Source organism: Alligator mississippiensis, chromosome 1, assembly GCF_030867095.1.
Source record: "Alligator mississippiensis isolate rAllMis1 chromosome 1, rAllMis1, whole genome shotgun sequence".
NCBI lineage: Eukaryota > Metazoa > Chordata > Crocodylia > Alligatoridae > Alligator > Alligator mississippiensis.
The window spans coordinates 267,544,523-267,605,470 of record NC_081824.1 but is presented as its reverse complement, the minus strand read 5'-3'; the positions used below and the strand labels follow the sequence as shown (position 1 = coordinate 267,605,470).

At 45.4% G+C, this 60,948-nt stretch overlaps 1 protein-coding gene and 1 long non-coding RNA gene across 3 annotated transcripts; both read right to left on the bottom strand.

Annotated features, from left to right (window-relative positions):
* Positions 1-10,187: 10,187 nt before the first annotated feature.
* LOC132247710 (uncharacterized) lies at positions 10,188-12,427 on the bottom strand. Its single transcript, XR_009459030.1, has 2 exons — positions 12,304-12,427; positions 10,188-10,392 (listed from the first exon to the last, which is right to left on the bottom strand). It is a non-coding gene; the product is annotated as an uncharacterized LOC132247710 (long non-coding RNA).
* Positions 12,428-23,819: 11,392 nt separating this feature from the next.
* CD2 (CD2 molecule) lies at positions 23,820-49,329 on the bottom strand. 2 transcript variants are annotated; one of them, XM_059720604.1, is made up of 5 exons: positions 49,182-49,329; positions 43,225-43,527; positions 39,218-39,481; positions 33,485-33,607; positions 23,820-27,878 (listed from the first exon to the last, which is right to left on the bottom strand). In XM_059720604.1, the coding sequence occupies exons 1-5, from the start codon at positions 49,252-49,254 to the stop codon at positions 27,649-27,651; spliced, it is 993 nt and encodes a 330-aa protein (XP_059576587.1). In that variant the 5' UTR covers positions 49,255-49,329; the 3' UTR covers positions 23,820-27,648. The 2 variants fall into 2 exon arrangements, with proteins under 2 accessions (XP_059576587.1, XP_019331559.2); XM_019476014.2 differs by having other exon boundaries at positions 23,820-27,863.
* Between the last annotated feature and the right edge of the window lie 11,619 nt (positions 49,330-60,948).

Here is a 60,948-nt window from a genome sequence, read left to right as displayed (position 1 = left end):
GTCTGCTGGACAGAAAGAACAAAACATAATGAGCGCCAGAAAGCTGCAGCCCATTTTGGAGGCCTCTCAAATGATTCCTCTTTTGAGGAAGCAGAGTTGTGATGTGCAGATGATTTGTTTCAGAAGCCTCTTCAGCTCTGTCCAGATGGTGAAACAGCTGCTTTACAGTAGTACTCAAAACATATCTCTGGACTAGGATTTGTCCTGAGTGAGCTACTGGTATTGATGAGGATAGGTGGTTCAGTCTTTACCACCTAAGTGTGCAGGGGCAGCATCATCATATCAGAGATAATGCCACAAGACTTAGCATAATTGCAGAGCATTAAGTTTTGGTGTTTTAGCAGCAGCTAGGGCCTTGGCTCCTGCAGAACCAATTACATTTCCAGAAGCAACTGAGTGACTCATTGCCCAAGTCCCAGGGAAAGACCAAGAGGATTGTTATCTAAATGAACTCAGAGGGACCAGGATCAATTTTCCAGGTGGCTGTTTGTATAGTACACAAGGTGAAAGTCAATGGGATCCAGGATCCCAGAGCAAGGTGCTTTTGAAAACATTTCTCATCGTTTAGGCTCCCCTGGGTACACTCTAAATGTGACCATTCCTCTTCTCAGACTGCCACCAGAACCAGCAGCCAGACACCAAGTGCTGTCAGACAGCAACATGCCACAGGGCCTTGCTTCGATGGTTGGGCTTCCATTTTGCCACTAATCCAAAAGATGAGAGCTACAGCATCCTCTTCAGCACCTAAGCCATGACCTTGGCAATGTACTTCCCTGAGGGAAACACCACCCCAGCAAATTAGCACCATCTCTCCCTGCTGCACAGTGACAATTCAGAACCTTTGGATACACTGAGGCCAGTTGCAACTCGAGCAAATTCCATATGGTCCTGCTGACGTTACTTCCCTATGCATGTTGTCCTAGCACAGGGGCATCAAACATAACATAGACCAGATCCAGCCTGCAGAACCACTCTATCTGGCCTGCTGGTCTACCAGCAAAGTGGGGAGGAATGGTTTGCCATAGAATCTGGGGCCTTCAGGCCCCAGAAGACTTGCCAATTGGCAGCAGGAAGACAAATGAAGGCTGACAGCCCTGGTCACCCTCTGCCTGCTTCACCTATCCATAGTGTCACGTTCCCGGCACCTCAACCACCAGTCCCCACTACATGTCTCATGCTGGAGCCAGAGCTGGAGCTGTGAGCACAGCATGGAGCACATGGCAGCAGCAAGTCAGCTGGAACCACTGCTGCATGCCTCAGGTCTGAGCCGGATCAGCTGCCACCATCACACCTTGTACCCTGGCCTAGATCTGGCTCAGGAGCCCACTGTCCAGCCTGGGGCATTAAATGTGTTTGACACCCCTGTCCTAGCACCAAGATAGGGCTCTGGCAACACTCTAGATTTTGTATTTTTCAAAGCTAGAAGGGACTGCTCCTACCAGCAGCCGGACTTTCTGCCTACCTCAGGCAATAAGCATCACCCTGCAGCTCCTCTGTCAAGCCCCTTTCTTCTGATTGAACAGTATACATCTTTCTGTTTTCATTTCATTAGCAGAAAATGACCTGGAGGGTTCAGTCTGAGCAGATGGGCCAGAAGAGAAGAGCCAAAAGCAGCCAGAAAAGCAGGCAAAAGCTTGCTATGGGTAGAAAGCTTTCCCTAAAGGAAAAGGGATTTTCACCACTCTGCCCTCCTTGGAACCAGGTTGCAGGTTGTCATTTCAGTGGCTGACAAAGCAGAAGGTGCTTTCCAAATCAGTTGCGTCAGGGAAAAAGAGCTCAACGTATAGGCAGCTGTTTGCACAGCGTGTGGTGAGAAAAGACAGAATTTCTGGCTTGCTCAGAGACTTCAAGGCACCTGAGGTCAGATGCCTCATGTAAACCAGGAAACAACCTACTACAAGATTTCTCATGATATCATCAGATGCCAATCCCTGTCTAGCAGTGAATGCTCAGGTGAGGAGAGGAGATATGGCAGCATTATAAACAGCTTAATTTCAGCATCCAAGGCCTTGATCTCTATCCTTCTCTACACCTAACTCCCTTACTCTGTCAAAGGGAACTCAGCTCACCCTTCTTTCTCTCCTTCTTTGTACCCATCTGTAGCAGGTTGTCACTGTTTAAGCAGTTTTATTTTCCCTGGGTCAAACTTGTCCCCACAGGAAACAACATAATCACAAAGCACACCAACACATATACAATAAAGGATTAACTCACACCCCGCGGTCCTTTCCCAGACCTTGAGAGAGTAATCCCAGCTCTGTACTGCCTCCTCAGCACCTCAATTTCAGCTCCCTTCCTCTGGGCCATTCAATCATCCCCATCAATTGGCCCAGGGCTCCAAGGCAGGTAGGCAGCCCCCTTCCACCCTCTTGCAGCTGGGCTGTAGCCCCCGAGCCATGCACGGTGCTACACCACCTACTTGTTCTGTTCCTCAGCCCATACTACTTACATATGAACCTGGCCAACCAAACTCCCATAGGGCAACCAAATACGCACAATGAGAGCTGGGAGCAAGGAACTAGGGGGGTCTGCACAGGCACAGTGTGTCATGCAGTGGCAAGGCTGGCCATACTGGGAATCACCCTAGACAAAAGTAATGCCTTGCCTACCTTCCTCTTGCTGGAAATCCTTGCAGGCCCCAGCTGGTTTCTGCAGAATCCTAATGTACAATCTGTGGATGGTACAGTCATTTGTTGCAGCTATCTACATTCACATGGCATGCTTTACGCTGTGTGAACACAGATCAGGAGCAGCATGTGCAGGTATTCATTGCTCTCAGGAGCCATGTGGGGAACCCAATGTAAGTAACTCAGAGTGTGGGGAGGGGCAGGTGGGAAGCGGGGGGCTGGCAGGTCTGCAGGGGTGATTGGTGGGTCTGTGGGGTGGGTTGCCCAGTCAGAGGTGGGGTTCAGGGGCCTAAAAATAGCTCAATCAAGGCTGGGGAGAGGTCTTGGGGCAAGCAGCTGGGCTTTCTAAGCCCTGGGGCTGTTCTGCAAATAGACGTTTGTGAGATCATGTTAACCCAATCTCAACCTAAGTTAGTGCACCTATTCAGGTGAAAGAACATAGACTGGGTTGGCCATTTTTGGGATGATTTAAGCACTCTGCATGCCTGTAGAATTGGGCATTTAGATTGACCTAACCCTGGTTGGGCTGATCTAAAATGGAACACCTATACGTACCCTATGCATGGGTGTCACTCATCATGATTTACTGCACTTCAAATTTCTGCTTGCCCCCGTAAATACCTGTGGAAGCAACTTCTCATTGCATCAAGCTTGATCTTTCCAGAAATATTGGTGCAGGAATCCATTGCTGTTTGGTCATGGATTGCTCAGGTGAGCCCAGACAAGCTTGCTATCATCATCCAGCCGTGGGGCATCAGTAGTGAAGACTTCAGGTTTCATCCCACAACAGGGAAACAAGTTCACCACTGTGTTTTCTGCTTTCCTTGTGGAGAAAACTCTTCCACAAAATTCAGAAGGATCAAAACCAAAAAGGTGCCAAATTCTCAATCATAAAGTCCTTGTTAGAATTAATCTATCTCAATATTGGAAAATAAATTCCTTGAAATGAACATTGTCTCACAAGAAAGGAAAAGAACAATTTGGACAAAAACCCTGTACTTCACCAGAAAAGGGGTGTTGTTATTTTTTTTTCAGTAAATAAACTCCCGCCAGTTCTAAGGCTAGTTTCAACAGTAACTTACCGTCTGGAAAACAGCCTCTATGGGAGGAAGGGGCAATAGACAATGGAGATGGGAAGATAAATGTAGAACAGGGCATAATACCAAGAGCTAGACTATTCAGGGGGAGGCATGTGTGTGCCCATGCATGTCTATGCATAGCATCTCTTCCATAGTGTATATTTCACATATTTGGCATCTAACTGGACTTTGGGGTTTGAGTGTAATTCTATTCCACCCTATTCAAGCCGTGAAAATTCATTAATGCATCTACTTTTGAAACACCCAAGCATCTTACCCTGAAGACTGAGTCCCAAAAAAAGCAGCAAGGCAAAGGAGAAGCCATCCACCTTTTGTATTAACTATTTTTCAAGGACTTCAGCAAGGTGGAATAGAATTGCAATGAGGTGCTTAACGAGTGGTATAGAATCTGGCCCTGTATGTATGGGGTGCGTAGGAAAAGTCCCCGTGTGTATACTTCGTTTAAAGTATGAACTTATGCAAGATTAGTATGTACATTCAAGTGCGTAAGGAGGAAGCATGCCCATATGTGGCAATATTAACAGCAGGTGATTGATGCTACACGTGTGTGCATGTACATGCAAATGAGGTCGATGTGTTATGTTCACTGCTTAAGTATGTATAGACAAATGGGACATGCATCTCCAAGACAGATACATTGTTGTCAGCAGCCCCTCGATATGAGGATGATGGTCTTCTGGTAAGTAAGGGAAGTCATTGGTGAGTCCAAAGATGACTGAAGAGGCTGATTTAAGACCCGCATACTTCACTGCAGGCCTTGCAAACAATCTGGGCAACAGGAGTGGATCATGGTGATATCAGGTCACAGCCCCTTTCCCTTTGTCTCTTTTGTCCATTTAACTCCATAGTGAGTTGAATTGGCTCAAAATGATCAATGACTTGTCTCACATCATGGCACCATTGGGAATGATTCACTACTTGAGTCTAGGGGCAAGAGAGGGGCAGGCAGGATCAGGGGAGAAAATCAATACTGATGTTAACATTCCATTTCTTCTAGATTGGGTAATCAAAAGGTAGATTTGCATGCGTGGAAGGACATACAGGCAAGCGTGTGTGTATATGTGTAATAGATGGTACATGTATGGATACAATGTGGGGTGACAGGTACATATACCGTGGCAGAGACAAGAGCGTGAGGAAATTGTGCATATATTTATGATCATACACATCTGTGTACACAAGTGAGCATGGTATACACTGTGAGCTGTGCACAGATTTGAACACATATGAGTTAGGGAAAATGTGGGAGATCTCATGACTGACAATTATGTACGTCTGAGGCAAGAAGGGCCATGAATGCACGTGCATCTTTATTAGTAATGGGCAAACCGCGGAAGCTTCATTAATCCAAGTGTGAGCTAAACACTTAGCTAGGTATTGAACTGCGGGAACTTCCTGAACCTGCCAGTTCAGCTGAAACCTCATAGGCATAGCCTCTCCCGTGATACTGTGGCTCTTTCAGTCCTAATCCTGACCAGTTTTAAAAAATAAATAAATAAATAAATAAATAAATCAAGCTTCTCTGAAAGTTTCAGAAGTTCTGTTTGAGCATACATCAAAAAAGCACAGGGCATTTCCCAATAGAACAAGGATGTCATATTGCTTTTAGTCTGAAAACACTTAGCCATTAGAGGGGGTGTTTTCTGCAAAGCCAGATAACATTTCAGGGCAGGTCCCATTTTATTCAATTATACAAATTTCAGGGAGCTTAGATAAATCTGGTTTGGGCCACTCCCCATTTCTGTTCACAAAAGCCACCACCCAGAGTGTGCATTTACAGTCACAGACCCATATGTTGCTTGGATTTTTATACTACATGCATACTGGTAGAGAGAACGTATATATAGCCTGTGCATGTACGTACAACATACATCTCTGTTGGGTGCATATGCGGAACAGGGAGAGAAGCGTGTGAACATTTGGCAGAAGCAGGTGATAGAAAGAATGTGTATGCTGCGTAGCAGGCAGACTAAGAATGCTCACTTCATTTCCTAATGAAATCCGGGGAAAAACTGGAGGACCCTGAAGAGTCCACAGGAATTGGAGACAGAACAGTTGTTATCATGTGCCCTCTTCTGGCCTTTGTGGGTTTTATCTTCAAATTGATTTAACAACTTAATGATGCCAGAGAGGAAGTTAGCCATGCTAGTCTGAAGTTGGGTGAAAACCAGGGCAGGGAGTACCTTAAAGACTGATGAAGTAGGCTGTAGCCTCTGAAAGCTTATGCCTTTTTAAATTAATTAATCTTTAAGGTGCCATCCTGCCCTACCTTCTAGGATGCCAGAGATAAAAGAGAGAAACCATCACATGCCCCACACACTGGGGTAGTGTGTAGCGGGAGAGCTGGGCTGCTGTCATGAGCTGCAAGATGGCTTGGTCTACCCTCCCCCTACCCCTTGCCCAATCACCTCACTGTCATGTTTTGGACTGTCTTTCTGATTCGGTGCCAGCCAAGCTGGCTGTTACTGCTTTCTTCTTTGCCGCACCCCCATGAGAACTCTGGGCTTGGCACAAAACCAGCAGCTGCAAGACAGGCTGGTTCTTCCTGTGCACAGCCAGGCCCTGCAACTGTGTGCAAGCCTTTAGCCCAATGGCATTCACCCCCAGTGAGCCCACTTCGGGCCTGCTTCACACCCTCTCTTCAGACCTGGACTTTTAATGCCCATCAGATGATCCACTGCTTTGTGGGCATTGCTGTACTCGAGGAAGGAGAGCTCTGCTTCCTTAATCTGAACCAAGTATGTACTGTTTTAGGGCTTGTGGCACACTTCACTCAGTGCTTTCTATTTTCACTGCAAAAAAAAAATAAAAAAGAGCAACCTTGAAGCAAAAGATAATAATACCTGGCAAATCCTGTTGGCTTCCTACAAGATCAGTTACCTGTAAAGTAGCTCCTCTCCCCTTCTCTACACAGAATGAATAGAAGGATTATAGACATTGATTACTGAAGCCTTGTAAGAGTGGAATAGGAAGCCCGAGAACTGGTCAGACAGGTCTAGAGCAAATCCCTCCCTCCAGCCAAATGCTGCTTAGCTGTATTTGCAGGAGAGGCAGCTTTGATTACCTTATCTAAACAGGAAGTAGAGCTAAAACCATGCCAAGAATAGGTTTTGCTGCTGTGATCCTCAGCATTGTTGGGAGGTGCAGCTCAGGCAGAATAGGCCGAATTCTCATTTATAAAGAGTGCACCTCCACCAACTTCATTGCGGCTGCTCTGACATAAGGGACTAGAAAATGGAAGCATCAACTTAATGGTAGCAGCTGTTGGCTGTAGCAAGGATCTTTTCTTGACTGATTGACATCTTCAGAGGGAACTACTGATAGTTCCTACTCACTCAAAGCGGTTACTGGGGCTTGGCTTCACTCAAAATGAGGAGTGGTCAAAGAGGTTCTTGGCTGAACTGTCCTCTGGGAAGAAGTCTTCTCTAGAGGGAAGCCAAGCCTGAAACAGGCCAAGGCTACAAGTTATGCAGTAGCATCATTCATTTCTTTGTAAATGAAGCTGTATTCCAGGCAGGATGGAGAAAAGGAGCGAGTTTGGATTCTATATCCCCATGTATTGGAGCTAGGCATAAGAGTCACTGCTCCATGTGCAATGTAGAATAGCCACATATCCTAAGTCACCACATTTCCAGCATGCAGTGCCATCCCTACAGGGTAGCTGATGTCCCAAGCTGGATTGGGTGGGGATGAGTCTTCTTCAGAAACCAAGAACAGTTGAAGTTGGTGGTCTTTTAGGAGTCCAACATCTTGTTATTTCTTCAAAGAAATTAAGGTCAGTCTCTGACCCCGATACTCACAGTGAACAAAGGACAGCAGCATACAAGGTTCTAACTTTTAGCAAGACAGTGAGTATCTGAGATCAGTCAGAAATGCACTGCACCTTTGAAGAGTACACATATTTCAAAAGGAGATACTTAGTCTATTCCTCATTTTCTTACTTGCCAGGACTTGAGCTGAGAACCGTCTCCCCTGTAGGAGTTAATAGCACTTCACGCATACATGGAAACTTTTTTCCAGCACCCTCTTGTTCCATGTGAGGGGGCTGAGAGATCAAATCATTTAGTCTGGGGCTATCCAATTGTCAGCTTGTGCACCACATGCAGCCCACAAGAAGCCAGCATGCAGCCACTTCCATAGCCACATGGTTGGGGAGGGGGTGGGAAGCATGGGGCCACATACTCCTGGTGCTGCGTATGTAGACACCATTTGTGAAGCCTGTACAAACAGGGGGAGTATCCTGGAGGGGCTAGAGGGCAGGGGGGGATCCCCCAGGGGCTGCCCTGAAGCAGCATATGGCTAGCATAGTGCACAGTCCCCAGCCACAGGAAAGTTGTACAGCCTGGCTGTAGTATGTAGGAGTGGTGACTAAGTTGGGAAAGAACTGAGGAAATCCCAAACTCAGACACTGAATTGTTCCTATTGCACAGTCACGAGGAATTTCTCAGTTTTCTCTTCTGAAGTGGGGAAACCAATGCTGACCGATTCCAAAGAGAAGGTGATTGTAAAGTACTTGCCAAGGGCTAAGCATATCAGAGATGCTGCAAGACAGACACCTGACCCGAGATCCTGGCAGATGGCAAAAGCAAGAATCAGTTATTTTGTTTCTGAAAACTAAGTCAAGTGTTCAAATTGCACCAGTCTCTAGATCTCTGTCTATACCTGTATTATGCCCACAAATCAGGAAGGCAGGTTTAACAGACAGCCTTATTTGTGTGTTTAACATGTGTTTTGTGGGCAGGCAGATGTTGAGGGGCAGTTGTTTATTTTTTTGTTAACCTGGCTTTTTTGGTACGTAATGTTGACCTACAATACTGATACTATTTTAGTAACTTGAACAGTTTATAAAGTAGTTTTACAAGAAGTTTCCCATTCCCTAAAGAAGAGCTCATCAACAGCAGCCCCATAACAGCCCTGGTAACCAATTTATAAATAAATCTGGCAGAGCAGAAACAGATGGGGGGAAAGCCCCCCTGGAAGTAGGACAAGTAATGAAGGAACTTTTTTTTCTCCCCTAGATGGCAGCATCAACATTCTCCTGCATGTGTGAACAACCTGCTGGCTTGCAACACAGGGAGCGGTCATCCGCAAAGGCAAGAGCTAAACCACAAGCCAAGCACCTTATTATCTACAGTCACGTTCAAGGGACTTTGCTGTCAACCAAGTCATAGAATGGTTTAAATGAACTATACTGGCCAAACTACTATACAAAGTGCTATAAGCTGCCTACTGCACAATTGATCTCAACCGTCTCAGTGTCCCAGTCCAGGAAACATGCTAGAAGTCAGCTAATGGGTGCTGTACTTAAGCAAGGCTATTGCTAGCCAGGTTTTGATCACAGCATGGCCAGTCCATAACATGTCCTAACGTAAAAGCGGCATAGCCAAAAGCCAGTGGGTATGTGGAGCAACAGCAACCCAGATGCTGTTAACAGCATGTTCCAGTTTCAATCCTTGGTTCCTTCAGCAGTCTGGCAATGCTGCATATGATGACATGGTACAAGCTTGCTGGACAATGTTATGTAAGGCTAGGCACAGACAAAAAGGCCGAGGCGGAATTGATTTAAGGCTGTAAGCAGAGTAGTTTGGATCAGTAGTGAACAGAACAAAACACTTATACCGGTCAGAGTAAAGTCTGTACCTGGCCTAAGATGAATAGGGCCAGCCTTCCAGTAAGCACCTCCACTATTGACTAGTAGCTCTATTAGGAGTCTGTTAGACATCAGACCAGGTTTATACCATTAACCAATTCCTTGCTGGTAGCTGAATGATGCCATGGTACAGCCAAATTCCCCCTTCCAGGGCACCATTCAATTGTATAATTGCTCTTTGTAGAGCTGTGCACCTGGCAGCATATAGGAAGATGCCTTGAGCTGGAAGACAGTCCAGAACTGAGCACAGGAAGCAAGAAGTAAGAAACATCTCATGATGGAGATCTCATTGCTATCATTTGGTCAAACCAGGGAGTTTTCCTGCAGTATATGGTTTAGTTTGTAAAGCCCTTAAGGAAGAGATCACTGTCTTAAGCATATCCCAGCCACCCAAGCTATACCATGACTCACGTAACAAATTAACAATCCCATTTTTGTATTTACATCTGGCCAATGCTCAGATGATTCTTAGTTCCTTCTTTGCCAACTTAGACTCCAGCAGTAGTTTCTCTTGAGTTGATTTCGTATGGGCATTTGGTGCAGTTTTCTCTTTCCTCTCTCATGTTTCAGGATGAACAGTTTTTGCCACTCTCTTACAGCTACATGTTTGGTGGGCCAGTGTAGAGGGCTGCAATGATCATCAGTACATTAGTTTGAACTAAAGAGATAGTTCTACTAAACCACTGCTTGGTCCCCAGGAGCTCAAGCATTCCTGTCTGCTTGTTTCTGGCAGAAACTCCAAAAAGAGAAGAATTCTCCCTATTCCAAGGTGGTCTCTCAGCACACAGTGCAAAAATCACAACAGCCTCCTTCTCATTTGCATGGTTTCTTTATGACAAAAGACACATACATAGGGCACCCTTCTGCCTCTGTTTCCATCAAGCATCCCTCATTTCTCCAAAAACTTCATTTCCAAAGCAAATGCACTTCTATCTTCACTGTTGTACTTGCTTGATATATTATCCAACAACACCATGTCTGTGTGCTGCCTGAAGCTCCAGACGAGATTCGATTCCTGACAAACAAAGAAGACTAAGCTAGAACTCAAGCTATGTGGAAAGCTCCCCATTCTTGTTATTGTTTATTATGCTTATTAAATACTTTCCCTTGAAGATGGACAGTGATTCCACATATCATAACACAAGAGAAGCCTGGTTTCCACTCCGCATGCATCTCCTGGACCCCTCACCTTTTCCATGGAGGATGGGAAGCTATTTTCCTCCTGGGCAGTGGTGGGTTTAATGGTTTACCTTATGCTGCTCAATTCTACCCTTTGCAGCGGTAACTATCCCTTTGAGCGCTTCCCCTGTTATTTTTAACAGCACAACCAACCAAGACTCCTAAACTATTGCATGCTCAGGAAAAAGTAACATTCACTTGCCCCCTTAGTAAGAACTACATCCTTAAATCTGTCATTTAAATGCTCTGGCCCTAGCTAGCAGAGTTACAGTAACAACCGGTGATCACAGCCCTCTATAAAATCCAGCAGCACAAAGCATTTCTGCACTGTTGCCATAACAAAACCTCTGAACATTGCTATCACACTAGCTTCCCCAGTTATCAATATATATTGGTTAGAGATGGGCCACTTGAGACAGTTGCCTTAGCAATAGGTGTGGGAGAGCTGGGTATATAGCAATACTCACAAGACAGACACCAGGATAATCAGAGGCTGGACTACCAAGGAAATGCTCCTTACCCTGTTAAGTGGGAATCCCAACAACTCCCCTCCTATGTTTTAGGTCTCAGTCCCATTAAAGTAAGGCTTAAGGTACCTGCAAGATCAGGACATCACACAACAGCCTAAGACAGGTCCTCTGCTCAAGAGCTTGCTGTTTAAACAAACAGATGAGCAAAAGGGGGAAATGACCACAGAGAGGAGACATGACTTGTCTATGAATCTATGAAAATTGTATAACTGCACATTAGGGGCTGGAAGGGACCTCGTGAGATCATTGAGTCCAGCCCCTACCCTGCCAGAGGCAGGAAGTCTGCAGGGATCAGGTGATCCCAGCAAGATAAACATCCAAATACCTTTTGAATGAGTCCAGCGTAGGTGCTTGCACCACTTCTGGGGGGAGCCTGTTCCAGACCTTGGACACTTGGACTATAAAGTTTTTCCTTATATCAAGTCTGAATTGAACCAAGGACAGAACCCAGGCCCACCAGGCTCGAAATCCAATGCCCCATACACCAGGTTATGTTGTAGTACAGCCATGGATGGTATTATAGATATGGAGTATGCAGACTTGGACTTCTTAATGCCTGGATGAGAGCTAGTGGGATGAAAATGTAATCAGGAGTAGATAGCAATTATGAGAAGGCATTGATATCGGATGTCTTTATAAAGGGCATGATCTTATAGCTCTTGTTAGCATAACTTGTGGGCTCAGAGCTCTTTCAGTTCCAGTTTCTGTCTCTAGTTAAGCTAAAGCTAAGAGGGGCTGCAAGTTTTTCACTTTCACACAAATGCCTCGCCTTATCTATCACCATAGAAATACCATCTGTACAGAAGATTTTTGCAGGAAACATCAGCTACCAACAAACACAGCTGCCTGTTTATTACATAATGATGCTCTTTACTTCAAACATATTACACCTCTAGTACGGAAACAGCAGGGCATTGGTTTCTAGACTATACTAGAGACTGACATAGCTTCAGAGTCGCCCATACAAATCCAAGATGTGGAACCCTATATATAAACAAATAATAGCTTGCTTTAGATGCAGTCTTTCTCCTGACATTTGAGCTCAAGAAGGTACCAACTAGAATAGTCCCCCTAAAGACTCATGAGCACATCTCTGACTCTACCCCCTCATGAACAAAGGCTCCTTATCTCATTTAATAACAGCATCTCCCAGGGGTATGCAAAGCTGTCCTATAACAATACTTAAAGAAAAATTACAAGAACCATCACAGACTCACCTTAAGGTTCAGGAACATAGATAGCTTCCTTTAGAACTAAAGGGCAACAAATTTTGCTTAGTTGTCCCAAATCCTCACCCTTTTCTGAAATAAAGCCCATCTCCCAAGTACCCTCTGTCAAAGCTCAGCAGGCCACCTAGTGGCAAACTGGCAAGTTAACAAGGCCCACCTGTCAAACAAGCCTAACCACTCAACCCCTGCTGATGTTGGATTAAAGGAGGCAGCTGTAATAGATTTTTCTTTCTCAAGGTTGGGAATCTTCTCTAAATCCAAAAGAGGAAGGGGCAGCCTGTTATATAGAAAGATCAGAGGTGAGGTCTGGAGACAGCAGAAAGGCAATGAAGTAGGACCCTCCAGTCTGCAATTTGTGCTTACCATTAGTTGGATAGGACCCACGTTTTTCTAACTTCCCAAGTCTCATATTGCAAGTCTTGCATATTTGTTTTGACACTGTTTTCCATCACCACAGAATCCAACCAACTCCCTTGTAAAGTCAGGGATAGCAAGGCCACAAGGCTTCAGGGCATACCTAGTGTTTAGCACTTTAGGTTTCTGCTTCTCACAGTTCAGAGTTTTATGGAGAAATGGGGTTGGTAGAATATTTGTATTGTAAGCATTATATCTAGTGGTAAAGCCTAGCCCCTGAGCTACAGAAAACTAAACCTTCGCTCTCAGACTCCTTATAATATATGCTCCAAGGGGTCATAGCTGGCTTAAAAATAAAAAAAAGGCAGATCAAGATGTGAAGTCCCCAGGCATTATGAACCAAGGACCTTAGGCAGCCAACAAGCTGACCACCAGCCTACACCTGCAGGCCCTTTGGCCTTCTTCCCACTCTACTCTTTGTCAAGCTGGTGGTAAAATGGGCTGGGCCTCAGGCATTACTTGGTGCTGTAACCTGGTTTTGGATAAACTCGGCCTTTCATATGTTAACCTCTTGGACTGAAGCAAAGCTCAAAATTGTGGGGCCTGGCTCTCTACCCTGGCCCTCTGAGGGACTTCAGGATGGGAATCCAAGCCTTCTTACTGAGTATATCAGCTCAGAAGCACATCTGAACCTTGCTTATGGTATGGGGGGGAAACACTTGGCACCCCCAGAGATAAGTCCTCTGAAGAGCTAAGCAGGCTTGTCTGCCCAGCATGAAAAGGACAAGGGCAATCTTGAACACACACTGGTTCCCCTCCCTGCCTGAAAGGCCCACCCTTTAGCTGCAAAGCACAAAATCTGCCCTCCCTTTTCTCCTTAGTGCCTGACTGAGTATGGCCCGAGGGGGTCACAGCCGCCCCAAAGCAAATAGAAGAAACAGAGCCATATGCAACCAAAAAGGGACCCCAGTCTAGGCAGCCAGAGGTCATGAGCCCAGAACTTCAGGCATGAGAGGCCAGCAAGCAGACCATTGGGTTATAGTAGCAGGCTCTCTGGCAGCTCTCCTACTCCACCCTTTTTCAGGTGGCAAGTCTTTCAGGAAATAGGCACTTCTTGAAGCTTAGCTGATGAGCCAGACTCCATGATTCTTGCTTCAAACCAAGTGGCTGGTGTGTCTATGGCAATCAGTTGCTTGTCTGGCCAAAAAGTTACCACTGGGCTGAGTGAGTAGCACCTGAAACACAATTCATTTCCCAGGCTGGGTGCCAGCCCAAGAAGGGGAGTATCAAAAAACAGGGGAATAGGGCTGTCACCCAGTAGTCAGTGTGCAGGTCTCTCCAGCCCAAGCTGACCTGAGGATCCCCATTGAGCTTGTTTTAAAGAAGTGTCTGTCTGCAGCACCTCCTCTTCTTTTTAAGGCGGGTGGGGAGGTGCAGTCTCTCAGGGATAACCACATAAGGCATCTGAAAGAGGAGGGTGTGCAAGCCTGGTGCTCTGTAGCTCAAGGATCAGAGTCTGGGTCTGGGAGTTGTGCCACTGGTCAAGTGGGCTAGGGAGTGAATCTGAGCTATACCTGGGTTGGGGGAAAAGAACAATATTGGCAGCAGGCCCTTGCAAGAGCAGAGCTGCTACCTCTGCCCAGCAAGAGGGGGAGGATGGCAGTTTAGAGCAATGTCTTTTCCCCTCCCAGCCTCAAACCACAGCCCCAGAGGTACACAACACAAAGCTTGCACACTTTTCTATCTCTGACTCCTTATGTAGTTACCCCCAAGGGAACACAGACAAAAAAAAGGCAGACTTGGTGCATAGCTCCCTTTTAACACTCTGCCATTGTCCTGAGCATCATATAACAGTGCAGCAGGTACAGAAATCCACACTAATCCAATGACAGATTAAATTTGTACTTTAAGCAAAAGCACTACGTAATGCTCAGGACCTCATGTTTGATTTGAGGTTGCAAAGAGGGGAAGCGGGACTGTGCAAAGCTATGTGGCTGCTGTGGTGTATCCTTAATAACTTGTTATGCCCTTCATAGGTCACCAAATACCCATGAGATGTCTGCATGAGCTCATTCTCATGGGAGGGCCAGGAGCTGAGATCATATTGTCCAGGATCACCAGTGATACCAATTCCGAGTCTGACTTGACAGCCATTACTTAAAGTTACATATTTTTTCTCCAGAATGGTATTTCATTCAAAAGTCTCCTAAATAATCACCGGTCTTGGGATACTTGAACGCTTGGTGGACAAGCTTCTCTGCCTATCCTGTTCCTTATGAGTTCATCAAGGAAAGTTTGGGAACTAGAAAAACTAACCACTCACATAGCTCCCAAAATGTCATATATATTTGTATACAGCGTTTTAATGCAGACCCCTCTCTACTTCATTCATTGCTAATGGCCATCAGGTATCCACACCTTTTCTTGCACCCAGCAGTAGCATTTGAACCTCCAACCAACTTCAACCTTTCAGAAAAGTTAAGAAAATGAAAGCTAGAACTGGAAATAGGCATCTGCATATAATGCAGGGGGGCAAGGAGGGGGAGAAATGAAGTCTGGAAACATTTCCCTCCTGTCATTGTGTAGGTTGAAAAGTGTGTAGGAAGTACAGGTAATATAAACTGTGATGTGGAGGTTTTTTATCTCTTCCTGTTATCATAGACAATGCAGTTCAGACAAATGCAGCAAATGCTTTCAAGCAGTTTAACAACAGTGCCCCAAACCAAAAAGGCATAAGCAGTGGCTTGCTGCTGGTGCTGGAGCAGTTGAAAATAAGCAGGCAGAAACAACCTCTGAGATAACGCTGTAACTGCTTTTTTGCTTTAGTTTCTACCCTCCCTTATGCCCTTCAGCAACTTGTTACTTCATACTCAAAACATTGCCTTGTCAAGTGACATACATTAGGTGAGAAATGAGAGCAGGTCAGGTGCTCTGAGGTGCCAAGCCCCCCTCCCCAACATAACATATAACATATATGTTAACCAGGACTCAGTGGGTGCATCCACAAGAACGCGCACGTGCGTCTTGCAGCATCTCAAAGCCCTTTGGCACACGGCAAGAGGCTTGTGTAGGAACAAAAAAATGTTTCCCACACTGCAACTTTGCAGTGCGGGGGCAAAATTAGACCCCTGGATATCCAGAGACTCAGTCCTCCACAGATATGCTCTGGAAGCCAGCCAGAGTGTCTCTATGGCTGGCCTTCACCTGGGTGCTGAAGTACGATGCCTGCCTGGGCAGGGCAGGCAGTGTGCCAGCCGCAGGGAGCTGGACCCAGGCTCCATGCTGGTAAGTAGGCAATGGGGGGGGGAGCTGGAGGAGGGGGGAGAGGACCATGGGGGGACCCCCACTGGCCCTGCCTGCTCCCCCAGCCTCCTGGATCACTGCCTCACCCAGCCCCATCTTCCGCCTGCCCCCTGAGCTCCCCCATCGCTGCGCCACCCAGCCCCAGCATCCCAGCAATTTAAAAAAAAAAAGTCTCGCACTGCCCTGCATAGCAGCTGCTATCGAGGTCACTGAGGCCTCATGGCAACACAGGGCCCAGGTGACAGCCATAGCCCCAGCTGCCTGAGAGCGCACAGAGCCCCGCAGCTCCCTGTCGACCCCAGCTACACCCATGCAATGGGGCAGTGGCAGTGCGGGTACCAGGCGTCTGGGGCCGGGCCCCACTGCCCCCTGCTGTGTGGTGGGGGGGCTCTGCCACAAGGCTCCAGTAACCCCAATGGCAGCTGCTACTGCCGGGGAGTGCAGGGCTTTTTTTTTTTTTTTTTTTTTTGAGTCCCGGGCTGATAAGGCCGGGCAGTTTTTTGGGGGTTTTTTTGTTGTTTTGGTTTTTTTTTGGGGGGGGGGGCATCAGAGGCAGGGCCAGGCAGGGGGGTGAGCGGGGAGCAGGGGCTGCGTAGGGGGGTTCTGCCAGGAGGCCCCACAGCCCCTGCTACATCTGGTGAGTGCAGGGCTTTTTTTTTCCCCCTAAGTGCTGGGAGGCTGGGGCCAGGTGTGGCTGCCATCAGGGAGACTAGGGCTGAGCAGGGCAGCCATCAGAGGGGTGGGGAATGGGGTCAGGTGGAGCAGCAATCCAGGGGGCTGGGGGAGCAAGCAGGGATGGGGCATGTGGGCCCTGCAGGAGGGGGTGGTAGCCCCTGCAGGGGCCATATGGCTCCTGTTGGGGGGCTCCAACCCCTGGTGGAGGGCTGTAGCCCTGTGGGAGTAAAGTCTGTGAGCTGTGCAGGGGGGGCTGCACCCCATGGGGGTCAGGGGACCCACCCCCCCTAAGCAGCCCCCCACACACAGCCCCCCTACAATCCACGCACACCTACCCACACACCCCATGGCTCCCCACATACCTCCACAGCCACCCACATCCCCTTACCCACCTTCCCAGCCCCCTCCTGCAAACCCCACATCCTTGCAGCACAAACCCTGCACGCCCAGAAGCTGTGGCTGCAGGGGCAGCTGTCCCCACATCCTGGTTAGTGAAGGAGCCACTAGGAGCTCTAACTGCTCTATGGTAAGAAAACCAAAGGCAAACAGCAAAGCATATAGGTGTTTAGAATTCATTTTATTATGAGGATAGAGACACTAGTAGGCTTCCAAATTGCTTTAACATTGTAGACATATCAATAAAACATGGCCCAACTGATCGCTGTCTCTCTGTCTCTCACTCACTCTCTATATATATGGTGGTCCTTTGTTTTAATTGTGGAGGATCATGGATTTGGGATTGTGGAAGGACTTTGGCATTTTTTTATCAGGGACTTTTCAGTTTTCAAATAGGGACCGCCAGAATTCCTGCTAAGGAAGCCAGTGGCAGGACCCAGGCAGAGAAGCCTGCTCAGAGGTGGCACCCTGGACCCAGCTGGAGGTGACTGACCTCCTGGCCACTTGGGGCCAGGAGGACATGCTTTGACAGTTCAAAGCAGGCCACCACACTGGGAACGTCTTCCAGGCGATAGCTGCCCAGATGGCTGGGCAGGGGCACACATGGCAGTAGTGCCACACAAAGGCCAACTCTGCAGTCACAGCCCGCTGGCAGCTGGCCCAGAGGGGCAGATGCCTCTACTGGCTGTGCACTCCATATCCGGGTCTGGCAGGTGAACAGCAGGTCACAGCCAGGCAGCAGCCCCCACTGCCAGACTGCTGCAGTGAGTAGAGGATGCAGGGAACTCTCAGGGCTGCTGTAGCAGTCCAGCTGGCAGAAGGGGTAGTGTCCCCAGGTACCAAATGGCCGGGCCTCAGAAACTCCTGAGAGCAAGTAGCCCTGAGCTACTTGCCAGAGCAGCTTTTTGTACTGCCAGGACAGGGCAGCTTTTTATACTGCTGGGACAGCACAGATGCTGGTCCCAGGATCTAGCTCCCTCTTGCTGCAGATCCAGGAGGAGCCAGGCAGGGTTATTTTGCCCCAAGTGTCAAAATTTGCCCCACACCAAAGTGCATACACAGGCACATGCGCTGAGGCAAAAAGCCCCAGCTCATATTTGCACCGCTTCTATTTGAGCTGCTGCAAGCTCATGTGCTTGCATGTGTGGACATGCCCAGTAGGTGCATCTACACAAGACATTTACTGCAGTTGCTTAATTAGCTGCACAGTAAAGTCTCTGCATCTACACATGCAGTGCTATTAGGCCGCGGTAAACTAATTAACTTTGCTGTAGGTTAGTACTTGTAAACACAGGGCATTTGTACACATGCTTGTGCCACAGCATCGGGCGCTTTTAAAAGTGCCTGGCGCTGCAGCACATGCAGCTGTATAAGCGGTGAAATGCTACACTCTAGTGTGTAGCAATGCATATGTAAAAATTGACATGGCTGGCTGGGGCATGAGGGTGGTTCAGTGGGGGGCTGTCTGCCAGCTAGCCCCACACTAGAGCACCTTTGTCCCCCAGCCAGTCCCTCTACAGCACATTAAGCAGGGTCAGAGCAGTCCCATTCTGGCAGGCTGAATCGCTAGGCCCCCTGCCAGCTGGGGCTGCTCCAACCCAGCTCAATGTGCTGCGGTCCTGGGCACGTGTGTAAATGCCATGCCCAGGAGCAATAAATTATGGCATGATATGCACCAGAGTTTATTGCATTGCATTAATGTCATGTGTGATGAGTCCAGCATTTAACTGATGCAAGGGAACTTAAAGGAGAGGCACTGGCATATCCAGTGGGGTGAGGAACATAAAATAAAAATGGTGGAAGATCAAGCTAATGAAAGAGCCAGGCATACGTGGGAGGAGTGAAAAGAGGAAAGTGGAATGGCCTTCAAGACATTAGGCCAGTTCCTCACCTGGGCTATTCAAAGTAGCTCTCCACCAGAGCTTTCCACCATGCTGATTTACCTGCTCCTTTAGTTTCTGTGCAGGTGGGGACTAAGGTAACTATGTCTTGTTCCTGTACATCCAAATTCCTTCCAACCTTCCCTTCTCTGCAGAGCCTGCTATTAGCAAAGATGTTGGCTTCTTTACTTATCTGCTTCTGCTTTACAGAATGCTCACTTTCTACTTGTTAGCCATTGTGGCACTAGTGCAACGTGGATCTAGTTTGAAACTGAGGACAGGCACCTTCTGGTGCTCTAGCTCCCCTAATTTCCCTTCTTCCTCAAGAATTATGGCAGGAGATCAAGAGAAGCAATAATGCAGAGAGTGATATTTCAAAGGGGAAGTTTATACTGCTTCCACAACACTCCTGCAGCATTGTTTTCCAGCATGCGAGAGACATGTCTTTTGTGAGTGATGTTTAAAGGTGCCCACACGACTGTTTCATGGCCTCATTTCCCAGTCTGGTGCACGTGGTAAAGGGATGTGAGGTCAGCTGTGCTCTCAAGAGTGCTAAGGAAGTGGCAGAGACAGACTTATAACAAGCTGCTCAGAAGAGCTCTTCCAAGTGTCTCTTCTTCCTGCTTCTTCTCTGATGCTGATAAATTTCCCAGTGGAAAATTCCTGGTGCCTGGACTTCACTGTCTAAACTTTTTTCAATACAGATCTTTGGTAAGACTTACCAAGAGAATCAATAGAAGACTACTTGGTCTCTTAGGGCATTTGTACACACCACAAGGGTTTATTTCAGTTTAATTCTCCCTAAATTGAAGCGGTGGGTCTTTAAAAACACCGCTTCAATATAGGATGAAATAAACCCCCATGGCATGTACACAAGGGTCAGGCCTCATCCTTACCTGCCTCTCCGGTGGCGGGGAGGGGAGGGGAGGGCAAGCTATTGGCGGGCCGAGTGATCCCTGAGCTACAGGGGGCAGGGAAGCTGCTTCTTCCCTCTGCGGCAGCAGCGGCACCCCCCAGGTGGCATCTGCCCGCAAGCACCCAGCCTGAATGGTCCTGGAGGGCACCACAGCTGCGGAGGGAAGCACTGGGTCCCGGCACAGCTCAGGCAGTCAGGCAAGCTCCTGGGAGAAAAAGAAGAAAAAAAAGATCAGGCTCACTGCTTTTTTTTTCCTTCCTTCAGTGCAGTCTGTTTGCACAGGCTGCCTACACAGGCCTCAGAGATGTTTTATTTTGCTGTGTTCCAAAGTCATTTAATGTGCCTCAAAGTTATTTAATGCACATTATGCCACCGACATGTGCAAACAGCCGCGCCATTAAAGTGCATTACGCCTCCACCACATGCATTAAGCTGCTTTAAAGGCCAATTGTGTGGCATGTACAAATGGCCTTAGTGGTGTCAGAGCAACCTAAGCCCCGCTTGACTGCATGGGCAGTAGGTGAGGTGATAGTGCTGGCATTGAGAAAAATCAGGCCTTGTTTCCTTTGCTATAACACCAATTTTATCCCACTTCGAGTCCACTGACATCAACACCATTACATCAGTTTGATGCCAGTAACGGAATGGAAAGACCCGTTATTCTTTGGCTTACAAATCAAAACCAGGTGATCTGGAATCAAAGGATGTTTCAAATCTGAATTCCTGGTTGTTATTCAGATGCTCAAAAAGAAAGACCAGGAACAGCTTATGTCTGGGAAAAGTTTTCCAGGTACTTTTCTTGGTTCCTCTTTTGCTGCAGTGTTTTTAGGGGGGAACAAGAAATGCTTGTTTTTCAATGAGTCAGTCATAGGACACAACAAGGTCATGCGCTATACATAGCTATAGTTTGTAGCTCAAAATATTTGACTGTTAGGTTTGTGCCAGGAAACGTTACAGCTCAGTCTTTAGCACCTGGCACAAACCAGGTCAGGAATCTTGCTAACAGATGCAAAGCTCAGTGCTGCATTTCCTGCCTTCAGCGCCACAGCAGAGTTGGTTGACAGTTTCAAAAGTGACTTGGCTAACCAGCTCCCTCTGTAATCCAGTTGTCCCCTCTGTGGCAATCATGGAGTAAGGAACTTACTTCACCCTATATTGGAGTGGTGTTTTTAAAGACCCACTGCTTCAATTTAGGGAGAATTAAACTGAAGTAAACCCTTGTGGTGTGTACAACCGCCCTAACAAATGACTGATTAATTGAAAAAGAAGCGTTTCTTGTTCCCCTCTATAAACACTGCAACAAAAGAGGGACCAAGAAAAGTACCTGGAAAACTTTTCCCAGACATAAGCTCTTTCTGGTCTCTCTTTTTTGCACATCCGGATGACAACCAAAAATTCAGATCTGAAACATCCTTTGTGCTTACCCAAAGCTTAAACTCCTTAGGCAACTTAAAAGCTCAGGCTTTTAAGTTGATTTTTAAAAAGCAAACAACACTTAATATAGAAAACTGAAATGCTCAAATCCTGAAGAGGTTCACAGGCAGACACTTAATATAGACCCTAAAAATAAAACAATGCTTTCTTTGCTCCTTGCCATTATCACCATGCAGCTATATTTTCAGTCCTCTGTGCACAGAGCTTATACTTTCAGTTAGGAGCATGAGGCCATGGCTGCTTCCAGGCATAGGGCAAAGTGACACCCTGTTCAGCAAAGTACAGGAAACCTCAGGTGCACTAGCAGCCTGGCAGGAAGTGGAGAACCCACACGTTCAAGCTTCTTCACAGGTCTCCACATTTGCAAGTGAAAGGCAGCACCCCAAGAACTGCGGAAGAGCACAGGGACTGAAAAACTGCTTAGAGGATTCAAATAAAAATATGAGCCCACCACTGCTTTTCAACTAAACTTGAAACTGTTTTTCACTCACAGTCCAAGCATGCTACATCACCCCTTCCAGCTCAAGAGAGGGGAGAGGACATTTGGATCACACTTTGACGTGCTTACCAGTGCGAGGACAGCCCAAAGCAATTCCCAGGGAGTAAAGCAAGAGCCCAGGACTGGAATCACAGCCAATAGGGAGATTGGTGCCATGAACCACAAAGCCAACTTTCCCCCTGAATGCTTGGTATAGTACAAGACACAGAAAACATGACACTAAGACAGGACTGAGGCAATCTCTTCTCATGACAGAGCAGTCAAGAAACCTGGCAAGGAGAGGCCAGAGCAAACAAAGAAATGCAGATGCCCCTTCCTTTAAAAAGGCCTCAGAGGGAGAGCAACATTACAATAATTCACAAAGCTTGAACTTCCCAGAAGGACCAGGGTCCTTGAGAACATGTCAGCAAGTTCATACTCAGGCTACCAAGCACTAGGGGTGTGCGAAGTGGGCCCTATTCAATTCGAACTCGGCCCAAATCAGGGACAGTGATTCGATTTGTTGTTTCAGATCACTGTCCCTGATTCAATTCGGCCGAATCTGAATCTGAAGATTTGATTTATTCAGAGAATCAGCAATTCAGACATACGCACAGCTTCAATTTAGTTTTTTCTACATACCTCGAGGTACCAGTGTGGCTCATGATCACTGCAATGCTGGGGCGGATGGAGTGTCCCACAGGAGAGTGGGGGAGCCCTCCACGTGCTCAGTGGTGAACACAGAATGGTCTGGAAGCACTGCCGGTCCACTTCTGGGTCTGCTGGGGAGTGTGCCAGGGGGGCCCCTGTGCCCCTCCAGCTCAGCAACTGGTGCCTCCTGGGTCTGGGAGGGCCACCCAGGGTCCCCCCACGGCTGCTTACTGCGCTAGTGCATTCCCTGGGAGACCCCTGCGCTTCTGTGGGATGCTCCATCCGCCCCAGCATCACAGCAGTCATGAGCCCCTGCTACCTAGAGGTATGTGAAAAAAACATTTAAAGCTGTGCCTATGTCCAAATCTCCTAATCGATTCGGAGGATTCCAATTCAATTCAGAGAGATTAAAGGGTCCTCTGATTCGGTTCAGATTCAGAGATTCGGTCCCCAAATCGGGCCAAATCTCTGCCAAATAGAATTAGAGACTGAAGCTTCGCACAGCCCTATCAAGCACTACCAGTGGGGTCCTACTTTGCTTGTCACCCAGGATAAAAAAAAAAATGTGGGGGGGTAACAACTGTCTATATCAGCCAGGCCAGCTTTTGCTCCACTCTCTCCTAGTCTTCTTGGCTATCCAGTCCAGTCCAGGTTTGGGGCACAATGTCTCATTGAGTACAGCCACACTGGAGTGGTTGTAAGCTCCAAAAGTCACTTAAAGGGCAGTGCGGTCCCTTCAAGAGCACAGACCTAACACTGAGGGCACACTAGTTACACCAACTTTACTCCCCACTGTTACCAGATTTGCCCATCACTTTGGGGTATGCTCATTTATTAGGGATACATTTCTAGGGTCTTTGTAATTCTATCAATGTGCTGCTTGTGTTTCTATACGGAGCTGTATCTCTCCCTTCTGCAAGTCCTCAACCCCAATGGGGCTATCTTGCAGGACTCGGTTTCAATGGGGCTGGGTTCCTCCAGTCACCAAATCAGTCATACACACACAAACACACACAGATTAACGTGACACACCTGACCCGGCCGGGTTGATCAGCATGGACAGGCTGACACTTTCATATGCCAAGAATCAGTTCATCAGAGCAACAATAAACTGCAGCCAGACACAAGCAAACAGGTGAACAGAATACCTCTGAATCCAGCTAGGTGTCCAGCTGACACACTCATGGGCCAGCATTCAATTCATTAGAGCACGTCTGAGCCAAACTGGGTCAATCAGCCTGTACAAACTGATCCCCTTATGTGTTTCAAACGCAGCACGTCCCAATCTTTAGCTTCTTGATGAGCAGACCCCACAGTATTTCTGGGCTTCACAGGGATCTTTAGCTTAGTTAAAAGAAGCATTGCTGCAAAGCAAGCGGGAAAGGAGAAGTAGAGGAGGAAAAATATACCCAGTTACTACCAGTTTGACTATAAAATTTATTGCTAAGTATATGAAATATATAATGGTACTAGTAATAACAGACATGCAAAGGAAAAACAAACACAAACAATTACAATATTACCCTGGTTTCACTAAGTATTTGGGGAAACTTAGTTCAAGCTTAACTAATACAGTTCAGGTTCAGAAATCTATGCCTAGAGGGAAAAGAGAAAAGAGAGAGAGCGAAAGCTGGGATCTCATCAGTCCAAGGCACTCAGGTTCCAATGCTGACGCTGACAGGTAAAGTTCTTAGCACAATCCTTGAAGGGAGACAATCTGTTTCTTCCAGCTTCTTGAGAACAACAGTGGATGGTGCCAGAGAGATTTCTCCTCTTGGAGCACACCTTGCTGCTTTTTTTTACAGATTTTTATACCCTCAGTTCAGCTTCTTCAAAGCATTCTTTTATTAGTGTAAATAATTGTCTTTTCTATTGACAAGGGGTTATCTGGTTTGGAACATCTCAAGAAACTGATTAACAACCAGGAAAACCTAAGTTTTTAAGGAGTAAGCAGATACTTAGGAGCCAGCTTGAAATTCTTATGGATAGCAAATATACCGGATGGGGTACCTCATTGTTTCTTCAGAAACAATAGATAGCTTGCAGCGTCAGGGTTTTGGATTTTTACCTGTTGTGAATAAGCCTCAGCTTAGCATGACTTTTCCAGATCTTACTGAAAGGGATTGATTACTTAAGTGTTCATAAACTTTTGTGGGGAGGACTTTCACCAGTCATCCTGGGAAAAGTGTGACAACAGTTGTGGTCAGGGCTCCAACAGGCTGGATGCTGTGATGAACCCTTAACCATTGTTCAAATGTTGCCCATATCCCCTCTGACTTAGTCTCTTTACCTCAGCATTCCCTAACCCGGCAACCCAGTTTTATTCAATCAAGTTTAAATAGGCCTCCCATAGTGGGACCGGGGAATGTACAGCCTGAGATGCCTATTAAACTTTACTTCTGCTTAGCTCTGGGTAAATGAGATGTGTGTGTGGGGTGGGAAAGTCCTTTGTAAATCCAGATTAGAATTGGTCTGATAAATGCTGAGCTGGGTGTGTGTAAATGTGGATTGATTAACATTTGGAGCACAGATTCCCCATTGTGCAGTGATCCCCTGCTTCTCTGATCCCAGAATTCACTGTGGTCTTTGCTTCGGACTCCCTGTTCTCCATCTCCCATGTAAATGAATTGTCATCTGGTTCCATCTCAGATGCAAATGAGACTGAGGGCAGTTGTTTCACTCTTGTCACTCTTATCTGGAGGGCTTTAGGTGTCTCTCTCACTGCATCTTCATTGTCTTTCGTAATCAGTACTTGTTCAGGTGTGGGGGGAAATTCTTTGCGAGTCAGACAGGCTGTGCCCTGTGTCAGGGTTCCCCAAGAACACAGAGCTGAGAGGTAACACCACCTTGCTGGACAGTGAAAGTGTGTTAAAAGGGTCTCCCTGTGGCAGTGAAGAAGCTCGGTCATCTCTGGTCACCCTGCAGATATCTCAACTCTTCTGGAAATAATCCTGAAAGAGGAGGGCAGCACAGGGCAGCGAGAGGATTGAGGGATAACATGTTCATAGAGCAAATGCTGCAGCTGATCATTATTCTGGCTCTATTCTATTCTTTTAAACCCTAACAGTGCAGTAACAGGGATGGGTACAGGGTGCCCCCCCCACCCCGGACACTGGGTTACAGGATGAGCATGTTACAGGATGACAGTGAAATCTTCACCCACTCTTAGGCCTAGTTCTCCCCATTCAGTTCTACCCAGACTCATGCCTCCTCCCCCTGCTCTCACTTGAAGGAATAAATGGATTCATGGTAACTAAGGATGGACCTTTCAGATAAACCTCTGGAGATCCAGGCTGGGCACAGCAAGCCATCTCAGAATATCAGGTGGCACAGACACTCTTCTCACATGCAGTACATATCGGGTACCTTTCCCTACCACTAAAATGATAAGGATCTTTCCCCTTAGACACCGATAGTTCTGTGCTTTGGACTCCAGGATCACACAACTTTCGTGGCCTCATTGATAAGAATATGAAATTCCATTATCAAAAATTCAGGATCTGCATTAGCTAAAGCCCCATCATCCATTTGTTAATCTTGATTTATTTACTCACCACACTAATACTCACATGCAAAATAAAGTACAGGATATTGAAACAATAAACTTTTAAATAATGGAAACGTTAGGACGGACTGCAGGAAATGGAGTCAGGAGGTCATACTGAGTAGCATCTGAAGAAAAACAAAGCAAAGCAACTCAACAGGCAGGGCATCCATCTTCTCTCCAGCCCCTTTCCCTCCACCTGCAACAACACTGGAAAACTCAAAATAGTCATGTGTGTTGAAAAAAGTCAGGACACATCTTTTAACACCAGTGGAATACATTGAATACTTCAAGCCCAGAAACATGCAATACATTCATCTGCTTTAAGTAGAAGAGCCGTGACTGAAATGTTCCATAAGTAGCAATTCCAGCAGAGGCTCTATTCACACCACATCCCCTTGCTCAGTGTGCAGTCACTGAGCAGAGAGCCTGTTTTATCCATTCAAAACAATATAGTAAAAAACAGAAGGCTGGGCTCTCTACTGCTGTCCCAGCTGAGAGCCAAAGAGAGAAGTTAGAGAAGTCTCCAAGGTTCAGAGAAATAAGAAAGAATGCCTTCCTGTGACATACAAAGTCCTGCAGTCCAGCCAAGCATTGTCTCCTCTACTAAAGAGAGAGCTTTCAATAGATTGCTTCTCTATGGACATGGTAGTTATTGTAGCAGTTAGCACAGAAATCAGTGGATGTGTCATGAGACAAGCCTATCTGTATCCAGAACTCTCAAACAGGGGCCCTCTGGGTATCACCTGGAGCACACAGTGTCAGACATCTGCTTAATAGTTCACAAGACAAAAATAACAAACAAGACCTCCTGAAGCCTTTGGTTTGGATGGGAACCTGGCAGACAAGTATAAGAGCTGCAGGAGCACTTGCAGAAAAACCAAGATAATAAACATCCCCCTCTAGCATAAGCAAGGAGGCTGCAGGTGGAACACCAACCTTAGCATCTGAACTGGCCAACACGTGGACCTGTTCCAAGAACAAGAGGTTACCATGTGATGACAAGAAAGCCATCCAGATTCAGTGAACATAGATATTAATTGGATTGCTTGGTTCTGGGTGGGATTTGTAACATTAATCTCACAAAGCAATGGATGCTGACAAGGCTGTTTGCCCCAGAAACCCTGATCTAGTTTCCAGGAAGGGGCCTTGAAACAGTTTCAATTTCTTGCCAGGACTCCTGTGTGTCAGACCCGCACTGCAATACACAGGGCTATTTTTCTGACCATCAGTAAGTCAAGTATTTGGTTGCAACAGCTCAGGAAGTGTTTGTGTGTCTACAGGTGTTGAAAGCGATTCGTATGTTAAGATAATGCAACAGGAATGAGTTGGTGTCATCTTATTAGAACCATAGAGACTTGTAGGTAGAATCTCTCCCAAAAGCAGAAAGACTGTAAAATCTGGTGAAACCAAGCAAAGCACAATGAAGTAGATTTCAAGGCTCCACATTAGCAGGGTGTTCCCAGGGGGGAAATGACAAAGATCATGAACTTTGATCAACTCAATTCACATCACTGGGTCTCTTCAGATTCAGTGTATAGGACATGTGTGTATATGAAGTGATCCTCCTCAACAAATGCTGCCATTGCATTGCAGAGTCCTGAAAGTATGAGGGATTTCCTGGCTGTTTGCAAGACTATCTTTTCGGTGGCTCACATCAGGGAAGACTCTGGGGCAGTGTCTTTTCCTCCTGGCCAAGCGTTTATGTTCTCTCCTTTATGCGGTTTGGAGCTCTCTGCTGAGTGCGTGGTCTGGGCCGTGGGAGCGCTGCGAGTTGCTGTGCTTGAGGCTGAGACTGGGGAGGTGGTCTCTGTGGCTGCCTTGGCTGCCTCTGGGGAGCATGACCTGGAGGACGTGGAAGCTCCCGCTGCTTCATTCCATCTTCCACTGGATAAATCTGCACTGGTATATCCTCATCTGCAACAACAGAACCTGTGAACAATTAGTTAGCAAACCAGCTTGACTGAAAATAGAATGTGGCATTGGTTATGGAGAGCAGTTGATGCAAGGGAAAGGAGACCTGGATAGTGCCAAGCAGCCAAAGCTTTCATGGTTTGGAACATAACCACAATGGTGTTGGGGAATCTACTTCTTTCAATGATTTAATAAGTCTTGTATCTACCATCTCCTCCTGACTGCCACTAAGGACTAAGTGTTGATTAGCTGAGGGGAGGGCACTTGCAGATTACTTTAGTCAGCTCCATCCTGCCTGCCTTTCCATCCTTAACAACAAGTGTGAAATATGTAATGGAGACTTGATTCCTCTCAACATGTTCCCTTGAAGACTAGGTAGAGTCTAGAAGGGAACAATATGAAAGAACATTGCTGTGCTACCATCTACGCTGTACCTGTCCTGCAGATAAAGGGAGGACAATGGATTCAAGAACAGTCAAGCTCAAATCTTTTATCTCAAACTTTTTCTCACATTCAGAGTATGTCAGCACTGTCAGATTAATTCAAGTTATTTAACATTACTTCAGTGAAACCAGCCAGGCTGCAAGATAACACTCAAGCACTGGCACTGGCACAGCACTCAGTAGCATGACATTTGATCATGCGTAGTGCTACAGCCATATACCATGATCCTTTGCACTGCAGCTGCCCTATAATTGGAGTCCTTTCCCTGTGAATTGTGGGAGAACCTGATAAGTCATATATGGGGAATTGCAGAAAGGCACTGATGGCCCACAGATAGTCAAATGCAGTTACCATGTGTCCACACCCGGCTATCTTAAGAGCTGAGGAGTTCTGTTTACTCAAACTATCTGTATACCTAAGTGTAACGGGGTGGCCTGTCCCTTTAAGAGGGACCAGGCAGCCCTGTTGATGAAGCCCAGGTGCAAAGCTACCAGAAGAATAAGCCGGGGTCAAGGAAACAAGCTGTGTATGCCAAGGGTTGGCAACCTACAGCCTGCAGTGCTGAGCCTTCTGATCCAGCCTGCAGACATGGGGCTTCAGTGCAATTGGGCGATGGGGGTATTTGATAGTAGTCACTATGTTGCCTCAGGGAAAAGTGGCACTGGTGGATGTTTTCCACATGCTGGAGGAAGGGGAAAGCAGCAACAATGGCTGAGTCCTAGTGCCTGCCCACCCATCCACCAACCTGCCTCTGACCCGAACTGGTTCAGCCTACAGCCTTAAAAGGGTCATGACTGCTGGTATATGCAACTGCTTGCTACAAGAACGGAACTAAGCTACTGTGCTAGGAGCCAGAGCCAAAGCACTCCTCCTCAAATGCTTGGGATGGGCAGGAAGATTTTGTTTTGTTTATTTGGTGGCTTGTTGGTGGCCTAAAGACTGAATTTCCTGAGAGGTTTGGGTGAGGAGTTCTTCAGGGAGCAAAAGCCCACCTACAGAAGCCAGCAGGGTAGGTAAACCACTTACACCAAAGTACTCATAGGGCATGTCTACATGTCACCTACGGTAATGTTGTTACTGCACTGTGCTTTACTATTTCCTTTTGGAAGTACTAAAGCATGACACAGTAACCCCTCATACTGCACTGTGTACACAGCGCATGGTTAGATTTCACCATAGCGGTGCAATAAAATGGGGCAGTGTGCTGCTACAATGAAGTAGCTGCTGATCACATGTAGACTCATGTGATCACTATGTCGCTGTACCACATCATACGGCAATGTAGTGCATTGCTACAACCAGGGGCAATGTGTAGGAGGTGCACATGGGTGCACATGCACACACTGTGCATGTTGGTGCACCCCCTGCAAAAAGACACCACTGACACTGTTGGCAGCACCTGCGGGCAACTGCCGCTCACCACCGGCATGTGTGGGCTGTCCCTGATTGCCCCTGGCCACTGCCTCCACTGCCGGCGGTACCTGCGGGTGGTTGCCAACCCATGGCCGGCACTCTTTCCCACCTCCCCCTGCCACTGACAGTGCCCCCCCAGCCACCAGGGGCACGCACAATTCATGCCTACAACAATGTAAGGTGACATGTGCATGTGCCCACCATGCCTTAGATCCTTGCAGTCCATAATGCATTCATCCTCACAACACCTCTGTGAGGAAAATAAATGCTCTCATCCCCTTTTTACAGGTTGGAACTGCTAGTAATGAGCTTGTACAAAGTCAGAAAGCAAATCAGTCACAGAGCAGGGACTTGGATCTACATCTCCTAAACTCTAGGATACAATCTTTACCCCTGGACTCCCCTTCCTTCCTACCTTAGTCTACACTCCCACACGGGTTAGCCAACTCAAGTTAAAAACACCTCCATATGTAAGCTAAGACATTGTGTATGTGGACAGTAGAGAATTAGGAGCAGCACTTTAGTTATAACTTGAGGGGTTTTGCAATAAAAGCAGGCCCATAACATGAGAGAGGTTCTTGGTAGGTTATTTCCAGACCAATCCAATCTAGGAAGTAGCTAGTCTCAGAGCTGGTCCTTCTAGAAAAATTATGTTAGAGTACACCTTAATAGTAACTAAAAAAACCTGTAAACCCCATGAATACACTGTGTTGACCAAGACAACATCACATCTATTAGCCATGGATGTATTTTTGGTTTCAACAGAGCTTACCTGTCACCAGCTGACATAATGTTATATGCAACAGCCCTGTGTACATTAACTATATTTAATCTGTCCTGGTAGCTACACCTCTCACAGCTGTGTTCTGCCCCCACTTTTCCCTGCTCCGCTCCACTACTAGGAAAATGAACAGCAGACGAATGTGACCACACCATTGCACCTTCCCCTGGATCTGGCCCCACTATGAGTTATGGTGGCTGTATTCCAGTAAGACTTATGGCTGCCTACACATGTGCTCAGGCTTGGGGGTAGGGGCATTTTAATTACAGTTCCCAGACAGCTGCTGTAATTAAAATGGCTCACTGTCACATGTATTAAGCCCTCCTCACATTTAGAAATGGCTGTGGGATGTTTTATCTAACCCTCATTTGATAAGGTTTAAATAAAGCACCCCCACAGACATTTTAAAATGCACAAGGGCTTGCACACAGGACGGTAAGGTTCTAATTAGAACATGAATGAACACGTCTGTATTTCTGGTAAAGACAAGCTTAGTAATTCTGGAGTCTGGGAGTGATTCAGACAAGCACCCAGAAGTTTAGATACCAAACTATCTAAATCTTTCAGGTCTGCAAAGTGAAGGTAAAAATTACCAAGAAAAAAATTACAGAGAAATTTATGCCATTGGCCATAGTTATTAAAGCGACACATAGCATGAAAATATTTCACTAGACTGTGGCATTAATTTAAGCTCTGTTTATTGTAATTGCGTGATTCACCTCTCATGACAGTTTCATTGTTAATGATTTTTTTATCAATATTTCTCTTGTATTTTTAATTAGATTTAGGAACACAGGCTGCCTATACATGTGCTCAGAGTTTGGGGGAGGGAAAGGGGGTTAATAAGAATGATTCCCAAGAGCTGCTCTAATTAAAACGCTATACTATCATGTGTATTAAACCCCTGAGCATTTAAAAATGGTTGCAGGAAGCTTTATCTAAATCTCATTCAGCAAGGTTTAGCTAAAGTGTCCCTCAGCCATTTATAAATGTGCGGTGGCTTAATACACGTGACAGTGCAGTGATGCTGCAACATTCTAATTAGAATGCAGAACAACTGGGTCAACATCTGAGTCACCAACCCCAGCCCCCTGGTCTTACAGGCACCGCACTGCATAATCTAGTAGAGCTGTAGCATTAAATATCATTTCTTTTTTTCTTGTGATGCACAAAGCTAAAAAATCATAGGCTACATTTTGAAAACTGCCTAGTAACTTTGGATGTGTCAGTGTTTTGATGTCCAACTTCAGACATCTTAACAGAGTTAGAATTTAAGAGAATGAATGAATGCTCTTCATTTTCTGAATAGCTGGTCTCTTTAAAGTGCCTCTAATTGGGTAGCTGAATTTTGATGGGCATCTAAACAACCTTATTATTTATTAGGACAAGCCCTGGGAGAGGTCTCCAAGATAAATGTCAAAAAGCTGATGAACATCAACTAGGCTGTGTGAAATGGCTGTGTTTCATTTCGGTTTCAGATTCGACCGTTTCAGAGGACAGTGATTTGTTTTGGTGTTTCGGATCACTGTTCCGTTTTGATTCAGCCGAATCTGTTTCAGAGTTTCAACTCTGTTTCAGTGCTAATTCGGAGATTTGGATCGGCCAGGGAAAGGCAGGCACAGCTGGGTGGCTGCAGGTTCTCTCACAGCTCCTCTGGCTGTGCCTGCCTCAGCCCCATCCCTTGCCCGGCCCCAGCCTTAATAAAAAATTAAATTAAAAAAGCCCCGCGCTCACCAGATGTAGCAACGGTGATCAGGGCCTCTGAGGACTTGTGGCAGAGCCCCCTGTACAGGACAGGGCAGCAGAGGGCAGCAGGGATAACACCCCTCCCCCCCCCACCAGCACCTGTGTGGCAGCAGTCTCATTGCACAGGTGCAGCACAGCTTGGCAGGGTACCATGTGCTGTCTGGGAGCTGTGGTGGCTCCAGCAGTCACCTGGAGCCCAGCACCAGCTCCCAGACAGCATGTGGCACCCTGCCAAGCTGTGCTGCACCTGCACGATGCGACATCTGTCGTGTGGGTGCCAAGCAAGGGGGGCAATCCTCACTTCCCCCCGCTTCCCCACACTGTGCAGGGGGGCTCTCCCATAAGCCCTCAGAGGCCCTGGATCCTTGCTCCTGCAGCCAGTGAGTGTGGGACTTTTTTTTTTTAAGTGCTGGGAGGCTGGGGCTGGGTGGGGAATAGGTCCAGGCAGGGCAGCCATGGGGGCTTCTCCTGCAGCCTCTCCACCTGTGCCTGCCTCTGGCCCGGAGGGGGGAGCTGCAGGAGAAGCCCCCAGGGCTGCCCTGCCTAGCCCCAACCCCCAGCCAGCCCCAGCCTCCCAGCACTTTAAAAAGAGGGCTGTGGGGCTGTGCCGGATTCTTCCCAGGGGCACCTCCAAAATACTCTGAAACATTTCCAAAATGTTTTGGATCATTTCGTTTCATTTTGGAGATGTTTCAGAGCCTCCATTTCATTTCAGATTCGGTGTTTTGAGTGCCAAAACAGACCTAAATACCTCTGAAATGAAACGGCTGCTTAAATTCCGCACAGCCCTACCAATCACTATATGTGCATGCCTGTATAATGCCTACACTTTCAAATGTGAGGTTGCAGATGGCTTTATTTTATTAGGAAATCTGTGCTGGTGAGGAGCCCAAATGTAGACCATAACGTGTACAAATACCCAGTATGTAAAAATAATCAGTGCTTTTATGGGCTAAGGTTTCTGAGAGTCCATTTTCCCAACATTCATAAATAAACATAACTTCAAAACAGTATCATCTTGTTAAAAATAATCATCAGAAACCAGAATTAAAACTGACAGTTGGACAGGAATCTCCGTGAAAATTAATTGACCCCTCCTCCCCCATACCTTCTCTCTCTCTCTCTCTCTCTCTCTCTCTTAAGACTTCAGTATATCCCTCATTCTAGATAGACAGTTTTTTGAAAGAGAAAGAAAGAGTTTAGGTGATTGGGCAGCAACATGAATGTTTCAAACTCTTACCATCTTCTTCTTCTTCATAGTGTTCCACTGTCTTCCGCCTGATATAATAAATCAGCAGAACCAAAATAATGACAAAGACGACAGCACCTCCTGCAATGCACAGGATGAGAAGGAGGTCCAGACCTGTTAATCAGAGGGAAAAAAAACAATGTTACAGAGAGAGAAAACAACTCCAAAGCTAAGTCAGGAGTTTGGTCCCAATTCTTGAGAGGATATACATGTGTGAAGCTTAGAGCATGGATCATGATGGCATGAATACACCATAGGTATACAGCACAATCTTAAAACACTTATACCAGCAAGGAATTAAGGCTCAGAACACCCACATGAGATATTAACGTTAAGATTTACTATTCCCACTTTACAGAAACTCAGGGGCAAATGGTTACATGATTTGCTGTTGCTCACAACTGTAGAGTAGCTGAGTTTAGAATAGAGACCAGGATGCCTGGTTCCTAGTTGCTATCTCATCATATTATAGAATGCTACTGAAACAGAAAGAAGTATGCTTCCACCTTCCTGCCAAATGTTCATGGAATATATAGTTTATTTGGTCAGAGTTGAAGTAATCATTTAAAGCAGAATTTATAGGAATGCCAAGGCATTTTATCCACGTAACAGTCCATTACACCTTCTGCTAGTGATTGGCATACCTTAAATGTCTGATTATATATGGGTAACCAAACCTTTGGATCCCCCATGACTGTTATATGGACTTCCCAAATGCACTGACTGCACAAAAACAGGTCTCTGAGTCTGATAAAAACAAGCTTTTTTTCAAAGTTTCCTACTGAGCCAGAAATACACTGAGAACAGACTGAAACATAACAAGACAGAACTTCCTCTTCCAGTGTTGGCTGAAACTTGGGTGGAAAAGATGCACGCAAATAAAAAATAGTGAGGAACATAAAAATGGGAAGCCAGACCTTATTCAGCTCAGATTAAAAAGTCTTGTTTGATCTGAGGGTGAAAGTTTATGGGGACTGTTCCTTTCTTTAGCTAAACAGGCTTGACCATAGCTCCACTTCTTCACTCCAGCACCACAGTGCTTTTGGAGTGTCCCTCAGCCTCTGGATTGTCCAGTTGAAAGTCCTCATTCAAGAGCTCTTTCAAAGATTTTAAGGGCTTGCCTGAGATGCAAAGTTACTTACTGGGTGTAGCCTGGCCAAAACGTACAAGCAAGCGTGTTCCATATGATGATAAAGGCTGAAGTCCTTAGTGAGTCCTTTCTTACTCGAAGCTCCCACTGAACTGATCTGAATACAGACCTCAGATTTGGCAAAAGAGAAGTGGGAAAGTAGGCAAGGCAACCAGTAGAATGGTGTAACACACAGCCATTTTCTACCCCTTTCTCTGTGTGCAGCTTGTATCAGCTTTCCATGCACACACCCACAGCATACCAAACTGCCACAAGTTACAAGCTGTAAGTGGTAGTGTTCACTGAAACCTGCAGGGCTTTTAATCTAAGAAGGGCAACTCACCTTTCCTCCCCACTCCAGAAATGTCCTCAGGGTTTCCAACCAGAGCAGAAAAGAAGCCACAACGTGGTTTTTGTGTTTTGTTAGGCTCTGACACCTGTGCTATATTTGTTTCTTCACAACCTCCATGACAATTGCTTTTGTTAGCTGTCAGCGTTGCAGATAGACACCAAACCAACCCAACATACATCCCAAATGGTTACTTATTTTCACGGGTACCAGATTATACAACCCCACACCCCACTATCTGATGTACAGACCCAGATTCTGACCCACCTATTATGTTGATAAATGGCCAAGTGTAAGTCTGTTTTTCTGTGCTGGAGTCCCGAAAATCCATTAATACACCCACTCATGTAATCAGTACTACTATGACTGAGTCTCACAAAAGCAGTGAGGAGAAGGACCCACCCATTTTTGTGTTAGCGGTATTTCAGGGACTGGTGAGGGCAGAATAGGATCACACTTAAATTGCTAAGTCCACTTTTATGCCTAATAGGTGGACTGGAATCTGGTTCATACAGATCAGCTCCTTAGCCACAGTAAAGAATACAGAGGGCCATATCCATAGTCAATGCAAATCAACCCAGCACCATTTGATGACTGTAAAACTCAAGCTGAGCTGGGCCTGCTCACAAAAGTTAAAATAGAAAATATTGATGACAAATGCATAGTGCAAGAGGATTGTAAGTTTGCGGCTAGACCTTCTGAAAAGAAATAGTGAGGCATCACTTCCACTTATCTTACTACATATATGATGATTTTAAGCAGGCTCCTATTTGTCTGGTATGTAACTGTGAAATGTCTATCCTTGATTAATTAGTATAGTAAATATTTCTTTGCAATTAACTCATGTTTATGTATAGGAAGAGTCGGTCTCCATATGGGCTTTTATAGGTGTCTCCTGATTTTCTCTTGTTTTTCCTCAGTGGTTTCCTTGATCTTCCAAGGACAGCTCCTCAAAAACCTTGTGTTTTTCCTGGTTGTCAATCAGTTTCTTGATATGTTCCAGTTTAGTAGAAATTGAGAACCTCTTGTTACTGAGGAAGGTAATTCAACCAAAATTGGGACTTGCTGATAACCAATAATGAAGAGCATGATTAACAGGATTTTCCTGTTAATTATTGCTTGGGATCCTATCTTGATTTACACAACTACAAGAATGCTTTGGAGATGCTGAGCTATGGGGAATAAAAAAGGAAACAAAACAGCTAACAGGGTTCATTAGAGGCAGGTCCTGTCAGACCAACCTGGTGGCCTTCTATGACCAGGTCACAAAATCCTTAGACGCAGGTGTAGCAGTGGATGTTGTCTTTATGGACTTTAGGAAGGCCTTTGACACTGTCTCTCACCCCATTCTCATTAAAAAACTAGGGGACTGTGGCGTCGACACCTACACAGTCAGGTGGGTCACTAGTTGGCTGGAGGGTCGCACCCAGAGAGTGGTGGTGGACGGGTCTTATTTGACCTGGAGGGATGTGGGCAGTGGGGTCCCCCAGGGCTCGGTCCTTGGGCCTGCACTGTTCAACATCTTCATCAGCGACTTGGACAAGGGGGTAAAAAGCACCCTGTTCAAATTTGCAGACGACACTAAGATGTGGGGTGAAGTGGGCATGCTAGAAGGCAGGAATAGGCTACAATTGGACCTAGACAGGTTACAGGGGTGGGTAGATGAGAACAGGATGGGTTTCAACACTGACAAGTGCAAGGTGCTGCACCTGGCGAGGAAGAACCAGCAGCAGACCTACAGGCTGGGGAACTCCCTTCTCGTCAGAGCAGAGGCAGAAAAGGATCTTGGAGTCATTATTGATGCCAAAATAAACATGGGCCGAGAGTGTGGGGACGGAGTCAGGAAGGCCAACCATACCTTGTCACGCATCCACAGATGCATCTCAAGCAGGTCCAAAGAGGTGATCCTCCTGCTCTATGAGACACTGGTCAGGCCGCAGTTGGAGTACTGCGTCCAGTTCTGGGCGCCGCACTTCAGGAGGGATGTGGACAGCATTGAGAGGGTCCAGAGGAGGGCCACTCACATGATCAGGGGTCAGCAGGGCAGGCCCTATGAGGAGAGACTACGAGACCTGAACCTGTTCAGCCTCCACAAGAGAAGGCTGAGAGGGGATCTAGTGGCCTGTTACAAACTAGTCAGAGGGGACCAGCAGGCATTGGGGGAGTCCCTGTTCCCCCGAGCACTACCAGGAGTGACTAGAAATAACGGTCACAAGCTGGCAGAGGGTAGATTTAGATTAGATATCAGGAGGTGCTACTTCACAGTCAGGGCGGCTAGGATCTGGAACCAACTTCCAAGTGAAGTGGTGCTAGCTCCTACCCTGGGGGTCTTTAAGAGGATGCTAGACAAACACCTTGCCGGGGTCGTTTGACCCCAGAACTCTTTCCTGCCATGGCAGGGGGTCGGACTTGATGATCTGCTCAGGTCCCTTCCGACCCTATCCTACCAACTATGGAACTATGAAACTAGGGCATGCTTCAAGAATGAGAAATCATTCTGATAAGAACTGCTACTGTGGCCAACTAATCTTTTAAATGGATCCACACCTTGAGAAGATGACAAAAACTGAGACTACCTCTTTGCCTGTACTGATGAGATACTGTCACTTTTACAGCTAAATACTGGACTTTGCTTTGCTTTAGGTGCATTTAACAGTGAATACTTGTAGTAAATAAAGCCTTTCTGTCATTCCTCAAACGAGTTGCCATGTCAATCCTTTATACACTAGTCCTGAATCCCATTTCTTGACTTAAAACCATTGCAGCCAATGAAACTGTGAATTTACTCCAGCCGGGGACCTAATTTCCAGTGTTTAAACCATCAAACTCATACAAAAGGTACAAACATTTAAGATATACTACAGTGAATATACCTCGCAGTAAATCCATCATCCAGTGTTCACATCAGCTTGGCCATTTAGCAGGGCTAGTTCTGGCTACACTTGAGACTCACTCCTTGAGTCTTGCACCTGCGCTTAATGCCGCATTTCCACAGCAAACTCACCATGCTCAGTGGTGGCATGCCTCAAAAAAGCTCTGCTGCTCTGGGCAGGCCATGTCCACAACTGGAAGCAGTGTTGCATGGGACTTCCATTGGGCTAATTAGCAATGCTAAGCAACCATGCCAATAGCTCGTCCTCAAAATAATTAGTGCAGTCCTGGCACCATGCAAGAGACAGCCTGCATGAAGGAGCACAGCGTTCCACTTCCTGGCACAGTGACTGTCCTCACTCACCACTTCCTCCATCAAACTGCAAACTCTGTATTTGAATTTGCCAGGCCATCATGCTTTTGGCTCAGTCAGTCCTATAGTGTAGAACTCTTTCCATGTACTGTGTGAAATCTGACTCACTTTATTCCATTTTAGGCTTTTCTGTGAAACATACCTCCCCTTAGCTCTTGCAACCCTCTGGAAAGCCATGAAAGCTGTATTATCTGCATGCTATAGATGGGAGACCTGAGCACAAAGAGACTAGAAGAATTTCCACAGGAAATCTGTGGCAGAACCAGAAATTGAACTAAGACCTCCTGCATCCAGTGCCTCAAGCACAAGATCTGCCCCCCCTCCCTAAAAGCTATTGTTTAGTTCAAAGAATGGGTACATTTCAGTTGTATTTTCCATTTCATTTCACTCCCACTGCACTAACTTAATGCTGTTGTGCTGAGCTTCTCAGGCTTGGTTAATTTCCTCCAAACACCCACAGGTATGCACATGGCAAGAAAGATACCAGTAGGACAGACTTTTTTCTAGTTGTAAAAGAAATCCATGCACCATTGGGGCACCCACAATTTTGCGGATGAAAGAAAAGAAAGGGGGAAAAACTTCTTTGCCCTCTTGTTCTTCTAATATGTCAGGAGCAACTCCACTGAAGCTAATGCCATGTTTGGGCACAGCTAGAATAAAAAAGAGCAATATCTAGTCCATTCTTTGCAAATGTGGGATGTCAACTGATGTGTCAGCCAAATTTCAACTTGGGTCATTTTGTCCCTACAACTAAAATGACCTCTGCAGTTTCCAGCACGTCAGCAGCATGTTACTGATAATATATAATAAGGAATAATAATTTAAGAAAAGACTTTTGATGCCTGCTAGAGATGACTGTACACTGTCAAAAATGCTTTCCTCCCTCCCACTCTTCCATTTTATTTTACTGAGATTCTACTGCTTTGGGAATCGGCAGCGCCTGGCACCTATTTGTAAGCTTGTACATCTTAGGAGGATATTTTTGTAGCACAGACTTTGTACCTGCACACTGGATATCTTTGGTATCATATTTGCTAGTAACGCTATTTGAAACAATGCACGTGTACTTCCCAGAGGCATTTTTAGCCTCTTGATATTCCATGCTCCAAAAGCCATTTGTAGATTTCCATTCTTTTGTCGCCTGGAGAGATTTGCCCTCATAACGCACCAGCTGAGAAAATGGTTTAGGCTCTTGCTTTACCTCACATGTCAACTTAAGGTATTTTCTGGTACAATCCCATGTGAGCAGTGGTTGTGAGACAGGCACTGAAACAGAAGAGAGACAAGCAGGTTGTGAAGATTTTTTTTTTATTTTAGAACATTCATTATTAAAACAGAACCTCAAATATCCACACCATGAGACAAAGGAATGTAGAAAAATTTAGAGGCATATAAAGCATGCAACAAATTATTTTTGTGGAACCATCTGAGATAAAATAAACTGAAACACGGATTATTTGATAAGGAGGAGGCCAGGATGTAACAATGCCTACAGAAACAATGGAGGGAGAATGGAAAGCGAATTGGACCTGATCAGGGTGTCCTACCACAATAAGAAAGAAAAGGCCATCAAGAGGCTGATCTTCAGGCTTGTTTTTTCGTAAAATGTTTAACACCTTTTAGACTTACTGCCCATTCTCCTCTCTCCTCCTTTCCTATTAAGCCATAGAGCATTCCTTGCTAAAGTAAGATTCATTATTCACCTACAGAGAGAGGATCCCAGTCCCTTGGTTCTATTTTTAATTTATCTTTCCTTCATTGTGAGCTCCAGCATGCATTTTATTCCTAGGCCAACTCCCATCCACACACAAAACTCTGGCTTGAATTAAGTAGTGCTTTAAACTCAAGCTTGGTTGGCATGGATTGAATTGCAACTGTTGCTAGTGCATGGGCTGGCCTTTCCATGGGGATGCAGCAGCATGAGTTGGAGGAAACCAGCAATATGCTCCTCATAGTCTGAGTATTGTTTGCTGGTCGGTAACTAAATTGGCACAAGCTGGCGTCCCTCTGCACTAGCACATAGGCAAACATGGGGCACATCTACATAATAAACTTGCCACTCCCTCTAGAGACCTTCCCTCTAGCACACTGCGCTACTCTGCGTGGGGAATCCCTTCTCAAATGGAAGCAGTGTAGTTGCTGCAGACAGTGCTTTGGGCTGGCTAATTAGCACTGCTGACTGACTCAGCTAATAAGCTTGCCTCCATGCTAATTCACACAGCTGTGACACTGCCTGAAGAAAGCTACATTGTTTCATGTCTTGTTCTGCCCAGAGCAGTATAGCCAGTGTGAGGGCATGGCTCTGGAGCACCACAGTTATGCTAAGTAGACATGGCCACAGAGAGGAGTCTGAATGTGGGATGTGAACTCTCCCAGCTGGGAGTATATGTAAAAATCTGAGCTTAGGACAGAGAAAAGAGCCCTATCTAATGTGAAGCACATTACCCGGGCAACTACATCCAGCTATAGTTAACAACAGACACACAGTTGTGACAGAAAGGAAGAGAGGAGGTAGCAATGTCCTCTTTTCCACACAGGATGAGCAAGATCTACTTGCAAAGTTACATCCAAGCAAACGTATATTGCAGTTGCTTTGGAGGAAGAGCGATGCCACATTTGGGAAAGTGGGGGTGGAAAAAGGAAACAACAGAAAGGCTCTACTTCACTGGAGCACAGGGTCAAGAGTACACTGCTACACAGCTCTAGCATGATGGCACCTACAACATTGGACTCAATTTTGGGCACCTAGAAGACTGGAGAATATTTAGTAGGGACCCAAAGATAATAATTATAAGGAAAGAGGAAAAAGTTTAAGGGGCAGTTGTGATCAGAAAGGTGTCTGTAAAAGTGGCAGGTAAGGTTCTTTGAGTGAATGTGATATCTTTTATTAGACCGGCTAAATAGTTGGAAAAATAGTTCTTTGCAAGCTTTCAAGCACAAACACAATTCTTCTGGCATAAAGAGAGTCTGCTGGTGTTTGTGTGCTCTCCTGGGCGTCACACACAAACACCAACAGACTCTCCCTATGCCTGAAGAAGGATGCTTGTGCCTGAAAGCTTGCAAAGAACAATTTTTCCAACTATTTAGTTGGTCTAATAAAAGATATCTCATTTACCTAAAGAACCTGGTCTGCCTAAGTCCTTAGACCACAACAGCTATAATCAACACTCCTGTAAAAATGGCAACTTTCCTCAGAACTCAGGCCTGTTCCTGGGCAAACTCAGTCTCACTGTTACTGCTTTGAGAGAGAGTATGACTGTATGCTACTTTTTTTTATCTGTCATGTGTTCCGAAAAGGCACATCGCTCTGCTAGGTATGAAAGGCGAACAAAGACTTGACAGGTCTTAGTTGTTGCTTAATGTGCTATTGGAGGGCATTCATATATTATGGCAATGACTGCAGAATAAGAATCTAAATAGAATACAATATAGGATTTAGCATTCCAGAATATCTGACAGAGTAATCTGGTTTCTACTTGTGCTCTGTAAAGTTTTTACTATGATATAAATGCGGATCTTTGTTATTGACAATGATTCATGAACCACAAAGAAGCCAGCACAAGAAATTTTTAAAATGCTAAGAAGTGCCAAAAGTAACTGAAGGGATTCATAAGGAGAGTTGTTCAAATTGCAGAAAGGATTGTCAAAATAAGTATTTTTAATTCCCCCTCCTTTTTTTCATTCTTTAAAGACTGTTTAGATATCATCAAATCTTTGAGATTCAGAAAATTCAGAAATTCAGAAAATTCCAGCCAGTTCTCATAATCGGTCAAAGAAAAAGAAATTTTAAACATGTTCCAACATGTTCCCTGCATTTTTTTATTTAAAAGTTGGTCCAAATTTACTAAACAACAAAAAATTCAACCAGTTCTTCTTTTGAAGGATGGACTAAGGAATAGAAAGCAGCAGACATGAGAAATTTACAATAAATACATTTCCACCTACTTCATCATTTACTAATGATTATACATCATGCACAATTGAAAATAGTTTCCATTTTTACATCCTTCATTGAGAAAGTTTCACTGAATTAACAGTAGGATTAGAGGCTAAGCATGAGGAGGGAAAAAAGAAAGAAAATTTATTAGAGAAGCAAAAGGCTTCACAAATGCATAGGGCACAATTCTATACCACATTTCCTAAAACACTGCTACTCACTGTTTAAACAAGCTAAGAAGCTACTACTTATCAGAGCACTGAATGGGTAGTTAAGAAAAGGATCTTTGCATAGAGTGACATAAAGGCTTGACTAGAGCTATCAAATGTCAGTGGCTATACTACAGCTCTCCCAAACTGGCTTCTGACGTTCCAGAAGTTAAGTCCCCTCAAAGGGAAGAGAAGACTAGATAATCACGAAGAGACCTGCAGTGTATATGAACCCTACTAAGAGAAGCCAAATACATGGAGCCCAGATGAGTCCAGCAAAACATGGAGGACCGTGTTTCAAAGAGCACTACAAACATCTATCTCATTTTACTCTTTCATGAAAAGCTTAGAAGAGCTCTACCACCCCTTGCCTTCCCTCCTCCTATATTCAACCTCTACCTCCTATCCCTTCACAGACAATTTCTGGGTATTTTGTGTGGCAGAGCAAACACTCCCCATAAGCTTAAAAATTGTTGTTACACACTGATGGAGGGGTGTTGGCATGGCAGAAACAGAAATGTGGTAGTTGATAGAGAGAAGAAATCAAACAGCAGGGTAAGAAGAAGGGAGCAGAGGGACTCAACAGCATCAGGAATATCTTCCCATTGCACCAGTCCTCAGCAGAGGAAAAAAAGAGGATGGAGAGCATTGCTTGGGATGGGAAAGGGGTTTTTATACCTAGCAGTAGTTACCCACCAACAGAAAAAGGGAATAGGGACAGGAGGAGTAACCCTGCCAGGTAGTCATGCAAGAAGTAATGTTAGGGAGAAAGGGAACGGTGAGACAGTTAGCAAAAGGGCAGAATAATAACAAAGGAGTCTCTACCAGCTGAGCAGGGAGTGAAGAGAAGCGAACAGACTCACCAACAGTGCTCAGAGTAATGTCCTTCTGCTCTTTTAGAGTACCATCACTGCAAAAGACTTCAACTTTGTAACTTCCACTGTCCTCTTCCAACAATTGTTCAATTTTCAGGGTCCCATTCGGAAAAAGGTAATACTTCTTTTTGTCGGAGTAATAAAATTCTGAAGAATTGACGAGTTTCACAATTATATTTGTATCTTTGAACCATCTTATGTCATGTGCACTCTCATCTAGAGGATTAGAAATATTCAGAAAAACAGACTCATTCAGAACCGCTGAAACCCTTGCAGGTTCTCCAAATGAACCTGAAAAGAGAAAAATTGCAATTTAGATGATTAGTGAACATCCAAAGAGTCTATGGAAGAGGGCTAGTGGCTAACACTACAATATTAAATGACATGGTTACAAATGCTTCCCCACTGATCTCCAAGCCACTCTTCACTAATAACATGTCTGTTAATAGGGATGTTTTCATCTCATGGTCTGAACAGCAGCGACCAGCCATTAAATAGTTATGCCTCCCAGCACCCAGCTTTAATTCTGATGCACTGAGAAATAAAGGGCAAGTTCCCAAAAGCTATTTCAAGGGGGGGTTATTTTGAAACTTGGGTCTGATTTCCAAATGACAGAGCACTCACAGTTCCTGAAGTCAGTAAGGGTTTTAAGTGCACAGTGCCTCTGAAAATCTGGCCACGTTGTATGGGCCAGAGTTTGTTGGGCATCTAGGCACCTAAGTATAATTCTATTCTATCCTGCTCAAGTCCTGCAAACCCATTAATTCAGGGGTCACCAATCTATGGCACACAGGCCAGATGTGGGATTGGATCTGACCCGTGAAGATCTGCTTCAGTCTACATTTTACTAAGGGAGTACCAGTCCCTAGCTATTGGATATGGCCTGGGTTTTGTTAATGGCACACACATTACCTCTGGTTGCTGAAGCCAGCTGCCTTAACCTGAGTGGAGGGCTGTTCTTCTTTGTTGCAGCCTGTGCTCAGCATCCCTGGAGTGGCTTGGGGGGGGAAGGGGGGCATGAATGCTGGCCCATAGCATCAGCCAGGTTGTAAACTGCAGCCCCCGTAAGTAAAAGGCTGTTGACCCCTGCATTAAATTATCTACTTTGGTAGATGCCCCTTTGGTAGATGCCCCAGCATCTGCCCCTTCCAATCAAGTCATAAAAAGCAGCAAGTTGGAAAAGGACCCAAATTAACAAAGGTTCATGGATTTGAACAGTATAGAATAGAATCACACTTACATGCCTAAGTCTACTTAGATGTCTAACAGCTGGAATAGGATCTATCTCTAAGAGTCCCTAGATGGGCAACCAAAAGTACTAGACACTTTCGGCTATATAACTACAAGGCTGACATTTTCAAGCAATGAGCAATTTCTAATGCCATGATTTTTGTGCCCAGCTTGGGATAGCCTAAAAGAGCAAATGCTCCATGTTTTCTGAGAACGAGACCATTTTAACATGTGTTGAGCTGGATACCATTGGACACCTCAATTCACTGGTTAAAAAATTGCAAAATATGATAGACCAACAGGGAATGAGTGATAGACATGGGACTAAAACCTGGGCATCCTAGCTCCCAGTCTCCTTCTTCACTGCTTTGACCACAGGACCTCTGTTGCATAGGTTCTGTCACAGAAAAAAATGAGAGAAAATGCAACAGATAACCATGACTCTTCAGCTTTTCAACAGTTCTTTTTGTATCATAAGAAAGCAAAATCATGGCAGCAAAAGCAATTTTTTTTCTTGTTTACGCATAACCTTTGACCCCATTTCCCATCTGTAAAATTGCTAACAACTCTATCCTATGGTGGAGTGCAAGGTTTGTATATAAATGGACTGCTCAGCACTGCAAGATACTGGATGCATCTACATGTGCAAATAATCTGGGAGCAGTTTACTCTTCAATAAAGTACTTAAGATTAAACTCTCCTGGGCACACATCTACACATGCAGGAACACAGAAGCAGATTTGCTGCTCCTAGTAGCAGACTGCTTCTGCTCCCTGCAGCCCTGCAGCAGCCAGGGGAAGCTCTAGGCTCCCCCTAGGCATAGCCTGGGGCCAGGAGACAGGTGTCTCCTGGCAGGGGCTGGGGCATTGTTCCTGCCACCAGGACCTACCTGTTGCTGGGGCAGGCTCTGCCTCCAGAGCCTGGGCGGAAACAATGTCCCCCTGCCCAGGCAGCAGGGAGCTCCCAGCCCCAGCTCTGTGATCATGGGGCCTGGGCTGGAAGATCCTTCTCTCCCAGCCTAAGCCCTGTGGTCGTGGGGCTCAGGCTGGGAGATCCTTCCAGCCTGGCTCCTGTAACTGCAGGGCTCAGGCTAGGAAAGAAGGATCTCTCAACACCAGCCCTGTGACTGCGGAGCTGGTGCTGAGAGAGAAGGATCTCCCGTCCTGGATCCCACAACCATAGGGCTTGGGCTGGGAAAGAAGGATCTCATAACCCAGGTCCTGAGCCCACAGGTCTAGTGCTGGGAGATAAGGATCTCCCAGCACCAGCCCTGTGATAGTGGAATAGGACCTGGGAGATCCCTGCTGCCAGGCCAGGGGAACACTGTCCCTGCCCTGGCAGCTGGCAGCTCCCTGGGGCAGGGAGCAAGCCCCCTGCTGCCTGGCTGACCAGGAGCACATTTGTGCAGTAGCGCACATTTGCTCCTGGTCAGGCATGTACATGTGCGCTACTGCACAGTAAGTAATCAGAGTATGAAATCTACTGCTATGAAACTACCGCACAGCAAGCGTTTGCATGTGTAGACGCAGATGCTCACTATGCAATAATTTGCTGTACTGCACAGTAAAGCATCTCGTATAGATGCGCCCATTGTGTCACAAAAGGGTTATACACTGGTAGTAAAGAAGAGCAAAAGCTGCTACATGTGAATCTTGCTATTACGGGAAAAAAGAGCACGTATCTTCCTATGGCACCAGTAACATAACTGGGAGCGAGGGGGCACACTGGGGCAGCAGCCTCAGGCACTGTCTTGGGGGAAGAGGGTGCAAAACTAGCCACCACTATGGGCAGCACAGTAGCCAGTGCTGCCCCACAACTGCCTAGAGCTCAGAGCTGCCCTGTTATGCCTCTACATTGCATATTCTTCTGTAAGATCTTGTGCACATGTCTGTGACAGGCACAACAGGGAGACCACACTTATGAACACAAGCAGCAGACTGGAGTTTTCCTGTTTGCTTGTTGTTTTATTTTTTTGGTTTTGTTTTTTGAAGCCTGACGGTCATTCCAAATGAGGAACTGACTAGGCAGATACTTGTGTGGGCCCCCTTGCCTGCCTTATGCAGTCAAGTTGGGGAATAATAATGATACTGAAATAGACAATACAGGGGTTAAACGTGCTTACCAGCTTCAAATGAAATAAATTCATTAGCAACAAAATGTTCATTCATAACCAGGGATTATTCAGTTTTCCATTTCCTAAATTAAATCCCCTCCAATCTACAGGATAAAGCTTATTAGCACATCAAATTACACCAAACTATTTTTAAACATTTTAAGCCATTTTTCCTGTAGAGAAAAGCAATGTTTATAAATCATTTATTATAATCCTTTATTAAAATACCTAATCCTTGATTATAAAGCTTTTATTTGTATCTGCAAGATTATAGTGAAATATATAATCAAAAGGAAAATGGAAGCCTAATTGCTGCTCCATAGAGCTAGCAGTATTTGAGCTAAGCAAAGTCTTAAAATATTGTGCATTACGTCTATATAATTAACATAAGAACCCAGGAAATCACTTACGAGAGCCTACCAATCCAAAGAGAAGTTATTACTGTACTTTCAAGTTCCATAATAAGGATTGGGCATTTCTAACAGCATAGTCTGAAATCAGTCAGTCTTGGAGGGAAGTGTTTAAATAAAATTAATGTTCCCAGTAAATACATTTTAAGTGATAAGAAGAAAAGTAATTCATTGAGTTGCTTCTGCTCAGAACTACGGTCAGATATCAAGAATTATTTATTATTACATGTATTCTGCATTATATAATATGCATTTTATACATGAAAAACCATGCAAATTTGAGGGGCAACAGTTCTGTAGTATTCCAATTGACAGACAATGCTGTTACATCTTTAAATGTTGGCATGATCTCCTAAATCAATGAAACAGAAATCTGAGCATCCCCAGCACACAGTCACCTGTATAGGATAATGAAGCAGTATTTTTGATAGTGCTATGGGACAGAGTGATCAAAATGTAACAGCAAATAGCTCAGTTACAATCAGAAGGAGTGTGGAATACTGGAGGTACCTTGAGCTGTAAGTGTACTCATAGTCAATTCAGTGTTCTGAGGGATAAAGCACTGTTGCGTTTCAAGGTTTTAAGTATTTTCAACAGATAGTTACATTTGAAGAAATCAAGAGTGGTTTTTTTACATCAAGGTCATAACAATATTTTTTTTTTATCTACTTCCTTTACCATGAAATATAGAGAACCCTAAACACCCATCAAGAATGATCTACAGTTGAATGATAGGAATAAATCTGTGAAAGCTTCTTGTGGGCTGAATCCATTTCACCTGTTCTAATCTGTGAGTGAACAGTTTAGCTACGTGTCTAGAGCACAATTTTTAAAAAGACCTAATTTTTATAGTATCAGTAGGTATGAAACCCACTGTTTCCTAAACCTTCTCTTCTCTTGTGCTTTTGCCACCTTTTTCTGAATATAACTTGCACTTTCAATCATTCTGTTTACCTTCAGTAAAAAGTTAGCAGTTATAAAAGAGCTGTAAGTCTACATAATGCACAGTAAAGTGTATCTTAAATAGGGTTACCAAAAAAATCCTATAATGGCTTCACTGATGGCAGTTCTCAAGTTAAGGATCATGAACTTAAGAACAGAACTGTTCACTAATTATTATTCTAAATGCAAGGGGAAGCTCAGGTCTTTGGTTTCCCCTGAGTAAAGGATGAATAAAATAACAATACTCCAAAAATCTCACAGCATTTTGCAAAGGAAGGTAAGTACTAAGGAAGGTAACCTCTGTTGCCAAGAGGAAAAGGGATACCATTAGCCACAGTATGGACTGGAGCTGGCAGGGTGCTTGGTCTCCAGTCCAGAAAAGGCCTTGAATACCCACTTCACTTTAAACACGTGAACCGTCCTTTTGAAGTCATTGGGACACCTCGTGAACTTAAAGTGAAGTCAATACTTAATGTACAGTGCCAGGCTGAGCGACAAGACTTCAAGAGTTTTCAGGACTGAGCCTAGGAATTTTAGGGTGAAAACCTGCCTCCTTTGAAATCAGTGTCAAAACTCCAGCCCCCAAATATCTGAAATTTGCTGTTTTGGAGGGGCTAGCAAAGGTATAACAAGGTACGTAACACCCTTTAAATGTCTGATGTACTTGCTCTGAAGTCTAAGTAATTCTCTTAGCTCCAAAACTAAATTTACCCTGTTGTAAGTCCAGGGAATTTAGTAAGATGAAACCAGGGAAGAATGGGATGTAATTTTTACAGAAGATCCAAGTGGCTTCCCATTTTATTGGGTCATCTACTGTCCCTCAGGCTTTCACATTTAAACCATAAAAGCAGAAGCTGTTTGGCAGGGATCCTTATCAGTCACATTTAAGTCTACATATTTAAGTGCAATTAGAGGAATGAACCAAAACATATTGGTAATAACTTGCTCCCCTGGTTTCAACAATAATTAAGCCATGAGAGAGGTTTAAAATTTGTAGTTTAGACAGGACCCCTACAAATCTTCATAACTAGCTCAAATCTATTGAATGTGCAATTATGGTGAGATAGGTCTCATCCCCCTAACTGGATTCCCTAATTCCATTATAGTCAGGGTATAGATGCTCCAAATGCAGCTGTCATATTAAGACGCCCCCAATCCTTGTATGAATACAAGGATTCTGCCACTAGTTTAAACACTCTAAATGCAATGCAAAGCCAGTCTGAAAGAGCCAAAAGCTAATATAAACTCACCTTTTACACTGAAAAATAAAATCACCAGGTACTTTGCTAGAAAAATCTCCTTAAAGTTCATTTTCAAGACCATATATCCACACAGTGAGTCTTTGCCTAAAGACAGTTCCTGGCAAGAGGTCCTGCTGCAAGCAAGTAATCTTTCGGCACCTTAGTCCAGCCCTTTAACTCCTACCCCCTCCTCCTGCTGTTTTTTGTATTACGTTTCATTTCTGTTACAAAAGCATTCAGGGTGGAACTGGGTTCCCTTTTCTGTTCATAAGGTACCGTATTTACTCAAATACAAGACGAATTCCACCCCATCCCCCCCCACCCAATCAGCATGGGGAAAAGCTTCTCATCTTATATATAAAGAAACCTCATCAAATACATTATTACTAAACTGCTGCCAAAAGCAGCATGTGCTCAGTAAAGTAAACCAACTAAGAAGTTAATTAAACATAATGAACACTAAATATGACTAACTGGGCAAACATGCTGATGGGAACTTTTTTTTTTTTACCAATTTTATTGAAAACATATTTATCACCCTACACTTACAAAGCTACATGTATTATTTTACCAAAAGTTCATATCACAGAAACAACTACATATCAAAAACATACAGCTACATATACTGAACCTTTAAACAACTTATAACAACTACTCACAAAAACTAAACACTTACAGAAATCTTTTTCTTCATAAAGAACCCCATGAAAATACTATTCAATAACCACCTGAAACTCTCTGCCTGTCCCATCAGTCCTCTCTGTTGGTTCAGTGAAATAAGTGTGTCTAGTCCTTTCCCCTCCACTTCTACTCAGTCTCTACCTCTCCATTTTCTAGCTTGTCTCAATCGATGCAGCATTTTAGTTCACGCAGCCTCAGCTTCACACACTCCTTTCAGTGAAAGCCAATCCCTTAAACACCCAAAGTTTTCTTACTTTCCATAAACTAGTTTTAACACATGCTAATAAAGTCCTTAATAACGTTTCCTCTGGTCCCTTTGGTATAAGTCCATATAGTACCATCTCCTGTGCTAATGACAAGTTTATTTTGGTGACACTCAGAAAGTGATGGACCCTTTCCCATACCCCATTTTCATATGTACGCTCCCAAAACATGTCCTACCATTTCTTTTTCCCCGCACCTCTCTCTTGGGCATCTATGATGAGCTTGTCAAGCTCCATCTGTGTTGCGTCTCTCTCACTGGCAAGATATTTCTTACAACCATCCACACTAGGTTTGCATGTTCTCCTTTTAATTATTTACCCACCGCTGCTCCCCACACCTTCTTCACTTGTCCTTCTATCTTGCTTTTGCTTGCTCTTCTTGTACCTGTCTTCCTTCCATGGCTTCCTTTAGCAGATGCTGGAACTTTTTTTGCAGATCTTTTAGCACTTTTGTTCTTTTCCTCGGGCATCTTTGGACTTTCTTCCTGAAGAGTCCTCTCACCCTCTTCTTCACCATCATCCACCATTTGCTAGTACTCCTAAAATATTTCTTCACGTATGGTCTTGTGTACGCTTGACCTATCTCTTCATCTTGTACCAGCTACACATTTAACTTCCACAGTCCCTTCACTCTCATGGGGCTCTTACCAAGACTCATTTTTGATGGCTGAAAAGTGATATTTAAAGATTTGCTTTTAGAAATTGGCTTCTAGGTAAAGTAGATATTGCATTAAAACAATGGTCCAGGGCAACAGCAAGGGTTAATTGTTTCTAAAAGCCTGTTTGTCACAAAGTTTCACAGCCTTCAAGGAATCAGGTCTGAGGCCAATGGACAAGCAGACTGGGAAATTTTCAGTGTTCCATAAAAATCCATAACAAAAGATAGGCTTGCCACACTGGAGCCAGGTCACAGTGACCAGTTACAAAGCTCCTGGGATTTCTAGTTTTGGTGGATGGACTAAATTAGGAGGCTGGGCATGCCCAAATTAAGACACCAGTAAATGCCTAAATTAAGATTTATGCATGTGATGGGTTTGTTGTAACAAAGAAGTATGCTGACAGAACAGAACCTGGACAGTATGATGACCACAGGGAAACCAATCAACAATACCTGGGAATGAAGTGTCATCAAAGAAAAAGAATACAAAAGGAAGGATTTCAGAGCAGCAAAAGGCCATCATGGACAGAGGGCACACCGCCATCCAACTTACCCAACAACTCTGTGGGTGGTGGGCCTCAGTCCTTGACCTCCAAGACTGATGATATTCAAGAAAGAACCACAAGGTGAAGCTCACGTACTTGCCAGGCATACCTTTCTTCTGTGAACCCTATGACTGGTAGATATAGAATCGAGAGGATTATTTTGTTTGCCTTGCCTGCATTACTCATATCTGCTATTACTGTGTATCAATAAAATTTGCCTATTATCAAATGGAAGAAGCCATGGTCAGTCTGAGTATTTGGGACCGCCCAGAACAGGGTATCTGGATCATAAATCCAGTGCCAACAATTTCCATCTTCAACATCCAGTGATCACTAAAAGCCACATATATGGTTTCTTTCTTCCTTATCCCTATTTCTTTTGATACAAGCACAAAGTCCGTTCTTGATTGTTTCTTTTCACTGGGGTCTGTTCTACTGAAAACTTTCTCCCCTGCCCACACATCTCTTAGCGACTCTTCTTTATATTTGTTAACGGTCTGGATGAGCTGTCTAATGCTCAATTTCCTCCTTCCCTTGTTCTCTCTGATGGTGCACATACATTCAAAATTTCTAATTCTGTTCCCTCAACTGATAGTAACATTCATTGCAACCTGCTGCTGCTGACCTCTTCTACCTGTTTTGCTCTCATCTCTGGGTTCTTGAATAATATTGCTACCCTTGCTTCTTTGTTCTCATTTGTCCCTAACCACCAGGATGGTTCCCATCTCCACCCTTTCTTAAAGCATTTATAATCCCTCTCCCTTGGTATACCACATATTTATCGGCAGATTATGTCTGCCCTTACTTGGTTCAATACTGATTCAATCTGTTACCATCTTTTCCTTGTTAAGATACTCCTTACTAAGCTAAGTGAAACTATTGCCAATGCCATTTATGCTTGTTTTAAAATGACTGCACCTATTCCTTTAAGGTTTGTCTGTGCTTGCTTTGAGCTGAGTGTGCCTGTCCCTTTAAGGTTCATCTCTGCCACTGCTGGGGTTGGTCAATTCCTTCCCCTCCATCACTCACATTCCTGTAGCTTCTCCAAGCTGCTGGATCACTGTTGCATATTCCGACCTCCCCAACACTTCCCACCTGCTGGTCTCCACTCTGGGATGGAGCCCAGAGGCATTAGCAGCAGGGAACTGCTCTCTGACTCTTCCTCCAACTCACCTCCCTCATTATCCAGTTTCTTCTTTCTGGTCTTCAGCCCCTGCATTTTCTTTCTTTTCCTGGCCTCTCTCTCTGGTTCTTTCTCTTGCTTCATCTTCACTTTTGTTGTCAATAGGCTGTCTTCATTCTTCTTCATCCCATAGGAAAGGTGGTAAAAGGGCCCAGCAACCCCCTTGGCTCAACAGGGAACTCATGGACCTCCTATGTCTAAAAAGAGAGGCTTATAAAGGATGGAAGACAGGAAACAACAAGGAGGAGTATTCTGCACTGGTCCGCACCTGTAGAAAACGAACTAGGAAAGCCAAGGCTGCAACCAAACTCAAACTGGCTACACGAATCAAGGACAAAAGTCCTTCTACAGATATGTAGAGAGTCAGAAGAAAAACTAGGGCAACACTGGACCCCTGCTAAACCAATTGGGGCAGCTGGCAACCGACACCCAGGAAAAAGCCAGTCTCCTTAATGATTACTTTGTGTCTGTTTTTCACCACCCTACCTAACATAATGCGGGATGACCAGGGTGAGGGTGCAGGTGATTGGCGTAGATCTACCATTGGCGTAGATCTTGTAAGGGAGCACCATGAGAGGCTAGACACCCACAAATCAACTGGTCAAGATAGATTGCACCCAAGAGTGCAAAAGGAACTGGCAGATATCATAGCGCAGCCACTGGCAAGGATATTCAAGAACTTGTGGTGCTCGGGTGAAGTACCTGAAGATTGGAAGAGGGCCAGTGTAGTGCCTATCATCAAGAAAGGGAGGAAAGATGATCCATGAAACTACAGACCAATCAGTTTGGCCTCAATACCTGGAATGATCTTGGAAAATATTATCAAAGAAAGCAGCACAGGTTTGTTGTGGGTAGGCCTTGCTTGACCAATCTCATTTCCTTCTATAACCAGGTGACGTATCACCTAGACAAAAGGGAAGAGGTTGATATTATATATTTGGACTTTAAAAAAGCCTTTGATCTGGTGTCCCATGATGTCCTCACAGAAAAACTGGGCAACTGCGGCCTCAGCTACCCTACGGTTTGATGGCTGGGGAACTGGCTTCAAGGTTGGACTCAGAGAATGGTAGTTGACAGAACTGAATCAACATGGTACTCAGTGACAGTGGCTCTGATCTCTGAACAGAGACTCTGTTCTTGGACCTGTACTCTTTAATGTCTTCATAAGCGATCTGGACTCTGGTGTCAGAAGCAGACGGGCCAAGTTCGCTGATGACACCAAAATTTGAGGAAGAGTATTCACACTTGAGGATAAGCTGGTGATCCAGGCCAACCTCAGTAGATTTGCAAGGTGGGTGGATGAAAACCTGATGGTATTCAATATGGAGAAATGCAAGGTGCTCTACCTTGGGGGGAAAAAACCCACATCACTCATATAGGCTCGGCAATGGTACACTAGCTAGCACTGAGACCAAAAGAGACTCGGGGTTCATGACCGACCACAAGATGAGCATGAACCACCAATGCGACACTATAGCCAGCAAAGTGAACAAAACTAGCTTGCATCTACCGATGCATCTCAAGCAAGACCCAGGATGTCATCCTCCTGTGGTACTCGGCCTTGGTGAGGCCACAGCTGGAGTACTGCTTCCAATTCTGGGCTCCACAATTCAGGAAGGCCATAGAGAAGCTTGAAAAAGTCCAGAGAAGAGACATGCACCTGATCAGAGGGCAAGAGAACAGGCCTTATGAAGGGAGGCTGAGAGCCACAGGACTCTTCACCCTGGAGAAGTGCAGGCTCAGGGGTGATTTGGTGGCAGCCTATAAGTACATAAGGTTGTCACAACCCAAGGGTGTGATTTTTGTTTTGTGTGTGCTTTGGCACCACTGAATTATTTTCCCTCCAATTTGTAGCTTTCTTTGCAGTGGGCATTTCTTCTTTGCAGCACAGAAATGCACTTTGCAAAGAGTTCCCACCATTTGTATTATAATTCGGGCCCCATTATTGGCTTGCGTTAAATTATTCACACGTGGCAGCTAGTGATTGGCTTGCTAGCCGTATAAAAAGCTTGAGTGGTTTCCGACCAAGTTGGAGGACTCCACGAACACCAGGAGGAGGAGACTTCACACTGTGTGAAGATCTCTAAGCGCTGCGGAGCCTATCAGACCCAGCACATTTCAAGCAGGCAACAGGGGTCTGATCAGCCTCTAGCCTCTCCCCGTCACCGAGCGCAATCCTCGACATATCCCTCTTCCCTGCACGCAAAAGGGTCCACGGAGCCTCAACAACTCTGTGGGAGTGCCGAATATTGTCTGAGTCCTCAAACGAGGATTTAAGTGGAGCTGTGCCTGGGAAACTGTCCAGCCTACACCGCGACCATCTTCGGTGTAAGTAAACAATCTTGAATCAACCATTACGAGTCCGTGCCTAATTCTAGCGTGTCACCTGTTTTCTCCGACCCAGCGTGCCCGGGCTGCTGGCCACAGCCCGCACGGCGTGAAAAAGGGCCCAGATCGCTCCCGGCCCGCACAAAGGTGTGTTCACCAGAGCATCCCAAGGGATGCCAAGGTACAACAGTCACAAAACGGGCCAAACAAAATCCCTTGGTGGGCTGGATCCAGTCTGTAGGCTGTATTTTGCCCACCTGTGTGTCAGAGCATTCCCTATCCCAAGAGAGAGAACAGAAAGACTCTCTGACACACCTTGACAGGAGGAGTGGGAAATGAAGCATTTTAAAAAACAAACTGTAAATCTAAGGTGCAGGTATAATCCAAGAAGGATACGTCCCTCAAGGTTGTTCAGGGCCTCCAGCCTTTTTCCTTTTCAGTATTTCAGAACTTTCTCATCTGCTAATTAAACCCACTCTCTTATAGTACTTAGAAATCTGTAAGGGTCCTGCCCTGTCACATCTCTCCTCCAGCAAGTCCCACATACCTCATTGCAGCGACATCCCACCTGTCCAGCCCTCCTCTACAGCCCTCCCCTAAGTAATCCCCAGAAACTTCTTCTTTTAGCACCTAGAGCATAGCCCCTCCTTTATGAGTGGTTCCTAAATCCTAGTGAGAAAACATATCAGGAAATACTACAGTAGTAACTGCAAAACATTGCTGCAGTAACCTGCAGTGCTTGGGCTGTCACTGAAGTACATTGTTACATATGGGGGCAGAGTAAGGCCAGCAGAATAATACCCTGGAGGAAATCTGAATTAGAAGCATATGCTGCTTTCTTTCCATGATGTCAGGCATAGTTTTGCTGGTGGCAGTTCTCTTGCAGTTTCTAGTTCTCATGAAGTTTCCAGTTCCTGTCAGTACAGAGGATCTCAGTATGGAGGGGGTGAGGTGCTGGCTGTTTCATAAGGCATCTCAGGGTTCCTAACGAGGTCAGAGTCAACCAGAATGGGCTCCTACAGGGAGAGGACTCTGTGAGTACTCCTTTCCTTCTGTTGTGGGTGCCTATTCACCTGTCCACAATTGTTTACCACTGTCTTCTGTCATCAAGCAATACCAAATAATGATACTGATTTGCATTATTGTACAGGAGCATCAGCCATGGACCAGCCCCATTCTGTGCTAGGTGCTGTACAAATACAGAACAAATTAACTGACCCTACCCCTGTGAACTTATGGTCTGAGTATAAAACAGAGTGAGGGGAAAAGGTTCAGGAAAAGAATAAAGCCATCTTGATTAACAAAACAGGTAGTGGTCTCAGCCTACCAATGACCTACCTTTTAAATTATTATAGGCTGGGTGTTTCATTTGATCATCTCTTTCCCTCTGTGACGTATGTTAGTGCTTAACCCTCTGAATAAGTGCAGTCCAGTACTGGAAGTTGGTTGACACTGAAAGTATGACCCAAGTCCTGAAGACATTGAACACACTGCACAGATGTCCTGTGGTACTGAGACACTGACTATGAGCTCCCCAGACTCAGGTTTAGGAGGGGCATAGGAAGCACTATACAGCAAGAAGAAAGTGTTTCTATCAGCTATTCAGGTAGTATAATCTATTGGTTTTATTAGTGTCCAGCTTAACTTGAGGCAGTGACAATGCTGCATCTGAGGTCAGTTCGATGGCCTGCATTGTGCCGAGCTGATCCAGGCAATGGATGGTTATGCTGTTGGTGTCTATAGCAGACAAAAACATAGGTTATTATTTAATGCTGCTAAGGTTAGACCACAGCAGCTGACAGGGAAGGTTGGGGTAGAGAACTGTGAATGTTTTCATTTTCTCTCCATAGCTGTTTCCTTTCTTTCTTTCTTTTTTTGTTCTCTCTAGCCTGTCTATCTTAACAGTAGAAACAGCAAAGTGCTTTTGTGTTTGTTCCAGTGCTCAGTTTGTCTAGAAGAGAAGATGACTTTACAAGTACCAGCTGGGCACTGGTGTGCAGAGACTTGTACTCTTAAGTTTTTCAAAGTAACAAACTTCTAGCTCAGCAAAAGCGGAAGGCAAACTGAAATGCTTAGGTTACAAACAATTGTGCTAAGGGATCCTCAAGGCCCCTGAAGCTCATCAGTTGGTATGATAATAAACTGAACGATTCTAAAAATAAGATAAGTTTATAGTTCCAAGCACTTAAATCTTTTTTTCACTCGGTTAATATTAACCTCGCCTACTTGAGTATTATTCCTCTGGGGACCATGCAATGGGAACAGAGAGGATGGAGGGACTGGAAGGAGTGAACACCATGAATATGGCAGATGCTGCTACTATCTTCTGGAAACCCAGGATGAACTGTGACATTGTTGGGTCTTTGTTAGTCTGATGCTAAGAACTATCTTGGCTAGATGAGGCCAGAGAGAGGAAACCAGCTGATACCCATTCTGCATCTGAATGGCACCTGGGATGCAAGACTTGGGTTTCTGTGGATGATCCCCTCACTCCCTTCCTGTCTTATTTCTTCCCTTTTCTCTTTCCCTCCTTTGCTCCTGTCGAATGTGAATTTGGTTTAGCCAGCAAGAAAACACTACTCCTCATAGCCTAGTGGTAAGCTTGAGGTTGCAAAGGTAATGAATGCCTTAAAGGCTGATGAAATTGTACAACTGGTTAGACCATGTGCTTGGCCTGTTTATCCATAGCCAGGCTGCAAATGGAAGTCAGCACCAGAGGCAGAAGCTGAATTTTCTCTCTTTACTGGTGTTTTCTCTCCGTTTTTGTGTGCATTTGCTTTGTCTTGTTTTCATGGAAACAGGAATAGACTCCAACCAAAATGGCAAAAGAGGATGGTTATAGCCATTTAAAAGTTTATTTCCTTATAAAATGTCTCTAATATAAAAAGAGAAGGGTGGTGCTAATATCAAAGCTCTACTTAATATGTTACATTTCAAGCGCTTTATCTTTTCCCTTTTCTTCCTGTTACTTGCATAAAAACTTAAGCAATTTTTAATAGCCCTGAAAGAATTAAGCCAGTGATACCTTGACAAACCACATCAGATTGCCCTTAACAATTTAATAGTGTAACCATGAACAAGGGCTAATATCTTATCTTTTGTTGGGCCCAAAATAACCTGCTTCCTGCAGCCTTCCTGGCATAGGCAATGCGTAGGGAGAGCATGGGAGGGGGGGAAGAGGGGGGGAACGTGCCCCCCCTGAAAGTGGTTGCCGCCAAAGGCTTCAGCACTGGTGCAAGCAGGAGGTCCCTGCTCGCCACCCCTTCCCCCACTGCTGCCGACACCACCACTGGGGCCTACAGGCAGTCCCCACTCACCACCACCAACACTGCCGCTGGCGTCTGCAGGCGGTCCCCACTTGCTGCTGACTACAAATGGTGCCCCTACAGTATCAGGAAGCACCAGACATTCATGCTTCCTGGAGAAGACAAAGGCACTATCCATTCTGCTTATAGCACTGTTTTATCTTTCACTACAGATTCATTCCCGAATGCAGAGGATTTTGAAACCCAGTTGTGGCTGAGCTGTGCCAGGCTTGAAGATTACCTTCAGTTCTGGTAGGCATGTCCTCAAACTCAACCACTCATATAGGCTTAATCTGAAACTTTTTGAGAGAGATGCCTATCCTCCCTACATAATAAACATCCTCTCAACAGACTGCAGTTACCTCCTACCTCCTGGCTACACTCAATACTCTAGAGAGTGATAGTTCCCACATGGGCCTTCTCCTTCTCTCAGTCAGTGTGGTAGTGAAAACAAGGGCTTCCTATATCCCTGCTTCTGAGATATAGGTCCTTTTCTCAATATCAAGGAAGAGATAGTTTATGTTAAGTGCTGAAGATGGGATTAGATCTAGAAAGAATGCTCATTTTTAAAGAATTATAAATGCTTTCTGAGACACTGCATAAATGCACATCTATACAAATGGTCCTTAAGTATTGTATTTATTCAAATATATATATATCATAGATAGATAGATAGATAGATAGATAGATAGATAGATAGATAGATAGATAGATAGACCACTTAAAATGACAAGCGAGACTTATAAAGGGAGATAAGGCAAGATGCCGCATTTATTCCTTAGATTATTCAAAAGAGCACTCATACATTCACACACACACTCACTCCCAATTACTCTGCAGATGTTATAGTTACCAAAGTTCATTGCTCAATACTACACTAGGTGGCCAGCCTAGGAGTACGAGATGAGGAGCAGAGCCTCAAACAGATGCGTGTCTGTGTTCCAGTGAAGTATGCAGTGATACCCAACTTCTTGCTGCTAAGTCTTGCAGCTAGATCTAGACAAATTACAGAGGTGGGCAGATGAGAATAGGATGGAATTCAACACAGACAAGTGCAAGGTGCTGCATCTAGGGAGAAGAAACCAGCAACACACCCATAGATTGGAGAACACCCCTCTTGTCAACACGGTGGCAGAAAGGGATCTTGGAGTCATTGTTGACTCCAGAATGACCATGAGCCGCCAATGTGAGGAAGCGGTCAGTAAGGCTAAACACACCTTGTCATGCATCTACAGATGAAGCACAAGCAGGTCCAGGGAGGTGATCCTTCCCCTCTATGCAGCATTGGTCAGGCCACAGTTGGAGTACTGCGTCCAGGTCTGGGCAACGCACTTCAAGAGGGATGTGGCTAGCACTGAGAGGGTCCAGCGGAGGGTCACTCTCATGGTCAAGGGGCAGCAGGGCAGGCCCTATGAAAAGAGGCTAAAGGGCCTGAACCTATTCAGCCTCCACAAGAGAAGGCTGAGAGGGGATCTGGTGGCCGTCTACAAACTCACCAAGGGGGACCAGCGGGAATTGGGGGAGGCTCTGTTCCCCCGCGGGCCACCCAGGCTTACTAGGTATAACGGCCACAAATTGTTAGAGAGAAGGTTCAGGCTGGACATCAGGAGACATTACTTTATAGTTACGGCTACCAAGCTCTGGAATGGGCTCCCAAGTGAGGCGGTGTTCTCTCCTACATTGGGGTCTTCAAGAGAAGGCTGGACAGATATTTGGCTGGGGTCACATGATCCCAGCACCCGTTCCTATCCAGGGCAGGAAGTCGGACCTCATGCTTTGTTTAGGTCCCTTCCAACCCTAAGTACTTTGATACTATGATACTATGTTCCCTGGCAAGGTTAACTTTAGGCCAATCATTGCTAATCATTTACTGAATAATCTTGAAAAAACTTCTGAGAGTTTGGTCAATTTGACATGACCAGATTTAATTTTTCTTGCAACAGTGCGTGCAGCCAGTCCCATCATCCCTGGGCACGTAGCAGGGCTGGGGCAGCGCAGTGGCTGGATTCCACTTCCCTGCAGTCGCAGCAGTTGTAGCTCCTTCCAGCCACTGCTATCAATCTCTGCTACTGCTGCTGGACTTGGCCCTGCTGCCTGGGTACCCCAGCCTGTCTGCCATATGCATTACAGGGGGACAGAGCAGGCAGGTGGGGTCTCCAAAGAGACTGGGCTAGGACCCATGTACGCAGGGCATGCGGCCAAGCAGTGGACCCATGTAGGCAGGGCATGTGCCTCAGGATCACTCAGCAGTGACAGCACAGGGCTGGGGCATGGGGCAGAGCCACAATCTGCTCCCTGCACATCCCTGCCATCATAACCATCACAGGGGCATGCAAGGACCGGATCACAGCTCTGCCCTGGGCCCCAGCCCCATGCTGTTACTGCCCCACAATCCTGATCCCAGCCCTGGCACTGGCCCTGCCATGCCTGCCTGGGTACTGGTTTGCTCCCCACACCTCCAGCAGCTCCTCCTCCTCTTCCTCCTGTCCCTGCAGTGCCACTCCAGGCAGCAGATAGTGTGGGGAAGTGACAGCAACCATGGGGATGTGGGCCAGGTGGCTTCTCCCCAGTGCAGAGGGCTCCAGCTCCAGCTCCTGGCCACCTTCCACCCACTTGGCCATCTGGAAGTGGCTGCTCATCATGCTGGGCAGCTGAGTGGATGAAAGTCAGCCTGGAGCTGGAGCCTCATACTCAGCCACAAGTGCCACCTGGCTGCAGGTTCCACCTGCCTGACTCGACATGAGATACCTGACACACATCCCAATGGCTGCCATCAATTCACACTACCTGCTGCCTGTAGTGGTGCAGCAGGG

Bases quoted from the DNA above. Each gene is read 5' to 3' on its own strand.
- CD2 (XM_059720604.1), bottom strand. From the start codon at position 49,254: ATGGTCTTGAAAATGAACTTTAAGGAGATTTTTCTAGCAAAGTACCTG. The intron at 39,482-43,224 runs GTGAGTCTGTTC...CTTCTGTTTCAG, and splicing joins CATTACTCTGAGCACTGTTG to TGCCTGTCTCACAACCACTG. The intron at 33,608-39,217 runs GTACAAAGTCTG...TCTGATTAACAG, and splicing joins CAAAGATATCCAGTGTGCAG to GTCTGGACCTCCTTCTCATC.